The sequence below is a fragment of the Macadamia integrifolia genome, chromosome 7 (genome assembly GCF_013358625.1).
Source record: "Macadamia integrifolia cultivar HAES 741 chromosome 7, SCU_Mint_v3, whole genome shotgun sequence".
Classification (NCBI taxonomy): domain Eukaryota; kingdom Viridiplantae; phylum Streptophyta; class Magnoliopsida; order Proteales; family Proteaceae; genus Macadamia; species Macadamia integrifolia.
Window position 1 is genome coordinate 34350905 of NC_056563.1, and position 70662 is coordinate 34421566.

The following is a 70662-nucleotide window of genomic DNA, read 5'->3' on the forward strand; positions in this document are numbered from 1 at the left end:
GGGGAAGCTTATTGGATAGGACAACACTCACTTGCTCAACAAGTTGGATAGTGTTTGGAATATGGGTCTTCAGCTTACGCTTTTGAGTACATAACTCTTTTAAGAACTTAGCATAAGCTGGAACCTGCTTTATGGCATCTAGAAGAGGAAGGTTGGTCTAGATTTGTTTGAGCAATTCCATCATCTCTTCCATTCTTGAACCCTTCTTGCCAAATGCAGAAAAAGGAGGAGATTCTAAAAAAGAGGGAAAATGGACTTTAGGTATATAAACATTAGGATTACTGCCTTCCCTAACTTGTTCAATCTCATCATCCTTGGAAGCTGGTGGAGCTTCAGGATTGGGGTCTGGACTCATCTCTTTCTCAGAATCCTCTGCAAGGGAATTTTGTTCAGGTATTCCCAATACTCGGCCATTCCTTAGGGCCATGACTGTCTGGGCTTGTTTATAGAAAACTCGATTGCTAGGATGACTCTTAGGATTTCCTACCACTGGACTTGGTAGTTGACCTTCCTCTCTCCTACTGATGGGATCAGCTAACTGACCCAACTGAGTTTCTAACTTAGTGAGGGATTGAGTATGGGAGTGTAAGAGCTATGTGTTTTGGTCCAACCCATTCAAGGCACACATCACCTTTTCTCTAATGATGAATTCATAGGCGGTGGAGGAGGTGGTTGTTGGACATCTCTATAGGCAGTCTATTGATTGGAAAAATTCTGCCTATATGGTGGAGTTTGGAAACTATTGGCTTACTTTCATCCAAAATTGGGGTGATCCTCCAACTAAGGTTATAGGTCTGGGAATATGGTTCATTACCTGGTTTAGAGAAACTCTGAGCAGCCTGTGCATGTTCTTGAACATATTTAGGGAATTGCACAGCTAGAGAGCAATCACCCACAAAATGTGTAGGATTGGCACAAAGAGTGCACGCATCCTGATAATTGGGAGCTAGGGTAGATTGCCTAAAATTCTGCCCCACGAACAATAAGTAGTTAAGTTTTTCAGAAAGCATATCCACTCTGGTGTTTATAGCCACAGATTGGCCTACCTCATAGAGGCCACGTCTCTTTCAGGATCCAATGGTGGGGGCTTCAGTCCTAGAGGCTAACACATGATGTAGGGGATTTTCACTGAGAGTTTTAAATAGTTTCCATGCCTCATCCTCCTCCACATGAAGCATCAACCATTTATCTATGTCTATCTATCAATCCATCAATGAAATATTGGACCAACTGTCACTTAGGCACAGTATGATAGGGACACTTTCTAATTAGATCCTTAAGTCTATCCCATGTCTCATAGAATTGCTCACCATCAACTTGTGAAAAACTAGTGATGGCTCGCCTGATTTGGTTTGTCCTACCTATGGGAAAGTACTTCTTTAGGAACTCCTGTTGCATTCGGGCCCAGATCTCAATCACTATAGAAGAATCCAAAGAATTAAGCCATTGTTTGGCTTTCTCATTAAGGGAAAATGGGAACAAGGTCAACCTAAGGGCATCTTCAGAAAAATTTTGGATTTTGATGGTGGATTATATCTCCAAAAATTCATCCAGTTGCTGGTAGGGTTCCTCATTATTAAGTTCATAGAAAGATGGGAGCATCTGAATGACACTAGACTTGATCTCATATTTGGCAGCCTGAACTGTAGGAACCTTAATACAAGAGGTAAATGTATAAGTCAACGGGGTAAAGTGTTAACTCAATGGACGTCTTGCAGGTCCATTTTCCTCTGCCATTTTATTTTTTCGAATTAAACGTAAAGTTCTCTTAATTTCAAGGCTAAATTGGTCAAGTTGGGATGACAAGAACGATGACCATGCATCAACTACCAACAACCATGAAAGTAAAATAAACTAACCAGAGAGAGAAGAGCTCATAACCAGACTGTGCAAAAGGGCTCAATGTAAATTAAACAAATTGGGTTGTGATATCTGACTTTCACCCAGGAGACCCAGGTTCAATGCCGGCAATGGGACCATGTTGAAGATAGTGCACTCTTCTTTGCTCTACAAACTGGGCTACCTACAAAACAAACTAAAAAACAACTTAGGCTGCTCTAAACTTAAACTAAAGAAGAAGATAAAAAAAATATGAAATTAAACTAAAATAAAACAAAACAACTAAATCAATCTTAGCAAACCGTGCTTTGATTCCCAGACAATGGTGCAAAAATTTGATCACCGTCGTGAACAAATCAAACTAAACCCTAACTAGGACTATGAGATAGTGATAAGAAAGGGGTCAAACCCATAAAGAACTAGAAGGCTAAATCTACTAAAATTGAGGTGAATATTGTTTTGAAATTCAATTTTGTGAAATTCAAAATTTAAATTAAAAATAAATAAACCAATTAACAAGAACAAGAATTAATGAAAAGAAGCTATCCTTAGATCTCGAATCCATTTTAATTACCAATTTCTGGTTCATACTTCGGTTCACTGAAACTATAAGTTCCAATGCAACCACAAAAACACAATCTCTAGATACCTAAGCATAACCTATCCTGTCAAGCACTATCATCTATCTCTTTCGCTTAGCACGCTTAGTTTGATTGGTTAAAGGCTATCATAGTGTTATCCTGTAGACACCCAATTTTGTCACCCTCCTCTGGCTATGATGAAATATGGATCTTGGACATGACTTCTGGCTTTCGACCAATAGAGATGTTGATGGAAACATTCCCCTACCCAAAACCCTGGAAATCCCCATATGGGGTCCAATTTTGGATTTTTATATACGAAGGAATCCGGTCAAGATGACCATATAAATGGATAGTGCTCGAAAATACAATTTTGACGGTATATGGTATGCCAAAATTGGACCATCAGATTGCCCACAATCTTCCCTTGAAAATCACATTATTTTTCGCGTGCATGTCGTGCACACCAACCAACCAGCTAGCCAGCCCAGCCAGCCAGCCCAACCAGCCTAGCCTGACCTACACGTCCCCACTTTCACACAGGCTGTGTGCCCCTATCGCATAGCTTGTGCTCTCCCACCGCACAGCCTGCGCTCCCCCGCCGCATGGTTGTGCACACGTTGCCTATACCATGTGCATGTTGCCTGCACACACTGTGCACATTGCCCGCACACCCAGAATGCATGCGCCTACTACCCATGCCCACATCACCTCGGCCATAACCCGCTCGTCATCCATCATGCACCTATGACATCACCCGTACTACCTGCCTAAACTAACCAAACCTCTGGTACTTCGACCTAGTCCTATGTGCCTCCATCAGCGGTTGGGATGGGTGTTTCTCTCTCCTCCCATTTTTCTGAAAATCGCTTTTTTAGTTAAAATTTCTCTCCTCCCATTTTTCCAAAAACTACCTTTTTTTGGCTAAAATTTCTCTCCTCCCATTTTTTCAAAAACCCCCTTTTACCCACTGAACAAAAGATTTTTTAGCCAAAAACATAAAAAATAGTATGTTCTTGAGCCACCTCCCTTGAGTGTTCTAGAGTGTTCTTGAGGTTCTTTGGGTCTACGAAGAGATCTTTGTTAAGATCTAAAACTCTGTTTGGATCTTCAAAATGTTCTTCGGAACTTTGGAGTTCTTCAATCCATTTTTAGGTCAACCCATTTCTTTTCATAAATAGCCATTCCTAGCCGAACCCCTATCCGAGTGTCCCTGGAATCTTTTCAGAAATAGCCATTCCCAGTGGAAGCTCTGTCGAAGTGCCACCTTAGCCTAACCCTCCCTTAGCCTATCCCCAACGGAAGCTCTGTTGAAGTGCCATCTCATCCTAAATCTGAAAATAGCCATTCCCAGTGGAAGCTCTGCTGAAGTGCCACCTCAACCTAGACCTCCCATATCCTATCCCCAGCAGAAGCTCTACTGGAGTGCCACCTCATCCTAAATCCAAAAATAGCCTTCCCTAGCCAAAACTCTATCTGAATGCAAATCCAAAAATAGACTTCCCTAGTCGAAGCTCTATCCGAAGCCCAATCTGAAAGTAATTGTTCCTAGTCAAAACCCTGTCCACATACCATCACAATCAGCATCTCTCAAGAAAGGAAGTTGGAGGTCAAGACCATCTTCCCCTGAGCTAGGAGAATTCAAAAGATAGTCCGAACCGGTACTATTCAGGGGCCCACCCCTCTTGACCCGAAACAAGGGTTAAGTTCAGGTATAATTCTCAACCAACATGTCATAATGTAGACTTTATACATACTTTGTTTTAGTGTATATATTAGTTTGAATTCAATTAATGTATACATGTGTGATAACTTAGCCATACATGTGGAATAGTAATAATTATGGAAAATATTCGTTCTCAAGCATCTAGCAAGAAGACCGGTTGAACTGAGCAGATTGAGTGCCTAACACCTTCACAATTCTATAACCTGACACTTACCCTAAATCTCTGGACCGGACCAAATTTTGGGCCCTTTGCTCAGGAATCGGACCCACCCCTGAGTCCTAGACCCATAACCCTAGGTGGCGACTCCAACCCCATTTATATGATCCCAATCCCCAAATTAGACCATCATTCATCCCAAATGATGAATTTTACACTCTTACAAAATAGGCCTCCATGTATCTCCAAGTGACGATACGGAGGTACAAGGGCCCGCAAGCAAAGCACACACGACACGAACCCCTCCCCTCACATGAAAGAGAGAGAGAGAGGAGAGAGGATAGAGGACGTGGGGATAGCCCATTTCTCTGGTCACTACCTTCATAGTGGTGAATCCACTGGGGATAAATGTCAAGCTTCCGATATTAGATGCTACCTTTAAATACAAGAACATTTTTCGCCACATTTGTTTGAAAACATGTTTGGCTAACCCTATGTTTGTAATTGTATTCACTAACTTCATCATGCATCATGCTCAAAGTGAAATCATTTAGCGAGGGACTCCCTGTCATGCCCGCACCCTCAGGGAGGTCAGTGCATGTCATGGAGAGTACTCTGAGAGCAAATGATATCCCCTTCCTGTACAAGAATGAAGGGTATCGTCAAAAGACGAGGATGTTGTATTTGTGCTAGCACCCTCGAGGAGGTCCGTGCACTTTATAATATTCTGAGATCAAATGCATCATCAAATGGCGAGGATGTCCATATTTGTACAAGCACCCATGACACCAATCACTTTTACACACAATCACTCATGGTTCCACCACCCCATGGCCAATTGCTTAACCTAGTGTGTAGTCATGAGTAATGGGCAAGGAAGTCACCCCCTTGATCTCGTACCTATGGGTGTATCAAAAGGATCACGTACCTTGCGTATATAGATCCTGTCAAGGAAGCCTTGTCGGTCCTATTACATCAGCCACATGCTCGCATCATGTAGAAAATAGATGAAGAAGCTAAGAGCGCCATAAGCTAACTGTAGGACTTGTTTGCGGTCTTGAAAAGGAATGTTCCTACATTATATTCCCGGCGTAAAGAATCACTTTCCTAAGTGGGTTTCGGATAAAAGGTGTCCCTCCTCCTTAAGAAGAATGTCTAGATGCGTGACTCAGGGGCAATCCCGTCGCAGTCACGTCAAGTCCCGAGAGAAATCAGGAGGAAGGACACCCAGTGGGAAAAGAGCAAGGAAAGCATGACTTTATTACATGGAATGTCTAATGGGAATATTCTTAACAAGCCATTTGTATGAACTTCCCGCTTATGACATTGAGTGGACCAAAGGCATCAAACCCTATCCACCCCCTATCATTAAGCATACTAACTTTGGATGAATCAATGGTTATTAATTTAGTGAATGTATAAATAAGGGGTTGGGAATTTGAGAATCCTAAAATAAATCACTTTTGGTTCAGGCACAATTCCACACCTCAAGTATTCTCTGCAGTCCCTTTGGATGCGTTTGGGTAATCAATTAACTCGCCTAATTCCAAAATCACCTCCGTCATCTCTTCGAGATTGTCTACTATCAGTTTATTACAACCCCGTAAGCATGGATCCACCCAACATGGAAACACCCGAATAGGCATGCGTCCGTCCCATAGAGGCCTTGCAGACAGAAATGGCTTAAGTCAAGAGAGGGATAGCTCAAATATTACATACACTTCAGAACCTACCCATATGAATGGTCAATGAGGGGCCTATTCTAGGGTCCCTCCTCATAGGGTAGTGATCGAAGATGAAGAAGAGGAATTTACAGCACACATTAGCTTTGAGCCTCTAGAGATGGAGAAAGAAAGGAAACTTAGAGAGCAGTTAGAGAAGTTTGAGAACATGATTCGAGCAGGAAAAGGCTCAGAAAGCCAAGCAGTGGATTCTAAGGAAATGAATTTCTTCTCTGGGGTAAGAATTCCAAAAAAAAATTCAAGTGGCAAATTGATAGGTTTGATGGGTTAAGAGACCCCAAGGCTCATTTCAAAGTCTTTCTCAGCATCGCCAAGTCGTGGCAACTTGTAGATAACCAGATGGGGCAGGCCTTCATGTTCAATAGCTCACACAGTTGGAGTCATCACAAACTCAGAACTGGGCAATGGTAGTGAAAGCCTTCACCAAGCAGTACTCCTACAATACTGAGGTGGATGTGAAACGTCGGGAGCATGAGACGTTGAGGCAGTAGCCTAAAGAAGGATTCACCGCCTTCTTGATGAGATTCAGAGATAAGGCCGCCAAGATGGCAGATAGGCCTTCAGAAGCAGAGCAGGTAGAGATGTTGATAGAAAACCTATCATAACCCTATTATGATGTTCTTTACTATTAGCATTTGTAAACTTTTGATGCCTTAATAGCCACCGGAATATGTGTGGAGAACAAAATTTTGAGAGAGGCCCAGTATAAAGGATCCTCCTAAGATGCAAGCAAGAACACCCGAGTCGGATGGGGAAAGGGTTTGAAAACTAATGTGGTGAGTGCAGTTCAATAGTCAGTCTCACCAGCCACTTCTTCACGGCCCTTCATAATACAAGCAGATGCACCTTCCCAAAAGGCCCCTCACCCAAGAAGGTAGTTTTCTGATTTGGGAATGCCCGTAATGGCCCCATATGAGAAGTTAAAGAAACAAGGATTGCTAGGGACAGTGGCTCCAAAAGTGATCAACAATCCTCCTCCAGCTTGGTATAGGGATCATGAGTATTGTGCCTACCACACTTAGAAAGGGCACAACACTGAAAGATGTTTGGGTTTACAGCATGCAATTTAGGACTTGGTAAACAATGGGACCATTGAGGTTAAGGTCAAACAGCCTCCCAATGCCAATACCAATCTACTCCCTAATCATGTGAACAATCTGGATGAAGAAACTACAGAGAGTGACCCCACTCAACTCATTGTACCTAGAGCTCAGAAGAATTATATAAATGCCAGTGCTTACAAAAGAGTCATGAGTCAAAGGGCTGGAGTCATAAGAACCCCCAGAAGAAGAGAATCATCAGAAGAAGAATCAGAAGATCATATGCCCACCGTTCATCCTTCCTCATCCATAGAAGGGTCCACCGCACCACATTACCAACCCCCACACTATTTTCCACCCCCACCATACTATCAATCTCCACCATATTATCATCCTCTGCCATATCATCAACCTCTCCCCCACCATCAAAGTGGAGGAACCTCTTCATCCTATCACCCCCAGTCTTCATACCCTACCTCTTACATTACATCATCTTCATACCATCCCACTTTATATCCCTTATCACCCTCATACCAATCCCATTCTCAAGGTTCAGTGTATAACCCAAAAGAAGGATGGACGGATGAGTACAAGTGGAAGGATATGCTTGCACTACCAGATTCCCCAAAGATGACTTCATCAACAAGGTCAATAAATGCTTTAGGGGAAGACCAGGAGAGTGATCCCACTTCTCTAATTCAGCCTGCTGTAGCTTCAGAAGACAATCCAGAAGTAATTGAAGAGATTATAGTTGATCTTCTCAGAGTAATAACCACATTGGCCATAGGGAGCAGATCAAGGAATACACTTCCTTAATCCACATAGGAAGTGACACAAAGGATGATGATGATGACGATGAGGACAAAAATAAAGATGAGAAGGATGGAGATGACTCTGATTCTCAAGAGGATGATGGGTATCCAGACTGGGATGACTACCAAGGGCCTTAGTACAATGATTATGATGATGAGTCAGAATATTACTCACCAGAACATCCGATATATTTCTCAGTCTATGCTATTGGTGGTGATGATCTAATAGCTGACCCAATAGGTGGCATTTACCCTTCCCTCTGTATGGGAGGAGATGATTCTACGTTAGATTCAGAAAGTGATGAAGGATCTAGAGAGCTGATGCAAGTTTATTTGGATGAACTAGATTCTCTAGTCAAGCCAAAACAAAAGTTGTGTGAAGTATACTCCACTGCATTAAAGATGCAGAAAAGGATAGAAGGAATTGAAAAAATGTTGGGGGAAGTAACCGTCAGTGATCTTTGTTATCGGGAGCAATTGGATAATCTAGAGGAAATAGGACCAGATGACACAATCGTAGAGGCAGTAGACGTTGCATTCCAACATCTTTCCAATGCAGTCAATAAGCTATGAGCCAGGGCTGTGGATATTTGTGGAGGTCCTCGACTTCCCACCCCAAGCAAGGAAGGAGAATTAGAAGAAGAAAATGATTCTATGGTGGGGACAATCACCCTAACCAATAGTGATGATGAAGATAGTTATCCCACGGACATTATTGTGAAAAAAAAAGCAACGTGATGGAAACTAGAAATGAAAAAGACTACAAGGGCAAGGCTCTAGCAGTAGAACAGAAAAGGGCTAATGAGGTCGGAACTAGCAACGTGAAGAAAGAGCCAGAGAACCCAGTCTTGGTTCAACTCAGGAAGTCCCAGGCAAATATCTCCATTTAGGGATTATTGATGGCATCCCCTTTGCACCATGTCGCAGTCTTGAGATCTCTCGCTAATGTACAAGTTCCAATTGAGATAAATCTGACACACCTCGCATATATAGTAGGGGCAACATATGGGGTCCAATCCCTGATGTTCTCGAATTCTAAGCTTCCTAAGGAAACCCAACACTCTCCACATTACGGTTGAAGCCTTGACAAAGTGGTTCCCCAGGTTCTTGTTGACAACGGGTCCGCTTTAAATGTGCTATCATTGAGATCAGCAAAGAGTATCGACATCAACTTGGAAGAAATGAGGCCAACCACCCAAACCATAAAGGCATACGATAATACCAGGAGGAAGATCCTTGGCATTATTACCCTTGCTGTAAAGATTGGTCCGATGAAGTTTGATGTTGATTTCCAAGTCATTGATATACCGGCAACTTTTAACATGTTCTTGGGAAGGCCTTGGTTGCATCCTGCGAAGGCGGTGTCCTCTAGTCTCCATCAAAAAATGAAGTTCATTCATGAGGGGAAGGTGGTCTTAGTGGCCAGAGATCCTGAAGTGGTTAACACTTTGGCCAACATTGAAAATGGAGAAGAACAAGACCATAAGGTGCAACTGAGTGGTTTTGAATTAGACATCACTTGCCAGCCATTGCCAAAGAGGCTCCAAAGGAGAAAATCCCAGCTAACTATGAAGCCATCTGGAGTCCGCCAGTGAATCACATGATGAAGAATATGCAGTACTTTCCTAGCACAGGGCTAGGGAAATATCATCAAGGAGTTCCAAAGTAGCCTAGTTTGGCAGTGACCAAAGGGAAGAATGGTCTTGGGTACACTCCTCCAACCACCAAAGGATAGAAAATGCTGAAGATGACTAGGAAGATTTCCGTCACTTACTACCCTACTCTCAATGGGTACTTCGTGAAAGAAGGAGAGGACTTCCCTTTTGCGAAAATGTGGAGCAATGGTTTGATGAAACCGCCACCAAGATGCAACCAGGACTTGAAGTATTCTTCTAAGATGAGTTCAATTGGGTGACTCATGAAGTGGAACAATAGCAAATGTTGGTTAAGAAAAGTGATCAAGACAGCCGCTTTACTGGGATAGCGGAAGTTGTAATGATTGAAGATGGGTTCACCTCTAGTAACCCCACAATACTAATCCAATCTAAAGAATTGCTCCTGAAAAGGGAGTGGGAAAAGAAGACAAGACTCACCTGGAGTCTACCACTTTCCCTTGATGTGAAAGACTTCATTTGCTCCCTCCTACAAGAGCCAAGGGCCCGAGAGTTGCATGAGCTCAAGCCCCATCCTTTTGGAGGAAGAAACACATTTGCAAAATATAGAAGAGCATAGAGGATGATGGTTTGTATGTACTGTGCCTGAACCAATTGCAATGGGAAGGCTATGAAGGTGGTCAAAGATGTGATCGAGGTACCGGGATGGCATCCCTCAATAGGCTCGAAAAGATGGACTTAATAGAAAAAGGATTGAGCATTCTCCACCGATCTTCACCCCTCAGAAAGTTCGGCTTCTGAGAGCATGAGATTGATCATCTGGCATTTGTGAAGAAGAGGGCACCTACTCAGGGGAACTATTGCGTCATTGAAGAAGTTGCAGCAACTTTCTCAGAAAGAGAAGAAGGCCCTTTGCCACATCTCCTCATCCATCAAGCCATTGAACCACTTCTGAACTAAACAAGCATTGGAGAAAACTTTGAGTTTACTCATGCTTTTGAGTCAACCAGCCTAAATACCCCTGGCAAAAGCATCAAGCCAATTATCGATTATGTAGTGAAATCTATTGTTTATGATTTCGTGTCAGCCTCCCCTCTTGAGAAGAGTCCAGAGCCCTTGTATATCGAGTCTGTTACTCCTTTTATGAATGAAATTTTTGATTCTGAGTATGACTTGCCTCCTTTTTCCGATGATGATCTTAATAACTATCAAGAATTAATAAAACAATACAAACCAAAGAAAGCCCAACCCATTCGTGAGAATACTCAGGTTATTAATCTAGGAACTAACCAATGCCTTCGAGAGGTGAAAATTGGCACTACCCTTGATGACAAAGAATCAAAACGAATGATTAATCTTCTGAAGGAATTCACCGAGGTCTTTGCTTGGTATTATAAGGATATGCTTGGTATCAACCCCAACATCGTGCAGCATCGATTGCCGACTTACCCTGGGGCAAAGCGAATAAAACAGAAACTCTGAAGAATGCGGCTAGAATGGAGTGAAATGATCAAAGAAGAAGTTGTGAAGCAATGGAATGCGAGGTTCCTGCAAGTGGTGAAGTACCCCTAATGGTTGGCCAATATTGTACCAATATCGAAGAAAGACGGAAAGGTACGAATCTGTGTGGACTTTCGAGATCTTAACAAAGTAAGCCCCAAAGATGATTTTCCATTACATCATGTTGATGTATGGTGGATAATATGGCAAGGCATGCTTTTTTATCATTCATGGATGGATTTTTGGGATACAACCAAATAAGCATGCACCCAGAGGACCATGAGAAGACAGCCTTCACCACTCTATGGGGAACCTATTGTTACAAGGTGATGCCTTTTGGACTGAAGAATGCCGGGGCAACATATCAAAGAGCAGCCATGGCCATATTGCATGGCATGATGAATAAAGATGTGAAAGTCTATGTGGACGACATGATAGTAAAGTCAAAAGATTGGCAGTGGCATATTCCCGCACTAAGGTGATTCTTCGAAAGAATCAAGAAGTATCAGCTGAAGTTGATCCCTCAAAAGTGTGTTCGGGGCAACAGCGGGAAAGTTGTTAGGCTTCTTGGTGAGTGAAAGAGGCATTAAAGTAGACCCTATCAAAATCAAGGCAATTCAGGAAATGCCCATGCCTCGGACTGAGAAGCAAATATGAGGATTTCTAAGTCACATCCAATATATTAGCAGATTCATAGCTCAGTTGACTACAATTTGTGAACCAATTTTTAAGCTGCTAAAGAAGGATCAACCCACGAAATGGAATGAGCAATGCCAATAACCTTTGACAAGATCAAGGAGTACCTTATGAACCCACTAGTATTGACACCACCAGTGGAAGGAGAACCACTTCTATTGTATCTGTTCGTGGAAGAATATTCCATGGGCTCTTTGCTAGCATAGGAGGAAACAGAAAAGGGGGTAGAGCATGCCAGATACTATCTCAGTAATAAGTTTCTGAAATATGAGACTCGGTATACATCTTTGGAAAGTACTTATGCTGCGTTGATTTGGGCAATTAAAAGGTTGCAACACTACATGGTTTCCTATCTGATGCACTTGATCTCAAAGATGGACCCCATCAAATATCTCTTCGAGAAATCGGCCTTAATAGGAAGGATGGCCTATTGGTTACTTTTTCTATCAAAGTTTGACATCACCTATGTTACTCAGAAATCTATTAAGGGGAAGGCCATAGATGATCATTTGGCTGCTCGCCCCACAGAAGATTGAAGATCCTTGGATGATGCCTTTCCCGATGAAGGAATCACAACGGTAGAGGAAGAAGATACAGTTAATGAATGGTAGTTATTCTTTGATGAAGCGGCCAATCAAAAGGGATGTGGCACGAGAATATTGCTAGTCACTCATGATGGCCTTTATTTTCCTTCATCATTTCTCCTTGACTTCTCCTATACCAACAACATTGCTGAGTATGAAGCCTGTACTTTGGGGCTCAAAACTACTTTAACCATTGGGGTGAAAAGGATCAAGGTTTATGGTGATTCATCCATTGTCATCTGTCAGACACAGGGAAAGTGAAAATCTAGAGATGAAAAGTTGAAGCCATATCAAGAACATCTGGAAGAGGTGATTGAACACTTTGAAAAGATTTCATTCAAATACTTCCATAGGGATAACAACAGATTTGCTGATGCCCTTGCAACCTTGGGTTCTATGGTAGAGTGCAATCCTATGGCTAGAGTCCAACCATTTTTGGTAGAACAAAGAAGTAGGCCCATTTATCAGAATTCTGTAAACTCTCTCACTGTGGACGGTCGGTCTTGGTTCTCTCATATAGTGGAAGAAGTTTCTGAGGAGATATGTCACCCAATTTATTCTCCAAGAAGATTTGTTATACAAGAGATCCTATGACGGAATACAGTTGTTGTGTGTAGATGAGGAACAAGCTACAACTATCATGGAAGAAATTCATCAAGGTCTATGTGGACTCCACATGAATGTCAAGATGTTATCTAAGAAGATCCTCAGGCTAGGATATTACTGGAGCACAATGGAAGCAGATTACGTGGACTTTGTCAGAAAATGCCACAAGTGTCAGATATTTGCTAATATCATACATATCCCACCAACAGAGTTGCATTCGCTCAGTTCACCTTGGCCATTCTCCACTTGGGGTATTGATATCATTGGAAAGGTCAACCCTAAGTCATCCAATGGCCACAAGTTCATCTTGGTAGCCATTGATTATTTCACCAAGTGGGTAGAAACTAAGTCCTATGCAGTCCTCACATTTTCTAAGGTAGCGAAATTCGTCCAAGAAAATATCATTACGCGATATGGAGTACCTCAAGAATTGATATCAAATCAAGAATCCCACTTCTAGGGCAAGACCGATAAAACCTACACAAAGTTCGGTATCAGAAGGCACTGCTCTACCACTTACAAGACACATACCAATGGGGTAGTAGAAGCAGCTAACAAGAATATCAAAGTCATTCTACAAAAAATGACGGAAACACACATGGATTGGGCTAATAAATTATCCCTTGCCTTATGGGCATACCACACTTCTGTACAATCCTCGACAGGGGCAACATCTTTCTCTTTGGTGTATGGAGTTGAGGCGGTTCTACACGTAGAAATCCTAGTACCGTCCTTAAGAGTACTCCTTGATAGTCAGCTACCTAAAGGAGAGTGGGTAAAGGCCAGACATGATGAGCTCAATTTTCTCAATGAAAGGCGCATGAAAGCTATGGATAATCTGAAGAAATATCAACTGAGAATGGCCCAGGCCTTCAACAAGAATGTGAAGCCTCGTCACACAGAAGAAGGAAAACTTGTTCTTCAAGAACAAAGAGCCCTAATTCATGACCCAAGAGGAAAATTCAAGCCCAACTAGAGTAGCCCATTCACTGTCAAAGAAATCCTACCAAGCAAAGCTGTGAAACTCATAGACCACAACGGCAAAGAAATACCCGGACTGGTTAACATAAATCAACTCAAGAAATATTATGTCTGAAAGGGCAAATAGCCTGAACTACATTAAGCCTGATTCCTTTCAAGGGATACATAGACAACTTGACATGGGCAAGTGCAGTCTCAATAATCTAAAGGCAATAAATTGGTTCCTTGATTAATAATCAAAGTATCTTAAAAGATCATCATAGTTTGTGTCCCCTAAGAATTGCCATTTAGCATAAAAGGCCATTAGGTATCTGTCATCCACCCATTGGTCCATCACTTCTTATCTAGGATTCTATCCCCCAAGAATTGTTATTTGGCATGTAAGGCAATTAGGTATCTGTCATTCACCTATGGTCCATCCATTCTTATCCAGGATTCTATCCCCTAAAAGAAAGTTACCACCCGGCACCAGTTCATCAAGGCTAGTTTGTTCTCCACCTTTGGTCAATCAAAGTCAAAAAAAAAAAAGAAGAGCTTGATGCAACAGCAGTAAATGCTTGTTTGAATCATTAGCTAATGAGTAATGCTTTGATAAATCATCATATCTTGTTGTTTGTATTGGTTTTAGGAAAATTCATGGGCTCATTGGATAAGACGTTGAGGAAATGGACCTTAGAAATAAATATGAGGGCACTAAGATTGCTAGAATCCATGAATGTGTCATTTCTTGACCGGGTTAAATGTGTGAAGCTACATCACCAATTACTCCGATAGGTGCCTTAACATTGGGATGCCAACCTACATGCATTTCGGTTTGGATTAGTTGAGATTTGCCCAACTCTTGAAGAATTTCGGGTTTGTATGCTATCTCCACCCAAAGGTAGTTTGTTCCAACCCTCTTTAAAGGAAGATTGCTTAGAGGAAATTTAGGATTTCTTTATATGGAAAGAAGAAAAAGTAAAGCAGTTTGTCAGGAATGGGAAGATTGAAATTCTGAAGGTGGCTCAGATCTTTATCCAATGTCTACCAATGGGAGGAATCCATCAGTAGAGATCCCTGGATGCTTATTTACTTTGCATGATAGTTCGTTATGTTCTTCGCACTCCCGGGCATAGTGCATCATCTGTTCTGATTGAGGTAGTAAAATAGTTGAAGAAGGGAGGTGACATCATCCCTACGGTTCTTGTAAAAACGTTCAAGGGATTTGATGACAAGAGCTATGGCCATAGATTTGGACTAGATCTTATCAGGGGAGTCCTACAATTTTTTAGATTTGGCTCCTCAAGAAGATGAAGCCCACCAAGCCATTAAGGGGAAGCCCACTCGAGTTTTTTGCTACTGGGATAAGAGAGAAGTTCTAGAATTCAACCTTATCACCGATTGGGAAAAGTACCTGCAAGAAAGGACTGTGTAGGATATCGCATGGAGATGCCCAGAAAAGCCACAAGAAGATTTTCTAATGAAGACCCCTGGCCACAACTATGTCAAATTGATGGGATTGACTCACACGTCCTTTTATTTGCCTATGTACATCAGCCGACAATACGGGCTCAAGGAGAAGGACCCAAAAGAGTTAGAGAACTTTCACCCACCTCAAGAATTGTCCCCCCACCTTGTTATTCACCTCTCCCATCTGTGGTAGGAAAGTTATCCCCCTTTTAATGTAATTCACTTGATAATGGAATGAGGAAATATTTGAATTTTCTTGTTATCCTGATTATTCCAATTATGACTTGAGTTATGGAATTGATTGTGCCTAAGTATTGCAAGCAAAGAAAAAACAAAAAAAGAAGAAAGATTTTATTTGTGCCAAAAGTAAGTTTTTATAAGATGTTAAAATGAAATGATGAACAAACAAGGGGAGGGAAAAAGAAAAAGAAAATGTCCATATGTTTGTGTTTGTAGGAAATACAGGAAGAAATCCCTATGGGTCAGAAGCCATCATCTAAATTGTATTTTGAACCATCCTCATGAAGCACTGGGGAATCCACAGATGCTAGCCTAACCTTCTCCAGCCTGTGGGTCAGGTCCTGAATCAATGCATCCTACTGTGCAATTTCTTACTCGTAGAAACTGACTTGGCTCTCCAAGGCAACGATCCTTCAATCCTAAGGAATACAGGAAAGGATCAAGAAGAAGAATAATAAAATAAGAAGGGCAAAAGAAAGAGGAAAGTGGGAAATACCTTGGCAACTATTACCTCGCACAGACCATAGTGCATCCTCCTAATCTCAATATAGACCTCTGGGGACACCTGAGAAAGAGCATATCAGCCAAAGGAATTCAAGAGTTAATTAGAAAATGATCAAATACTCACATAATCATAAGGAATAGGCAGCCCAAGGGAAGCGTCTACATCTATGTTTGGCTCCAGAAGATGAGGGAAACTGGGGTTGGCCGTGTTGGGATAGGTCCAGGCAGGGAAGCAAGGAAAGGGGACGTTAGCAACCCTGAGAGACCTACCGACACTAGTAGAGTGCCCTGCTTGTGAAGGATTGGTAGCACTGGCATGCGACCGAATGGCAGAAGGATCTACACGTCTTAATCTCCCCTGAAAGAACATCAGTTAAGACCAAAACAAGGAAGAATCTGTAGGAAATACTCAAGAAAGGGTAAAATACCACTGGACCATTAGGATTGAGAGGGGTGCACACTGTCTCCTCCTCTAGGAAGGCTTCGTAGTCCCTATCCAGATCAAGAAAGGAGTCCTCCCAAACTCCATTGGCCAAGTGCCACATCTCGTCCGTTGGGATGATCTCTGGACAGTGCATGGTGGGTGGAGGAAGACCGGGAGAAGGGTGTGGATCGACATTTGACCACTGGGGTACTACTCTCTCTCTTAAGTACTAGGCATGGCCCCACATGCCCTGAAAAATGACTCGATTCTCAGACAGTTTATGAGCCAAGGCGACTCTCTCTCAGAATCCAAAAATACGAAGTCATGGAATGGTCTCCAAGTAACCTCCCAAACCAAGAAAGGTTAAGTACAGCATCAGGCAAATAGAATTTCAATGTCAGACATGGCGTACCTCAATGAGATCTTTCAAAAGAGAACGAGCAGTGGTCCCTGGAGGATAGCATCGGGCCCGAACCACCTAGTTATCTCCCCACTTGGTGGCCAGGGGGAAGAAGAATGTCTCAGGATCCCTCAGTTTAGGGGCTATGGTCTCCAGGTGCTCAAAACACTAGGGTTGTTTCAAGAAATCAAAGTAAGAAAGTGCAGACCAAATGACTGAAAGAAAATAGATATGAGAAGGAAAGTTACCTAGATAATGTAGCCTACCCCCTTAAAGCCCCTATCTCCATAGGACAACAGGTCCAGGGACCACAGGAGATAAGCATAGGCGGTCCCGCCCCAATCCCAGGAATCTACTGTGCAAAGATCTTTGAGGAAGTACACCAGGCAAATATCTACTCCCCATCGGAGGTCACTGAAGAGGCACTGACCCATAGTGAATAGCAAGAACGAACATGCCACCTGAGACATGTTGCCTGGATTCTCCCCCAGGACGAATTTCCACCATCGAGCACTAATCTCCCCTAGGCAAATGCATGTCTGGCCAACTTTAATGGTGATACCGGTTAGATCTACAAACTCTCTGGCAGTCAAAAATCCTGCGGGTAGGGTCATGGATCTATCCCCAAATGGAATGCCTATCAAAGCATAGAAGCACATAGGTGTAAGGGTGATCTCGCCAATAAGAAGGTGGAAAGTGTGAGTACTCGGCCATCACCACTCCATCAGGGCCCCCACCAATGCTGGATTAAAATTTTGGGTCTCTACAAAGACCAGTCGGCACAGATAGGTATCATCAATCATCTCCTTCATCCTGTGAGGGAGTATCGTATGCCAGAACTGAACCATGTTCGAATGGCCATAGGAGGCTAAGGTAGGCGGTTAGTTCCCCTCATGCTAATAGAAATAAATAAATAAATAAATAATAAAGAAAGAAAAAACAGAAAAAAGCAAAAACAATATGATAAATAAAAAAAAAAGAACAACAAAACAGAAATAAAAGATAATTAAAATAATGAATGAAATGTAAAGACTTCCCAGGAACCCATATGGAGTTGTGGATATGATTCCGACTGTTGTCAAGAGTCTGCCTGAAATACTAGTCGGCCAGGCCCTTATCCCTATGAGAAGGACTGTTGTAACTCTCGAGCTGGACCTCTCCCACAGTCTTCCTCTTTCTCCTTTCAGCCATATTTTCAAAAATTACAAAAGCCCCAGAAATTTTTCAAAATTGCAAAGAGCCCCATAAACTTTCATAAATTATAAGAAGCCCTATAAAGTTTTTTAATTTGCATAAAAGCTCACAAGAATATCAAATTCTTCAAATAAGTCCTCCTTCAAGAACAAGATGAAGATCTTCAAGAACTTTAAGAAATAGGTCAAAAACTCCAAAAATAGGAATGAAAATTCCAAGAAAAACCAGAGAGTTCCAGGAACTCACTTCACTCAGAAAAACTAAAATGAAGAATGAACAGGGGAGAGGGCCCATTTTATAATAAAAAAATTATTATTTTAGGATTCCAATTCAGAAGTCCAAATTCAATTCAAAGAAGAACCAAAGAATTAAAAGATTCCAAATCAAGCATCAAAATTCAAACCAAATCAATGAACAAAATTCCAAATCAAAAGCAAGAATTAAAAGATTCCAAATTAAGCATCAAAATTTAAAATTCAAATAAAAAATCTAAATCAATTGTTATTGTCTTTTACAAGGTGGAAAGAGCAGCAAGTTTCTTTCATGTAATTGACAAGGCTAGATAGCCCAGCCCAGTTCAAAAGAACTCCCCTGAAAAACCTGATAGCCCAGCCCAGGAAGACCATATGGTCCAGATTGTTTCGAAAGAACAAGCCTGGAGATCAAAATTCCCTAAACTAGCACATGTGAAGCCCAGCTAAGGAAAATCAAATAATCAAGTGTTTTACCTGTTACAGGATTGGAAAAGCAACGAATTCCTCTCTTATAACCTTCGGTCCCAGATAGTCCAGATTTGGTCAAAGGACCCAGCCTAGAGACCAAAATTCCTGAATTAGCACATGTGAAGCCCAACTAAGGAAAATCAAAGATCAAAGTACTAACTTTTTTTGCAGGATTGGAAGAACAGTGAATTCCTTTCCACAATTGGCAGCCCCAGGTAAGTCCTCCACTTCAAAGTAGTTAGGAGATATTATCTGTTGCATTTTTTGACTCTGTCATAACTGAGCAAGATGATAGCAGTACATGCTCCGGGTGACAAAATGTGGTCATTCTTTTCTTTTCCCTTCAGCTGTTGGCACAGCCTTGACCAAAGAGGGGCATTCTGTAAACACCTAATTTTGTCACCCTCCTTTGGCTATGATGAAATATGGATCTTGGACGCCACTTCTGGCTTCCGACCAACAGAGATGCTGATGGAAACATTCCCTACCCAAAACCCTGGAAATCCCCACGCGGAGAGAGGAGGGGGTCCAATTTTAGCTTTTTATATATGGAGGAATCCGATCAAGATGATCTTACAAATGGATAGTGCTCAGAAATAAAATTCTGACGATATAAGGTACGCCAAAATCGAATAGTCGGATTGCCTGCAATCTTCCCTAAAAAATCACATTTTTTTCGCCCGCATGTCGCGCACACCAACTAGCCAGCCAGCCAGCCAAGCTAGCCAACCAGCCCAACTAGCCTAGCCTTAGGGGTGTCAACGGTCCGGGTCGGTGCGGTTTCGGTCCAGTTCCACCGGTTTCGGTGTGAGTTTGGAAGTGACCGAAACCGACCCAATAAGGATTTATCGGTTTCGGTCCGGTGTCAGTTTCAGTGCGGTTTGGGTTCGGGTTGGTACCGGTTTGGATTTATTAGGTTCATTTCGGTTTGGATCGATTTTTTAAACCGGTATGGAGCCATTAGGAAACAACCAAATGATGAATTGTTGAACTTCGATTTCTTAAATCGATTTGTAACCGGGTTGGTTTTGATTTTTGGTCTAGTTTGAATTCGATTTTCCATACAAATGTATACAAAACTATTCAAATTTTAATTTTTTTAATGAATTTTGGAGTGTTTCGGTTTCTTACCGGTTTGGTTTCGGTTTCGGTCCGGGTTTTGAGCCGGTTTCGGTTTGGTTTCGGGTTCATCCGGTTTTTGGTGCGGTTCGGTTTGGTTTTGGGGTTACAATACTTGAAACCGAACCGAACCAATAAGGCTTCGGTTCGGTTTGGTCCGGGTTGTTATCGGTTCAGTCCGGCCGGTTTTACCGGTTCGGTTTAGGAATTGACACCCCTACCTAGCCTAGCCTAGCCTGCACGCCCCTACCGTATGATGCGTGCCCCCGTTACACAGCCTGCGCACCCCCACTGCCTACTGCGTGCCCCCATTGTACAACCTGCGTGCCCCCGCCGTATAGCTTGCGTGCCACCGACACATAGCCTAGGTGCCCCTGCCACATAGCTTGGCACCCTGGCTGCACATTGTGTGCCCCCGCTGCACGCTGTGTGCCCTTGTCGCACAATATGCATGCCCCCATTATATGTTGTGCATGCCCCTGCTGCATAGCTATGCACACCTTGCCTGCACAGTATGCATGTTGTCCACACACCCATGCCAGCCTGACCCACACACATTGTTCCCAATGCCCGCACACCCATGCATGCATGCGTTCGTTGCCCATGCCCACACCACCTCTGCCATTACCCACGCGTCATCCATCGTGCACCCGTGATGTCACCCACACTACTACCTAAACTGACCATACCTTGGCCACTTCAGCCTGGTCCCGTGCGCCGCCGTCAGCAGCTGGGATTGGTGTTCCTTTCTCCTCCCGTTTTTTAAAAAATCACTTTTTTAGCTAAAATTTCTCTCTCCTCCCATTTTTTTGAAAATCCCATTTTACCCATTGAACAAAAGCCCTCCCCACCCATTTTTACCTTCAAATCCCCCCTACCCATTGGACAAAAACCCTATCCGCTTACTTTAGGCAAGAGCCCCCCTTTCATCCCCAGATAAAGGGATTCCCCCTCTCCTATTTGGCCGGAAAAAACTATAAATACCCCCTCCCTTAGAAAAAATGGACCAACACACCAGAATCCCCCTTCACTCTTTCATAGGTGAAATTTTCCTCCCCTGCCCCTCTTGATTTCTTCTGATCTTCAGAGCGATCTTCATCAAGATCCGAAAACTCATTCGGATCTTCGAAGTGTTCTTCGGGATCTCAAAGATCTTCAATCCAAATTCTTAGTTAGATCCAGTTTTTAGCCAAAAACACCAAAAATAGTATGTTCTTAAGCCACCTCCCTTGAGTGTTCTTAAGTGTTCTTGAGTGTTCTTGAGCGTTCTTGAGCGTTCTTGAGCATTCCTGAGATAGAAACCCCCCCCCATTTTTTGAGGTCCTTTGGGTCTACAAAGAGATCTTTATTAAGATTTCAAACTTTGTTTGGATCTTCAAAGTGTTCTTCGGGACTTTGGAGTTCTTCAATCCATTTTTAGATCATCCAGTTTCTTTTTAGAAATAGCCATTCCTAGCCGAACCCCTATCCGAGTGTCCCTGGAATCTTTCTAGAAATAGCCATTCCTAGCGGAAGCTCTACCGAAGTGCCACCTCAGCCTAGCCCTCCCTTAGCCCATCCCCAGTGGAAGCTCTACTGGAGTTCCACCTCATCCTAAATCCAGAAATAGCCATTCCCAATGGAAGCTCTGTCGAAGTGCCACCTCATCCCAAGCCCGAAAATAACATTCCCTAGCCAAAGGTCTATCCGAATCCAATTCCAGAAAAAGCCTTCCCTAGCCAAAGCTCTATCCGAATCCCAATCCGACAGTAACCATTCCTAATCGGAATCTTGTCCGCATACCATCACAATCAGCATCTCTCAAGAAACGAAGTTGGAGGTTAAGACCATCTTCCCCTGAGGCAGGAGAATTTGAAAGATAGTCCAAGCCAGTACTAATGAGGGGCCCACCCCTCTTGACCCGAAACAGGGGTTAAGTTCAGGTATAATTTCTCAACCAACTTGTCATAATGTAGACTTTATACATACTTTGTTTAAGTGTATATAGTAGTTTGAATTCAATTAATGTGGAATAGTAATAATTGTGAAAAATGTTCGTTCTCAAGCATTTAGCAAGAAGACCTGTTGAACTGGGTAGATTGGGTGCCTAACACCTTCCCAATTCTGTAACCTGACACTTACCCTAAATCTCTGGGCCAGACCAAATTTTGGGCCCTTTTCTTAGGAATCGGGCCTAGCCCAGGGTCCTAGGCCCATAACCCTAGGTGGCGACTCCAAAACCCATTTGTATGATCCCAATCTCCGAATTGGACCATCATCAAACACCCGTCTCAAATGACGAATTTTACGCTCTTACGAAATAGGCCATTTCTCCGGCCTCTACCCTCCCCTCACATAAAAGAGAGAGAGAGAGAGGAGAGTGGACGGCAGGGGATAGCCCATTTCTCCGGCCGCTACCCTCACATTACCAAAAATCACATGAAATACCATTGCTTGAATAGAATAATTGAATCACAGAAACAAATATCCTAAACTAATTTAACTGTTAAAAATCATCCACAATGGGAGGGGTCTATAACATCAAATAATCAAGTATGAATTTAAACCAAAAATTAAATAACAATAACTTAAAACTTCATCTAGACCTAAAGATAGAAAGGAACTTAGCCGCTCATGATGCTAATGGATGAATGGCAGCAATGATGATGATGGGGATGAACCCTTGGTGTCATGGCAATCCTCTCTATGCAATGTTGTCCCTGCAAATCCATCCACAAGAAGGTGCAATCCCTAAAGAAAAGAGAACTATGAGAACCAAGAATGAAAATCCAGCTAGCTATGATGTATGTGAAAGTGTGATCTGGCAGCCTTAATTCCTAAAGAATGAATGTGAAAAGTCTCCCTAAAGAGAAGGATCGAGAGGGATATATGAGGAGAGAGAGAGAAAGTGTGTGGGTGATGGGAGTTAGAATTGGAGTAGGAAAGAAAAGAGAAGAAATAGGGAAAAGAGAGAGAGAGAGAGAGAGAGAGAGAATGTGTGTAAGATGTAGGAGACCATGGGATGGGGGAGAGAAAATAAGAAAATAAAAAGAGAAAGAAATTCGGTGAGAGATGGGAGAGATCGAATGCAATTAGGAGAGAAAAAAAGGAAGAGAGAGAAGAGTGCGTGGAATGGTAGAGATTGTGTGGGATTAGGAAAGAGAGAGAAGGGTTCGGTGGAAAATCTAGGAAGAAAGAGCCGTGAGTAATGGAGGGCATGAGAAGGAAGGAAAAGAAGGAGAGAGAGATATGGAATGGAGAGATAAAATAAGAATTGTAGGAGGGAGAGATTCGGTGGGAGGGAGGGATTAGGAAAAAGAGGGAGATAAAGGTAGAGGTCGACTAAGAATAGGAGAAATTTTAGGAGATGATTAGGAGTTAGGACAAGGAGAGAGAAAATGTTGAGATAAAGTAGGAGAAGGAGAGAAGGAGGAGAGAAAGTAGGAGACGGAAGAAGAGCTAGACATGGAAGAGGGAGAGAAAGAGAAAATCGTTTCTCTCTCTCTTTAATTTCCCTTTTTACTATTTTTTTTATTCTTTTTTTCTCTTAGAATTTCCAATTCTTCCCTTGATCCTCTACCCTTGCTTCTAGACTGCAACATCTCCGTCCATTTAATATCAAACCAATATGTGGTCAAATTACTAATGAAAATCAAATTAAAATTAACAATTGGATATTAATTTCATGAATAATTATGACCCGATCAATGAGCTTTAGTTACAAGTTCAGAACCGATCATTACCAAGGAAGCCCTGCTATTTTTCAACCTCAGTTGCTCGAAATGTTGCAAATAGTCAAGCCTCTGAATGGAAGTCAGGTGAAGGTTTCTCATTATCAGGATAAAAGAAGTCCCAGAGGTGAAGCTTATCACAGATTGGGAAAAATATCTGCAAAGGAAGACTACTCAAGATATAAGGTGGAATTGCTCATGGTGGCCTGAGAATAGTTTCTTGTTGAAGGCCCCCGGGTGAAATTACGTTAGGTTGATGGGGTTAACTCATACATCTTTTTATCTACCATCTTACATTATGCGACAGTATGGATTGGAGCCAGAAGATCCCGAGGAGTTGGTGAACTTCTACCAACCCCAAGAGTTTTCCTCCAAATTGTGACCCATTTATCCTATCTTTAGTCCCAAGGCTAGAAATATAAATCCTTACTTTGATGTAAATTCATTTTATTAATGATACAACATTTAGACTTTGGCATCACTTCAGTTATTCTAAATTAATCTTGAGTAGTGGAATCAACTGTGCCTAAGAGAATTCAAAGTCTAAAAAACCCAAAATATTTTTTACGGAACTTTCAAATTTAAATTTTGATTCCAATATAAGAATCTCACAGTACAATAAAAATTAAAAAAAAAAATCCTGTGTGCTAATCCCATCTCTATCAAGAATCCGTGTTTTAAGACAATGTGTAGGAAAAAGGAAAGACAGAAGGCCCTAAGATTGAGCATCATCATCTGAAGAGCCAAGGTCATCCACCCCAATCATCACGTCATCGGCTGCCTCCACGCCATATTGCACCTATAGGTTGTCCAAGTTCCTTTGAAGTTTGGCAACTTCCACTTCCTGAGAAACATAATATGAGGTAAGTACATAAAGTGTCAAAATCAGCGGCTTGTCAAACTTCCGGTCCGTGTCCTCTGCTTGAGAAGATGGACCCTCATCCACTAGGGCCAAGTCAGCCACAGCTTTGGATGAAGAGGTGCCCCTCAGGCCCTGCGCAATAAAAGCTGCGAACAATTCGTCGGAATTGCAGGGGGGAGAGGGGGAGAGGGGGAAGATGGAATGACAAGACAGGATCAAGGGGAATGTGGAATACCAGGGAGCATGTCCGCCCTGGGAGTGTGTCCGCCCAGTCTCACAGTATACAATGACCCTTATGCATGCAGTGGATCTCGACATAAGCCTCAGGAGACAATAAACCATGTCAGTTAAAAGGACATAAGAAAGTCAAACCAACAGTAGGAGAAGGGTAACGATACACAATCATAATAGATGGGAAGGCCGAGGGATGTATCATGCTCCACAGTTCGCGGAAGTACCCTTGGAATGGTAGGGTTAACCCCATCAGGATAAAACCAGCCCAGGAACTGTTTGAGATTTTAAATGTAACCGCAAGCGTATGGATCAGTGTAGCTATAGGTCGAACTCAGGGAGAGCAGCCACTTTATTTTTTTTCTTTTAATAATGCGAAAGTGAACCTATTAATGGTTGTGATCTAATTCTCACTACCATCCTAAACATATGTATATAAAATAACGTCCTAACCATTCGTCATCTAAGAATTTAGAGACGCAAGCCATGCAATTAAAATTAAATAAATAAATAACTAAAAATAAACAATCCACGCAATTAAAAAAAAAAACAATAAAGGAAAAAAATGCTGAAATAAAAATAAAGTAAAAGAAAGGGGATAAAGTTAGAGAGAGACTCACAAGTAGGTTTCTCTACTTAGCCCGAGGGATGCATCATAATATGAGTTTCTCTAGAGAGTCACTCTTATAAGGGTTACTTTACTTGGCTTTAGAAAAAGGGAGACAATTAAAATAAAAGCAATAAATTGATGGCTCTATGGCTAGGAGGGGCAAAGCCAACACATACACTAGAGATGAACCTTAGGGGAAAGGATAGTAATAATGTAACGACTGAAATTAAAATCCTAAATTAATAAAGAAAGGGTAGTCAGAAGAGCGAATGAGAGGGGGGAGAGAAGATTACTGACAGAGTCTACTTACTAGAATCAATACTTGAACTTAAAAGCTTGGGTGATTTGAGATACTACTAGTACTAAAAACCAGATCTGGAATAAACCAAATCTAAAATTTCTAGTACTAGAGAAAACAAATCTTGAAAAAAAAAATACTCCACGGCTCGTGATCTTGTCACCTAGATCTAAGCCTAGAACTATAACTTTAAAAATTACAACTCAATTGCATAAATCATAAACATAAAAGGCTGAACAAGAATAAAAGAGTGCTTGCATTAATTGACATAAAAAACTATTGCAAAAGTGATTAAAGCAAAAATAAAGAAGAACTAAAACTAAAGAGAGTGAGAGAGGGAGAGAGAGAAGAAAACTAAGCATAAACTAGAAAATAAACTAAGGGGAATAATAATAAATAGGAGGGGGGAGGAAGGAGCTTTTATAGGGCTTTTGTCTTGCCTCCTTCCTTCTACGAGTCTTCTTTAAGAAAAAAAAGAAAATTAAATTAAATTAAATCTTGGTAAAAATCCTCATTCTCTGAGATATTGTGTGAGGAAAGAGAGAATCTGTTTCCAAAATTAACAAATTCTATTCCTTCCTTGCAATATTAACCAATATCTTGCAATCTTGATTAAATCAGAAAGGAATCTCCGCATAGCATCTTCAAGATCTTATGAGGTGGTAAGGAGAAAGAATAATCTTCAGGATTTTGTAGGAGAAAGGATGTGGTACCAATGAGTGGGTCCCACCTTTGGACTGGTTCTTGATTCAATTTAAGCATTTTCTCTTGTAGACTTGGAAACTGAAAAAAAATAAAAAAACAAAAAAAATAAAAGTAGTACTATCCAAAGTGGGGCAAAATGTACACTTATATCCGTAATATTTCACACATTATTGTGCTCATCAAATTCCCCCATACTTGATTTTTGCTCGTCCTCAAGCAAGATAAATAAATAAACGAAAGAAAAAAGCCTAACTCACTTTCGTAGGAATCACGATTGCATTTAGCACATGCAACAAGCCTTTAACCCCCTAAGTTACCCTAGTGGACGAGTTGTGTCTCGTGGGTGTCTGCAGTGAATATACACCCAAAATTCAAATCAACTTGAAAAATTACCATTTAAAGTTTTCAATAACTACAAAACACACACCCTTTTTCAATTAGAGCACATCAACCGAGGAACCCCCACACTTGAACTTTAATACTCCATCTAGATTTAAGAATAATCACACATCTCAAATAGGAACGACCCTTGTATCTTCTAAAGCACGACCAATCCTAAGGCAAACCACATTGTAAGGTACAGACCATGAACTAAGGTTTTGGAGCGTTAGCCAATCATAAACTACAAGGCATAATGGTATCTTTTCTTTTTTTTTTAGTAGAGAACTCATTCTACTTCACTACATTTGGCCTGAATAACATGGTGGAGAAAACACCAGAAACCCAAGTTACTAAGTAGTTTTGCTTTATGCATATGCCAACAAAGACAGTGATGCTAAGTTCTTTTCGGAAGTGTTCCTTCCTAAGAGGTTCAATCAAAACATCCCGCTTCATGAGGCGCTGTATTCTGTCTAGCTCCTAGAAATTCTATACTTACTTTCTACTTTTTGACCAATTTTCACTTTATTTACATATCCATATCATATATTTTTATACCATGCTAAGAATATGGTCTCAACTCCTAACCTAAGAACAAGGACACCAACTAACAAATGGTCCTACACCTTAAGACAAGTATCTCTAAATCATTTAAGTGAGGTCCCACTTCAAGACATATTCATTACCATCCTCCCAATAGGGATTATAGTACCAAGATGGGTCCTAGATCTTAATTTCTTTTTCTCTTTTTTTTTAGGGTGTGTATAAAGCACCAGAAAACTCTTAAAAGTTACCTCAAGTTCTAAACAGTCAAACCCTCCCCCATACTTAAATTGTGCAATGTCCTTAATGTAGAAAAAGAAAAAAAAATGATAAGACAATAGAACAAGAAGGACAAAGGAGAGGAAATTATCAAATGGGATTAAATATCATCATAAAGAGGCTCATGGAGAATCATGACCTCTGCATCATGCATTGAAGGTAACTCAAGGAATGGCTTCAAACGGTGCCCATTAACTTTAAAAAATTTTCAAGTGGATGGATTCATAACCTCTACGGCACCATGGGGGAATACTGTTTGCACAAGGTAAGGACCTTCCCACCAAGAACGAAGTTTTTCTTGAAAGATATGCAATCTAGAATTGTACAACAAAACTTTATCACCAGGCATAAAAGATTTCTTAACAAGGTGCCTATCATAAAAAGCTTTAGTCTTTTCCTTGAAAATTTTTGCACTATCATAGGTATCATTTCGCAATTCCTCCAACTCAGATAGTTGGAGATCTCTATGAGCTCCTGCGGTAGACAAATCAAAATTAAATTTCTTAATCGCCTAAAAGGCACAATGTTCTAACTCAACAAGAAGGTGGCAGGCTTTCCCGTATACCAAATGGTATGATGATTGACCAAGTATGGTCTTGTAAGCAGTCCTATACGCCCACAAAGCATCCAACAGATGGTTAGACCAATCCTTTCGATTTGAGTTAACTGTCTTCTCTAGAATTTGCTTGATCTGTTTGTTGGACACTTCTACCTGCCCACTGGTTTGGGGGTGGTATGGGGTAGCCAACTTGTGGGAAATCCCATACTTCTTCACTAAGGCCTCAAAAGGCTTATTACAAAAGTACTTTCCCCCTATCACTAATGATAGCTCTAGGGGTACCAAATCGGGAAAAAATGTTTTTCCTTAAGAATTGAATGACCACCTTATGGTCATTGGTCTTACAAGCACGAGCCTCAATCCATTTGGACACATAGTCCACAGCCAACAAAATATATTCATATCCACATGACTTAGGGAAAGGGCCCATAAAATCTATTCCCCAAACATCAAAAACCTCAACCACGAGGATTGGGTTAAGAGGCATCATGTTCCTTCTATTGATTTTTCCTAAAGACTGACAAGAAGGACAAGCCTTACAATAAGCAAAGGCGTCTTTGAAGAGACTGGGCCAATAAAATCCACATTACAATACCTTGACTGCAGTCTTAGTAGGCCCAAAATGGCTGTCATAAGCCTGATCATGGCAAAAGGAAAGAATAGAATGGTGCTCATGATCAAGGATACATCTCCGGATAATTTGGTCAGGCCATGATTTAAAAAGGTAAGGATCATCCCAAAAGGAATACTTAACCTATAAGTGAAAACAGTACTTCTCTTGGAAAGACCAATGATCCAGAGTCTTGTTTGTAACTAAAAAATTTACAATATCTGCAAACCAAGGTTCACTAGATGCTGCAAATAGTTGCTCGTCGAAAAAATACTCGTTAACTGGAGTATTCACAGTCAAAGAATTAGGTAACCGGGACAAATGGTTTGCAACCAAATTTTCACTGCCTTTCTTATCCTTAATTTCTAAGTCAAATTCCTGCATAAGCAAAACCCATCTGATAAGACGTGCTTTGGCATCCTTTTTCTGAATAAGATATCTGATAGCTGCATAGTCAGTGTAAATAATTACATGAGAACCTATCAGATATGCAAGAAATGTTTCTAATGCAAATACAACAGTTAAAAATTATTTTTCAGTTGTGGTGTAGTTCAGATATGCATCATTGAGAGTTCTACTGGCATAATAGATAACATGAGGAAGTTTATCAACTCTCTGCCCTAAGACTGCCCCTATAGCTAAATCAGATGCATCACATATTAATTCAAAGGGCTCAGTCCATAAGGGAGCTTGAATAATGGGTTGTAGTCAACACCTTCTTTAATTGATCAAAGCACATGAGACATTCACTAGAAAATTCAAAGGGTTGCTCTTTAGCCAAAAGATTGGTGAGAGGTCTAACCATATAACTGAAGTTCTTGATGAACCGACGATAGAACCCTGCATGACCTAAGAAGGAACGAACGTTCTTTACTGACTTGGGAGGTGATAAATTAGAAATTAAGTCCACCTTAGCTCTATCGACCTTAATCCCTTCTGTGGAAATGACATGACCCAACAGTATACCCTGTGTGACCATGAAATGACATTTCTCCCAATTGAGGACTAAATTAGTCGCTTTACATCGTTTGAGTACTAAAGAAAGATGATGCAAACAATTAGAAAATGAGAAGTCATGAATAGAAAAATCATCCATAAATACTTCTAAAAAATGTTCCACCATATCAGAGAAAATGCTCATCATGCCTCTTTGGAACGTGGCAGAGGCATTATAAAGCCCAAAAGGCATACGTCGATAAGCAAAGGTTCCATAGGTGCATGTAAAGGTGGTCTTGTGTTGGTCATCTAAGGCAATGGAAATCTAGTTATAGCCGGAATAACCATCAAGGAAACAATAATACTCATGTTCGGCTAACCGCTCTAACATTTGATCAATGAAAGGAAAAGGAAAGTGGTCTTTCCAAGTTACCGCATTTAAATTTCTGTAGTCAATGCACACATGCCATCCTATTTGGACACGGATAGGGATCAACTCATTTTCAGTATTTTAGACTATTGTGACCCTTGACTTCTTTGGCACCACATGCACTGGACTTACCCACTCGCTATTAGAAATAGGGTAGATGATACCATGATCCAAGCACTTTAGGATCTCTTTCTTGATAGCTTCTTGCATCATAGGATTGGCCCTTCTTTATGGTTCCCTAGAAGGTTTTGAATCCTCCATGAGGTGAATATGATGTTAAACGATTGAGGGACAAATTCCTATAATATCTGCCATGGTCCAACCTAAGGCTTCCTTATTTTCTTTTAAAACTTTGATTAACTCTTCCTCTTTACTTGAAGTTAAATCTACTGGTAGAGTTCGATCTTCTCCTAAGAAGGCATACCTTAAGTTAGAGGGCAACTCTTTCAAATCAAGCTTAGAGGGATCAACAATTGAGGGTTTAGAAAGAGAATTTAATAGAGGATCAATGGGCTCCATGGGTGTATGAAGGCTCCAAACATCAGAGAAGAAATTTTTAGTATCATCTTCTAATTCTTCCATACACTCTTGAAATTCTGAATCAAAGTCAATGTCAAAAGTTTTAACAATGTCATCAGAAAAATTCTCAAGCATATTGACCTCTTCATCAATATCATCAGAAGAAATTATGGGTTGCTTGCCCAACCTTACATGTTGAACTCCATAGTGTGGTTGCCAAAAAATATATTTAGTAGACCATTCCGGTAATTGATTAATGCATTGCTGGTAGCAAGAAATGGTCTTCCAAGAATGATAGGGATCTATCCCTAGTGGTGAAGGGTTTGGTGTCCAAAACAATAAAATCGACTGGAAAAATAAATTCTCCTACCTTAAGTAGGACATCTTCGACCATCCCTTTCAGAATCTTGACAGAACGGTCGGCCAACTGGAGAGTGGTACCTGTAGCTTTCAAATCTCCTAATCCAAGTTGTTGATAAACATGATAAGGTAGAAGGTTCACATTTGCACCAAAGTCAAGTAAGGCATAATCAATACGAGTGTTGCCAATGACACAAGAGATAGTGGGACACCCGGGATCCTTATACTTGGCTGTTATAGGTTATGTGATCATTGAACTGATATTAGCTACTAAACGCCTTTTGGGGTACACTTGTGGTACACTTATGAGTGCATAAGTCTTTGAGGACTTTGGCATAGGCTGGGATTTGAGTTATGACATCCAAAAGAGGAATGTTTACCTCTACCTTCTTGAAGACTTCTAAATTTTTTTCCATTGAAGCTGTCTTCTTATTATTCATTAAACGGTTAGGATAGGGGATAGGAGGAACATAAATACTATCAGAAGTTCTCTTATTAATAGAATCATTTTTTATAACTTCTACCAAATCATCCTTAATCTCTTCAGGTCCATCTAGCGAACCTGAAATGGGAGGCACAGTAGTAGCCTCGATAGTTGGAGGGTCAACAGAAAGGTTAGATGGTGAAGAATGAGTGGTACCATTCCGTAGATACTCTCGGCCATTCCGTAGGGCATATACCGCATTACACTGGTTGGAGGGCCCTTGGTGTTGTTGACTCTGTACAACATTGAGCTGAGGAGCAGGTAGCCCTTGTGGAGTCAGCACCTGATGTCTAGGATTCGGCTCTGGCTGACTAGGCAATTTTCCTTTCTCCTTCTCATGCATGATTGTGACAAGTTTGGTGAGTTGCCTCTCCACATTATTGTGGCTTGTCGTGAGAAGGGTCATGCTTTTCTCTAGCTCACTAATTCTTACCGCCTCTCTAGTGGATGTTAACCCCGAGGGTTGTTGATAAGGTGATTGGAGAGGGGGCCTATCAAAATTTGACTAAAGACCTAGATTAGGCTGAGGGAAAGAATTAGGTAGTGGTGCAAAATTGGGCCTCTGGGGACTAGGCTGCCCTTGGTTGTGAAATTTGGATGGACCTCCTTGATTCCCTTGGCTCCATGAAAAATTAGGGTGATTTCTCCACCCTGGATTGTAAGTGTTGCTAAACGGGTTGTTCAAGTAAAGAGCATTAACAATTTTATTGCCTCCAGAACTGTTGGGGCATTCTTCCATTACATGTCCAGGGGAGTGACACCAATTGCACATAGAGACCTGATTTTGGACTTGGTGGACTGGGGCATGTGCTTTAGGGACAAGGGTTTCTATTCTCTTAATGAGGCTATCTAAATGGCCTCCTTGGCTACTATCCCATCGACATAGTACCCTTTACCTCCTATAGTTCTCTCACTTTCCTGAATAGACTCCCATTCTCTTGTCTTTTCAGCTAAGTCAACCAAAAAGTTCCAAGCTTCGTTTTTGTTTGTTTAAGTTGTGAACCCTGTAGGACACATAGACTGTAACATCTGCTTGGTATGGTAGTCTATCCCTTCATAAATTATTTGACAAAGATATCATTTGTCAATCCCATAATGGGGACACTCTTGGAGAAGGTCTTGGAACCTTTCCATGAGTAGAAAATGACACTTGAGGTTTTTTTCCGAACTGCATGATCTCGCTCTTAAGTTTGTTTGTTTTATGTAAGGAAAAAAAATTTCTTAAGAACGCTACCGTAAACTGATCCCATGTGGTATGGAATTAGTTGGTAGCTCATATAACCATCTTTTTGCTCCATCCTTGAGTGAAAAGGTAATGCATATAAGTTTAGCAGCATCATCACTGAGCTGTTGTATCTTAATGAGGACACAAACCTCCTCAAATTCTCTCAAGAACAAATAAGCATCTTCGGAGGATAGCCCATGGAAGTGGGGTAACATAGTGATGAATTGAGTTTTAAGCTCATAATTGTTCCCTGTGGCAGCTAGTAATCTAATGCAAGAAGGTTGGGCTGCCCTGGCTGGGTAGAATCTATCCTTTAAAGTAGGCTTAGGTTGTTCTGCCATTCTTAAAATAGGTACTCTTACTAAACGATTGGTAGAATCACGGGTCCACACACTTATGCAACAGAAAACTATCCACAACTAGAGTAAGACAAACACAAAAGAATGGAAAGAAAAACTCACTTTTTTTTTTCTTATTTGATTTTTTTTTTTTTTTTTTTAGCATTTTAGGAGCTTACCGGCAGGGATCCGGGGTTGCTCAGGTTAATTCCTGAGGTACTACTACAGGGCGAAACTTGTCTTTATCATACTGTGAGGCATGGCGGCCTCCACTGATACAACTATTATTGCAAGTTAATCTTCTCAGGAATTCAATAAAAGAAAAGAAAAAACAAAATAAAGCAAATAAAGCACTCCGATTTACCAAAAGAAAGTGAAAAATAACATGGAACTATCTCCCCGGCAACAGCGTCAAAAACTTGTTTGAAATTTTAAATGTAACCGCAAGCGTATGGATCAATGTAGCTACGGGTCGAACTTAGGGAGAGCAGCCACTTTCTTTTTTTTCTTTTAATAATGCGAAAGTGAACCTATTAATGGTTGTGATCTAATTCTAACTATCATCCTAAACATATGTATATAAAATAACGTCCTAACCATTCGTCATCTAAGAATTTAAAGACGCAAGTCATGCAATTAAAATTAAATAAATAAATAATTGAAAATAAACAACCCACGCAATTAAAAAAAAAAACAATAAAGGAAAAAAATGCTGAAATAAAAATAATGTAAAAGAAAGGGGATAAAGCTAGAGAAAGACTCACAAGTAGGTTTCTCTACTTAGCCCGAGGATGCATCATAATATGAGCTTCCCTACTTGACCAGAGAGTTACTCTTACAACTTACAAGGGTTACTCTACTTAGCTTTAGGAAAAGAGAGACAATTAAAATAAAAACAATAAATTGATGGTTCTATGGCTAGGAGGGGCAAAGCCAACACATACACTAGCCATGAACCTTGGGGGAAAGGGATAACAATAATGTAATGACTAAAATTAAAATCCTAAATTAAAAAAGAAAGGGTAGTCAAAAGAGGGAATGAGAGGGGGGAGAGAAGATTACTGAAGGAGCCTACTTACTTCAATCAATGCTTGAACTTGAAAGCTTGGGTGATTTGAGATATTACCAGTACTAAAAACCAGATCTGGAATAAACCAGATCTGAAATTTCTAGTACTAGAGAAAACAAATCTTGAAAAAAAAATTGAACTTGAAAAAAAAAATGCTCCACAGCTCGTGATCTTGTCACCTAGATCTAAGCCTAGAACTATAACTTTAAAAATTACAACTCAATTGCATAAATCATAAACATAAAAGGTTGAATAAGAATAAAAGAGTGCTTGCATTAATTGACATAAAAAACTATTACAAAGGTGATTAAAGAAAAAATAAAGAAAAACAAAAGCTAAAGAAAATGCGAGAGGGAGAGAGAAGAAAACTAAGCATAAACTAAGGGGAATAATAATAAATAGGAGGGGGGAGGAAGGGGCTTTTATAGGGCTTTTGTCTTGCCTCCTTCCTTTTACAAGTCTTTTTTAAGAAAAGAAAGAAAATTAAATTAAATTAAATCTTGGTAAAAATCCTCATTCTCTGAGATATTATGTGAGGAAAGAGAGAATCTGTTTCCAAAATTAACAAATTCTATTCCTTCCTTGCAATATTAACCAATATCTTGCAATCTTGATTAAATCAGAAAGGAATCTCTGCATAGCATCTTCAAGATCTTGTGAGGTGGCAAGGAGAGAGAATAATCTTCAACATTTTGTAGGAGAGAGGATGTGGTACCAATGAATGGGTCCCACCTTTGGACTGGTTCTTGATTCAATTTAAGTACTTTCTCTTATAGACTTGGAAACTGAAAAAAAAAACAAGAAAAATAAAAGTAGTACTATCCAAAGTGGGGCAAAATGTACACTTATATCCCTAAGATTTCACACATTACTGTGCTCATCAGGAACCTAGAAATGATATGGTGGTCATGTGGTGCGAAGACCTACCCAGTGCAAAAGATGACTCGGCCCCAGAAGCCCTAGTCACATCCAGCTGTAGTTAAAAAGGCAAAGAGCCATGTGGCATGTCGGGTACTGCAATAAGCTAACATCAGAAGATGAACCCAAAGAGCGCTAAGAAAGATGATGAAAAAGAAATACATACCGCAGGACCCTGGGGAGTTAGGGGAATGCAGACCATCTTAGCCTCCATGAAGGCGTCATAATCTCCCTACATGTCCAGGAAGCTATCATCCCAGGTTACTTCTGCCAACAGCTCAACTTCAGCCTCTGGAATATCCTCGGGTTGGTGCATGGTAGGAGGAGGCAGGCAAGGGACGATGCGCCACTCAGCACCTGGCCATTGGGCAGTGAATCACTCTCCCAAGTACCAAGCTCGGCCCTCAGGACCTCAAAACAACACCCTCAGCTGAGTCAAGGCTATGGCTCAATATTGCCGTACAGCATCGGGAAAGTTGGTCCTCAAAACGGGCCTCCAGTCAACCTACAAAAACAGAAGAATAAATGCTATGCAAAGAAGGTAATGGAACTGAAAGAGTGAACAAGGCTTACCACAGTGACACTGATCAAAAGAGAGCTGGCAGTGGACCCCGCAGGAATGACAGATCGCTCCCTCGCTATATGATTATCCCCCCATCTCAATAGTCACTGGGAAGGAAAGCTCCTCAGGGCGGCTGAGATCTGGGCACATGAACCTCAGATGCTCATAGATCCAAGGCTGTTTCAAACATCAAAAGATTAGACCTAAAGTCAAAATCAGTTAGGAAAGAGAAAAGCATAGGAACATGAGCATACCTAGATAATGTAAGAAGCACCACTGAGGCTACGATCCCCATATGCCAGATGGTCCAGTGTCCGCAGCAAATATGCAGCACCAACCAATCATAATCCTCGATCTCCATGTTGGCGAACAGAAACGCCATGTAGATGCCAATCACGCCCCAAAAGTTGCTGAAGAGGCACTACCCCATAGCAAAAAGAAGGAAGGCGCAGAATAGGCGAGTCATCTGGGCAGGATCCAAAGGTCCCCGGGAGGCAATCCGCCAGGCATCATAAATGTCTGCTAAAGGGATCATCTTACGTTGAGGGTCCGAACACCGGTAAGATCGTAGAACCCATCTGTATCTAGAGGGCTGGGTATGGTAACGAGTCTCTCTCCAAACGAGACTCCGATCAGGGTGTAAAAATAGAAGGGAGTGATGGTGATCTCACCTACGGGAAGGTGAAAGGAGTGTGTACTCGGCCACCACCTCTCTATGTTCGCCTTCATCAACTTCGTATCCATCTTCTTCTTCTCCAGATCCACCAACCGGCGTAAACAACAGTTCTAGATAGGGTGCTTCATCCCTTTAGGAGCATCCGTTGCACTTCCTTCTTGAAATCGTAGTATAGAAACGTCCTTATTAAACCGGATAAGGGACTTTGGTAACAAGGAGTCTGGGCTACTACACACATAGGCTACTCTGAAGACTGTTCAGTTCCTGCCTCTCACTCGAGAGTCAGTCACTCCACTCTCTAAAGTGGATGTTACAGGTCCTATTTCTAATAACAGCTGCAACAAGAAGTCAAGTAAGAAATAGTTGAAGAGGATCCCCGATTAATCATTAAAAATAAATAAAGTCGGTCTCGAGATTAAAGGACTGCTTTGCTCCGACGGTACCTTTCACTGTCACGAAGTTCTTCTACTCTAATCTTCGCAAAGGTCGGCTACCTTTTAAGTAGTATGTAGGGGGGTTAGTATTGAGTCAACAATTGTTGCCCCTCGAGAATGACCAGGTCGAGGTAAGAAGCTTCTCAACGCCTCGAAAAGTAGTGGCTCCACCATGTAGCACGCCGATCAAGGTGAGACCTTTGGGGTATCGACGCTCAATCGAAAGAGAGAGCAACTAATATACATTTGTACGAATCCACTGTATTATTAAACTTTAAGAATAATATTTGGACTGTATTCAGCAGTACTGACACTATATATTACTGTATCACACTTAAAAACATGTGCTTACCATCAACGGCCAACATACAATGATATCAATCTGACGCCTGAAAAAAAGTGGCGAAATTGATCCTTTGTCCACCATGGGTGAAGGAGAACTCCGTCCAAATGAAATTGTGTGGAACGTCACAAGACTTATAAGCACTTAATTTGCATATCTTATTAGTCATGGGTTTCAAAGATCTTGAGAATCAATTCACTCGCACTTCATCTTGCAAATCTGCTTTTTGAGGCTCGAGTTGTTGTTCCCTTCATTGTAAGAGACTCTGCGAGTGATAAGTGTCTTCGGTTGGAGTTGTACTATCTTCTAACTTTCTCAAGCATATATATACACCAACAAATCTGATTTAAGTGATGTTACTGAAACACAATGCAGTTGATCAAGTGCTTCTGACTCGAAGCTGGCTTCTTTTATACAAGTAGAAAAATGAAAAGGACAATAAATGGGGCAACTGTTATTCCAATTCTTGTAATTTTCAAAACACATAACCAAGAAGAGTATACTCAATTGTCATTTCCTGGAGCTGCAGGACCATAGTAGTACATGTGAAATGTTGTTCTCTTCATATTCGCTCTCAAGTTAACTGGCTGAACCATAATTTTGCTAGAGCGGAAGCAGCAACAGTTTTGAAGGAGCTAAAATGATCTTCACAGGGGCTTTACACACACCTCCAAACTACCCCACTACTAAACTGCATACATCCTTTTATACTCGTTCAGCAGCTCAGACTCAGAAACCATAGACACAGAGAATGAATGTGATCTGCTGCCTGACGCTCTCCTTATATTCCTCATATTTGACTCCTCAATCCTGTGCATGACAACACAGTAGCACATGGAACCAACAGTAGTCAGCATTATCGTGCCACCAACCACTGTGGTGTACACAGCGAGCCACTGTGCATGCCGACCCACCACGACATACGTGAGAGAAATGAAGGCTGCTGATATGAAGAGGCAAGCCAGCCACATGATCTTGTTAATGACAAACATGAGCTGCTGCTTTGCTTTCTGCTCAATTACAACTATAGAAGTCTGCACCACAACAACAGCCAAGGAGATGAACAGGGCCATGGCATCGCAAACAAAGAATATAAGGAATGCTGCCTTATTTGCAATATTTGCTTGCCCAAGAGAGATGCCACTTGCATTTGCCTGAACATACTGTCCAGGAACAATGAAGATGGCAGCAAAAGCAACCGTTGCAATTAGAATGGCAACAACAGTGGCAGAGTTTATTGCATTATTAAGGCCACTTGAGTGAAGCCTCTTCAGATTTTTTTGTATCTTCTGAACCTGAGCCTTAGTTTGACGGGTCTGTTGGAGTTGGGACTGCACATCATGCTTTATGTCACTAACAGTCTGCTTCAGTTGTTTTGCTGGATTTGAAGGATTTACCATGTCCTTAGATCTTGTAGCCCCTGCTTCCTTTAGAACTGAGGCAATCTCCAGAGTCTCCACACTGTCACATTTCTCTGCAATATCTAGTGGGGTTTGTCCATCCTTGTTGATTCCACTGACATTGATACCCTCAACTGATAATAAACAGCATATTATCTGCAACATAAGCAGATTTTAGTCTAGAATGTAATCACAGAGGAGTTGCAATGTAGTACTAGATTTGAAAGCTCAACCTAGACCCAAACAACAAGAACTTTTAAACCAAAGAACAACCAAACTAATCCCAAAATATATATCAGAAATCAGAATACAAATAACAGTCCAGAAAATCTATCGATCTCAAGAAATATCATCACAGGGAAGAAACAATTCAGCAGTAGCCTTTAGGACTAAACCAGGAACTGAATAAGACTCCCAATAGGTTCAAGTCAACAGAAAAACATGAACAGCAGACCAGAAATCAATTTCAATACCAACAGAAATATTGATTTCAATATCAGAAACTACAGGTCACTAGAAGACAAAATCCCAGAGATTTTTAGTAACTCAGCAACCTGAGATCAGATGGGCTCCAAATCTGGATCGAGTTACTCTCTAATAGAGGGTAACCTCCTGTTAAAATATCAGCCTGAGAGGATCAAGGATTAGACCAGAACAGCAGGTCGAAAATTCTTACCCACAATAGTTATCGGCTGGACAGAATTATGGTTAAAAATCAAATATCTGTAGCAGTAGTACTTCTTGGATATAGACTTGAAAATATAAAAGAACTTGAAGAGAATAATAAAGCTTGAAGAAGACCTCCTGGACTTCATGCCGCAAGGAGTCGTTTGGATCAAACACCAAACCTAACCACTTTGATCAGACACAAAGTATTCTCAGCAGAGACATTGCAACAGCAACAATTTTTTATTCATCAAATCGTGGCTCTACTAATGAGAGCTCTCCTTTATTTATAATAATGATGGGGGGTTTACAAAATAGAAGCTAAGTTTAGTTTCCAAAACTGAAATAGGAAACTAAATAAAAACAACTCCTCTAGTTTCTAATTCTGAAAATAGAAACTAGGAAAATACAATTACTGAAATTAGAAACTAACTTTTGACTGAATTTAGAAACTAACTAATGACTGAAATTAGAAACTAATTACGCGTGAAGTCCAGGAGGTCTTCTTCAAGCTTTATTATTCTCTTCAAGTTCTTCTCTATTTTCAAGTCTATATCCAAGGAGTACTACTGCTATAGGTATTTGATTTTTAACCATAGTTCTGTCCAGGCGATAACTATTCTGGGTAGGAATTTTCGACCTGTTGTTCTGGTCTAATCCTTGATCCTCTCGGGCTGATATTTTAAGAGGAGGTTACCCTCTATTAGAGAGTAACTCAATCCAGATTTGGAGCCCATCTTATCTCAAGTTGCTGAGTTACAAAAAATCTCTAGGATGTTGTCTTCTAGTGACTTGTAGTTTTTGATATTGAAATCGATATTTCTATTGGTATTGAAATTGATTTCTGGACTGCTGTTCATGTTTTTCATATTCTATAGCATCTCTATAATAGAAGCTAGGGTGGGGGTGTTGTTCTCAGCCATGCTTTTATACCACTTAATGTAGGACTAGATTTGAAAGCTCAAACTAGACCCAAACAACAGAAACTTTTAAACCAAAGAACAATCAAACCAATCCCAAAATATATATCAGAAATCAAAATACAAATAACATTCCAGAAAAACTATCGATCTCAAGGAACAACATCACGGAGAAGAAACAATTCAGCAGTAGCCTTTAGGACTAAACCAGGAACTGAATAAGACTCCCAACAAGTTCAAGCCAACAGAAAAAACATGAACAGTAGTCCAGAAATCAATTTCAATACCAACAGAAATATCAATTTCAATATCAGAAACTATAGGTCACTAGAAGACAAAATCCCAGAGATTTTTAGTAACTCAGCAACCTGAGATCAGATGGGCTCCAAATCTGGATCGAGTTACTCTCTAATCGAGGGTAACCTCCCGTTAAAATATCAGCCCGAGACGATCAAGGATTAGACCAGAACAGCAGGTCAAAAATTCCTACCGAGGATAGTTATCGCCTGGACAAAACTATGGTTAAAAATCAAATACTTGTAGCAGTAGTACTCCTTGGATATAGACTTGAAAATAGAGAAGAAATTGAAGAGAATAATAAAGCTTGAAGAAGACCTCCTGGACTTCACGCCCCAAGGAGTCGCTTGGATCAAACACCAAACCCAGCCACTTTGATCAGACACAAAGTATTCTCAGCAGAGACATTGCAACAACAACAATTTTTTATTCATCAAATCGTGGCTCTACGAATGAGAGCTCTCCTTTATTTATAATAATGGTGGGGGGTTTACAAAATATAAGCTAAGTTTAGTTTCCAAAACTGAAATAGGAAACTAAATAAAAATAACTCCTTTAGTTTCTAATTCTGAAAATAGAAATTAGGAAAATACAATTACTGAAATTAGAAACTAACTTTTGACTGAATTTAGAAAGTAACTAATGACTGAAATTAGAAACTAATTAACCCCATCAAAGCCCAACTAAAAAGGAAACTAATGAAAAAAATAAACTAACTAGTAATCCCGCACTCAATCTTAGAGATCCTCTTTTAGACCTATAAAAGTGGCCCAATACACTCCAAACCACATGGACTGAAGGCCCAACACATATACAACCCAACCTTAGGCTTATTCCTAATAAAACAAGCCTATTTTGGTTATTAATCTGAATCAAGTTGCAAAATCTAAGAAAGGTCAGACAGTATTTTAACTAACAACTCCATTGAGAAGTCCTCCACTTCAGTGGAGACAATCATTAATACAGAAAACTACTTAGTCAATAATTCAATTCCAGAATTCAAGTCCCTCAGGTTCTGCTTTAAGAATTTGCTCCCCTTCAATGGCCACACCATTTCTCGCTTAAGTTCATTGGTCCATACCATGACTTAAGATGTATAACAATAGAGAAATCTTTCCATTGAATGATCTCAAGGATCAAAATTTTCATTACTGATAACCACTGGGAGTCTTCGAACTTTCACAGGGTAATGCTTATAGACTTGTTTTCACTATGTCCAAAATAATGGATAGTTCGGGAGATTTAGCATTTTAAGAAAAATGAAAATTTTCAACATTCATGCATGGAACTGACCAAAAGTAAGGCTATCTGATGCAGAGGTGAAGGTCTTAGGTCAGAACCAGGCCCAAAACAGTGGCCACAGTTCTGGTTCCGGTTCTTAGTCAAACCATCCTTTAGGCCAGCTATATGGGACCATATGTGATTATCACATGCTTTAGTTGTGGGCCCATACGGACAGTTGGCATTGGAGAATAGAAGCTGCCAAAGGCAGTTAATATCTTTGAGAATTTATATCTTTAGTTTCTATTTTCATTGGTTGCTATTTCTTGTAATGCTATTGATGCAATAGCATTACTTAATTACTATTTCTTTGAAGTTTCTATTTCTTTTGTTTGTTACTTTTTACAATTATCTTGGCAGCCAAGTTTCTCCCCACGCTATTGGGAGTAGCTATTTTGTACTTGTGTTGAGGTTTATTATAAATAAAGTGGATGGGCCAACATAGCCCACGGTTTTGATTGAGAAAATTACTTGCTCTTTATGAGTTGCAAACTATGGTCATTCAGACACATCCTTGGTGGTGAAGCCATGCAGGGAGGGTGGTGATGTCCAACAGCAGGCCAAAGGTGGTGATACATATTGGTCATTATCTTCTCCTTATCTCCATTCTCTTTCGAGTTCTCTTCTCTGTTTGTCCCTGTTCCAGCAAGCATTCCAGCACTCCAACTCCAACTCCAACTCCAATCCCAATCGTGGGCGTCCCTAGGCGACTTCTAACCTTCTATGACCTTACTACTTAACATTTGTCACTGCTTAAGGCTTGTCATATTCTGTCAGCTAATTCTCCAGCAATGTTCTAAGTCTGCTATATACTATTGGAGAGCCTCCTAGTTCAAGTTTCAGCCGATAAATTCTAAGAATCTAACCATCAGTTAGGGCTGATATTGAGCTATGTTACTCTCCTATATTCCATCTCCATTCGATACAAATCTGGTGTTCATTTGATGGTTGGATAGTGAGTTACATCTGTTTTTATCCTTATTAATTTCAGTCCTTGTCATTTTAATTTCATCATCCAGCCATTAGATCCCTTTGATATTTTTACCACTTAAACACCTTCTTAGGCCCTTTAGGATATCCTAATTTCACCATCTTCAGATTTTCCGATTGACAGTTCTATTCAATCAAAGTTTCTGCTGTGTTTTGATTTACTACAATCCTGTTTTCTGAAGGTTTGCTAGTGTTGATTTGTTTCAGCCTACCATACCTCATCAATTGGTATCAAAGCTATGGCCAAAAGTGATCCCAGTTCCTGGTTTCCTCGGGATTTCCCAAGTTTCGACCGAAATTTTAGTCTGGCCAAAACCTGAGATTTAGAACCATGCTCAAGACAGCATGGACATCATATTCATTTCCTATTTATCATTCACTTTTTTTTTTCTTTTTTTTTTTTTTTTTTTTTGGGTGGGGGGGGTGTGTTGGGGGGGTGTACTTCTTGGGTTCTAAGTGTGTAACCATCACATTTTGTAACATCCCTTACGATGATCACTGAAATGTTATGCATTTTCTCAATATTTCCAGAATTTAAATATTATGGTGAAATTTCCAAAATCCAAATGGTTTAATAGTAACAATGTCAAAGTATTAAACTATGTTAATAGGAATTCATGTTTAGGAGTTTGCCCTCCTTTTTACCACTTGTTCGATGAGTTCACCACCCAATCTAACTTTCTAAACCACTATCTGCATCATTCTCTTTATAAGCCTGTGGCTGATTTATAGTGGTGCGTCAGGTCAAATTGATAGCTAACACTTATTATAATTATCCATAGCCCGTCAATCTTTTTGCATGGATCCTCGTGTTCATCCTTGCTTGGAATCTCCATGTAGCCGACCCCATTAAGTTGGGATAAGGTTTTGGATGCTGCTGTTGTTGTCTGCATCATTCTCTGTGTGGGAGAGAATTCCACCAGAAACTACAATGTGCACTCTTTTTGTATGCATGAAATAGTAACCTCACGATAAACCCACTTTTCCCGTTACCTTAACAATACAAAAGTGGTCAAGAAGGCAACAAGAAATCCTAGTCCTGCTTTCGGATAAAAAGTTTCACTTCTACTACATCTGTAATGACCTAGGCAGCAACCAATGTGGCGGCCTACCTAAAAGTAGAACATGAGCTTCCATGTTAAGCAAGCACATAACAGTATCTTTATGATCCCCCAAGAACCAAAATTGACATTAAACCAGAATTCCCTAGAACCAAACCATTTCCCATTCAACCTTCATTCATCTTGAACCATATTTTGATGAACCAGCACAATAACTAAACCAAAATCAGATTTGACTCAAGACTAAACCCAATTGAACCATCAATTGTGGAACCAACGAACCAGTGATCAAACCATCAATTTCAACAAGTAATGTGTTGCTGAACACATTGATAACAATTATGAGGTTAGCATTGGGGAGGCAGAGATTAGGGTTTAGGCAATCACGAGAGAGAGAGAGAGAGAGGAGAAGGTGACAGCGGCTAGGTGAGAGAAGGAGAGAAGGAGAGGCAGCGACAGCGGCAGCAGCAGTGAAGGTGAAGGTGGCTAGGGCAATGAGGAGCTTAGAGTTTTTAAAAAACCTGCTCTGATGCCATGTTGATTTGGGAAATTATGACTTGCGTCCAACTTGACACAAGACCTCTTTATTTTAGTGAAATAAAACCCTAAAGGGCTTAAGGGTCCGTTTGGATAACGACCATACAACAACAACAACAACAACACATCTTAGCCTTCTCCCAACTAAATGGGGTTGGCTAAATTGATCCACATAATTAAAAAAAATAAAAAAATAGTTTCGGACATCCCACTCACGAACAGTCGGCAACCCGGATCTTAGCCCTCCAGGCAACTTTGTTAGATACCTTACTCGGGTGAAGACTTAACTTTTGCATGTCTCTTCTTACTACCTCCTCAATGGTCATTTTTTACTTGACCCTAGTCCTTTTCGCTCCATCCATCTGCATCTGGTCACTCCTCCGTACTGGTGCATCCAAAGGCCTCCTTTGAACATGTCCAGACCATCATAATCGACATTCTCTGAGCTTATCATGAATTGGAGCAATTCCCAAATCGGTTCTAACTTTGTCATTTCTTACTCTATCTCTCAGGGTTTTGCCATACATCCATCTCAACATCCTCATCTTAGCCACACTCAGCTTATCTATGTTACGCTTCTTGATTGACCAACATTCTGCACCATATATCATAGCCAGTCATAACCATATATCATAGCCGGTCTTATGACTGTCCTGTAGAATTTTTCCTTAAGCTTTAGAGGGATACGTCGATCACATAACACTTCAGACGCCCCTCTCCATTTCATCCATCATACTTTAATTCTATGTAACATCATCATCAATCTCATCTTCTTTGTTTAAGGTAGAGCCTAAGTATCTAAAACAATCGCTTTGTGGGATCTCTCTCCCTTCAATTTTCACTCTCGCTATCACTCCCCAAATGACTAAAGTTGCATCTCATATATTCCATCTTCATTCTACTTATCTTAAGACCTCGCGATTTCAAAGTAGATCTCCATAATTCTAACTTATCATTAATCTCTGCCCCTGTTTTACAGACTAGAACAATATCATCTGCAAAAAGCATACACCACAGGATCTCTCCTTGAATATTCCTGGTTAAATCATCCATGATAAGTATAAACAAGTAGGGGCTCAATGCAGATCCCTGATGTAACCCGCAAGTAATAGGGAATTCAATACCTTGGCCTCCCACAGATCTCACACTAGTCACCACATCACCATACATGTCTTTAATTATATCTACGTATTTACTTGACACCCCTTTCTTCTCTAAAACCTGCCATATTAAATCTCTAGGGACCCTATCGTAGGCCTTTTCTAGGTCAATGAATACCATATGGAGATCCCTCTTGAGATTCTGTATTTTTCCATAAGCCTCCTAAGTAGGTAGATCGCTTCTGTAGTGGATCTCCCAGGCATGAAACCGAATTGGTTCCCAGAGATATCGGTTACCCTTCTTATGCGAACTTCTATTACCTTCTCCCATAGTTTCATAGTATGGCTCGTGAGTTTAATGCCTCTATAGTTGTTGCAACTCTGTATATCGCTTTTATTCTTGTAGATTGGGACAATAACACTTTTCTTCCACTCATTAAACATCTTTTTCGTGTTCATGATCTTGTTAAACAACCTGGTTAACCAAACAACCCCACATGTGCCAAAACTCTTCCACACTTTGATTGGGACCTCATCCGGGCCTGGTGTCTTCCCTATTTTCATTTTTCCTAGGGCTTCTTTAACCTCATGTACTCCTATCTTACGTACATACCTATGATTCCTATTGTCGAGTGGGATATTCGAACCAATCCTATTAGGGTCGTCTCCATTAAGTAGGTTACAAAAATACTCATCCCATCTCCTCTTTATGTCTTCATCTTTCACAAGCACTCTACCTTCCTCATTCTTAATACATCGAACACAATCGAGATCCTTGCTCTTCCTTCCCCGAATTTTAGCTATCTTATAGATAGCATGTTCCCCTTCCTTGCTATGTAAGTTATTATAGAAATCCTTGTATTTTCTCGCTCTAGCTTTCCCCACAATCTTTCTTGCTTCGTTTCTAGCGGCCTTATATCTCTCTTTATCTTCAACTTCTCCAGTCCTTTGCCAAATCTTAAAATTATCTTTCTTAGTCTCATAGTTGTCAAGGCGTCGCCTTGGCGTCCAGGCGGCTTGTCTGGGGCCTAGGTGACAGCCGCCTTGTTGCACTGCATGCCGCCTTGTGCTTTGGCACTTATTTATGCCAAATATCATTTAAGTAAATGCTTTGTATATTTATTATTTCATTTACTTAAGATATTATTCATAAATAAGCAAATACCCCCTATTTGAATCCAATAAAAATAGTTTAAAAATCAAATTCCAAAAGGATAAAAAGTCAACCCCCCAGTCCAAGAAGAAAAACTGGATTTTGATTATAGGGGCGATTTTTTACTTTTAAATGCTGGAGTTTTTCTCAATTATGAAAATTTTATAAATTCTATCATGTTAAAACATTGCTAAAAACCCAAAGTCCGGTGAAATAATTTTTTGTTTTGATATCCATAAAATTATTTTCATTCAGGTGATTTTAACAGCATTCGCGCACTTAAAAATAAGTTGACCAGAGCATAACTTTGTCATTACAACTTAGATTTAAGTAATCTTAGACTTGTTGGAAAGCTGGTTTTATATTATAACTGATACAAAAAGTCTCATGTAAAAATAATATCATTTGACCAGTCAAACTTGTTATAGAACCAGAGCATTTCTCTAAATTTTGATTTTTTATAACTTAATATGACTTAATGTTAATTTTTTATAATTTAATATGGCTAAATGTTGATTTTTAATGACTTGATGTTGCTTAATGTTGATTTTTTATGATACAAGGTATATATAGCTTACTAAATAATGTTAGAAAATAGAAAAAATAAAAAATAACAATTGGTCGCCTTGTTCGCCTCAAGGCGTGCGCCTTCTCGCCTAAGCGCTTAGACAACCCTCCACCGCCTTGGTTCGCCTTGTCGCCGTGACAACTATGCTTAGTCTTGATGGCTGCCTGGACCTCCACATCCCACCACCAAGTCTCTCTAGGGGCCAACTTAGTACCCCTAGACACCCCTAGAACCTCCTTAGCAACTTTTTTAACATGTCATTTCATGCCACAATGTGTTGGCATCCCCTTCACAATCCCACTTCCCATGCTTCACTACATTATTTGTAAAAGACCTTACTGACTCACCCTTCAATTTACACCACCTAATCTTAGAGCACACGTGGTTCCTTGGTTTCTTCTTCGATAAACAAAAGCACATGTCCAAGATCAACAATCTATGTTGAGAGGTTAAATTCTCCCCAAGGATGACCTTACAATCTTTGCACATCTATCGGTTGACCTTCTAGTGAGGAAGAAGTTTATTTGACTGGAATGCTGTCCACTTTTGTATGTAATTAAGTGTTCTCTTTTTCCAAAAAGGGTGTTAACAATGGATAGATCATAGGTAGTTGCGAAGTCCAAAACTGAGGTTCCCTCCTCATTTTTCTGCCCAACTCCATAGCCTCCGTGTACTTCAAGATAACCTCTCCTATCCTTACCAATGTGTCTATTCAGATCTCCTCCCATAATAATGTTTTCATCTAGTCTAAAGCCATGCATCAATTCATCCGTGTTCCCAAAATTGTAGCTTGTAGCTCTCATCCAAACCCACTTGGGGAGCATAGACGCTAATAATGTTGACCACCTCTTTATCTAACACCCGCTTTAGGGATAGGATCTTATCTCCCACTCTTTTAACATCCACCACATCGTTCTTCAAGTCTTTATCCAGCACTATACCAACTCCACCTCTACCACTTTGGTCTCCCGAATACCAAGGTTTAAAGTTGTCCAACATCTTAGCTTTCATCCCTTTTCCATCTAGTTTCTTGGATACATGCAATGTTTGGATAATGACCATAAGAACCTATTATTACAACAGGGTTTAGTTAATAACATCATAAAATACTAAATGCCAAGATTCCTTCAGGTTTATTGGCTGCAACACTGCACCATTGATAGAATGGCAGAAAAATATTCCCTCCACAGATTACAACAGATCAATTTCAAAGGGTTGGGAAATGAGAAATAACAAATTCAACAATCATCCTATACATGGTAATAGATTCCTAATATGATAAGTTCCTAAGCATGATTTCTTTAACCACAGGCTCACAAAGGAAATCAGAAAAGACCTCAAACCAGCATTTTCCCATCCTTAATTAACATGCCATTACAAAATTTCCTTCAATCTCAAAAAAGAAAAAGTACAAAAATTAATTATCCAAATTCCTAATCGTACCCTACTTCTGCAAAAACAAGAGAACAGATAAGACACTAAACCAAACCTGAAAAGTACCCTACTGCATCCTGAAATAATTACAATATTTTGTTTAGTTTTGGGATGAGTTGGCAAACCAAATCTGATTTTCTGTATAACAATCAGCATCCTATGGCTCTCCAACAAATGGTTGACCAGTTAAATATCCATATGGATTTATGAACCAGGGGATCATGCATAGAGTATAGGGTCCAGCTAGAGAAACTTTCAAATCAGAGCCACAATAAAAGTAAAATATAAAAAGGACCAAAAATTCCTTTCCAGTAAAATAAGTTTGTCCCACCTGTATGCGGCCCTTCCTTGTTGCAATATGCAATGCCGTGTTCCCTTTGTTATCTTCCAACATAATGACTGAAGGATCAGGTTTAAGCAATTCAAGCACAATGTCTATCTTGGTTCCCTTCACTGCCATGTGCAATGCAGTTTGGGCCTTCTTATCAGTCCTAAAACAAGTACTTGGATCCTTGCTTATTAGGGATTTCACAACTTCCAAATGTCCCATCCTCGCAGCAGAGTGGAGAGCTGTTTTACCATTGTTTCGGGCTATCTTAGCAAGATTTGAGTCAGTCTCCAAAAGGAGATTGACAACATCAATATGGCCTTGAGTAGCAGCTGTGTGTAAAGCTGTAGTGTTGGATGAATCAGTGGTCATGGCCAACGGGGGGAAAGCATTCAAAAGCTCCTTCAACACCTCTACAAAACCGTTAAACAATAAGACAAAAAAAGATTCACTTTAAAATTTCTGATAAAACATGGAAACAGTAGCCAATGGAGCAGAATAGTACAATCTTACAAATGGCATAGAAGTAGAGTGCAGAACACTGACTGGACAAGCTAACTAAATTTCATCAATTACTTAATGAGAAGACAAGTAACTCCGCCAGCATATTATGCTGCCGGTCCCAAGCCAGATAAACGAGAAGGGCTGGTGCAACAAGTTGAGAACCGACACCGCAAAAACTTTAGCCAATTCTAGAAGTATAAATTTCTAACCTAATGCTAGGGCATTCCCTGGAACCGAAGCATTGCACTAAGACCCCAGTGCTGTGGAAAGTGAGCGAGGGTTAGCTAGCGAAGATGGTAATGTATTAATAAGTGATGAGGAGATTAAAGAGAGATGGAAAAACTACTTCTACAACTTCTTACATGAAAAGAAAACAAGTACTATAGTGTTTTAAATTTTAAAAAGTTGAAATAACCATCAAGAAACCACAAATCTTAGATATATACAGAAAATTAGGACATCTGAAGTAAAGGAAGTTTTAGAGAAGGTAAAAAAAATGAATCAGTCGATCTAAATGGTATACTAGTAGAGGTGTGAAAGAGCTTAGAATTTTATGGAATAACTTGGCTAATTAAGTTGTTCAGTAAGATTATGAGCACAAAAAAATATCCATATGAATGAAGGAGAAGCATTATGGTTCCAATTTATAAAAATAAAACAATATTCAAACTTGTAATAACAATAGAGGAATAAAACTTATGAGCCATTGATGAGCACATTTATTTGTGAAATCTTAGGTAGTAAAGCATGCATTTTACATATTTAGAATGGAACTACCTTGGGTTTTACTCTCTTTTTACAGGTTTTGTATTTTCAAGGCCTTAAGGACTATCGGGCATCGTATCTCCAATTTTACACGTAAAGAGGTCCCGTTTCTTTTCATGACTGCGAAGAGGACGAAACTCTGAGCAAGATGGACGTGTTGCATTAAAAGTACACATTCGTTTAGACACCCGTACGCGTGATTATTTTTTTTGGGCTAGAAAAAAGAATAATGGACCACAACTGAACCGAGATGTAGAACCAGCCCGTATGCAGTTGTTCCAGGGATATAAAGAATATTCCAAGAAGCCAACAAAGTAGGAGGGACCCACATCGGGCGCCACTTTCTCTCTCCTTGGGCGTGGAACACAAGATCTCCTATTTTTTGGAGATTTGGTTGAAGATTCTCTATTTTCTACCTACTAAAAGGGCATAGATGAAAATTCTAAATAAATTAGAAGATTGTCCAAATATTTGGAAATTGTCCAAGAGAGAAGGCTGCCCATGTTTGAAGAAAAAAAAGAAAAAAAAAGAGAAAAAAAAAGAGAAAAAAAAAGGGAATAAAAGTTTCCTATTTTATCTCCCCTATTTTCTCTCGATTTTTGTCCTAATTCTTATTTTCCACCTCATCACACAAAATCATCCAAGGGGATCCAACCTTGGACGTCCTCCTCTCTCCCCTATTCCTTATAAAAGGGAGCCGACCAAACCCTGAAAGGGGTGTACCTCTCTTCCTCTCTTCTTCTAAGTTTTTAGTTATGCTCTTTGTTTTTTTTCTTTTCTCTTTAGTTCTTTGTCTTAGTTTTTTATGCAAGCACTTTTGTAATCTTTTTTTATTGATGAAGTCTTTGTTTCTGCTATTCAAGTTTTTATTGTTCATGCAATTCAAGTTATTCAAAGGTGTAAAAATTTTAATTTCTAGTTCTAAGCTTAGTTCTAAGTGACAAGAACAAGCTGTGGAGCATCTCTTTCAAGTTCAGTTTTTCTCTTCTAGATTTGTTTTCTCCAGGCCTAGCAATTTCAGATTTGGTTCATTCCAGATCTGGTTTTTAGGGCCTGCAGTATATCAAATCAATCAAGTTTTCAGTTCAAGGATTGAAGTTCAGATAAGTAGGCTTCTACATAAGTCTTATCACCCCCCTCTCATTCCCTCTTCTTACTACCCATTCATTCTTAATTTAGGCTTTATTTTCAGTTTTTATTTTTATGCTTTCCCTTTCCCCCAAGGTCCTTAGCTAGATGCATGTATTGGTTTTGCCCCTCTCTAGCCATGAAACCATCCTTTTACTTTCGTTATTTCTATTGCATCTCTTCCCCCAAAGCTAAGTAGAGCAGCCCTTGTAAGAGTAACTCTCTGATCAACTAGGGAAGCCTATATTATTTATGGCTCATCCCTTGAGCTAAGTAGAGGAACCTACTTGTGTGCCTCTCTCTGGCTTTGTCCCCTTTATTTGCATTTTTATATTTACTTTTCAGCACTTTTACTTTAATTTATTTTCTTTTTAATTGCGTGGATTGAGTATTTAAATTCCTAGATGACGAATTGTTAGGGTTAGATATGAATGGTAAGGTTGTTCAATTTTTATTGTAATTTCAATTCCAATTTCCTTAGATGTGTTGGTTAGGATGTTCCTTTTACACGCATGTGTTTTAGGGCAATAGTTAGAAGTAGATCACAATCGTTAATCTGTGCACTTTCGCATTACTAAAAGAAGCTAAAAATAAAGTGCCTACTCTCCTTGTGTTCGACCCATTAGCTACACTGATCCGTACGCTTGCGGTTACTTTTAAATCTCAAACAAGTTTTTGGCGACGTTGCTAGGAAGACAGTTCCATGTTATTTTTGCTTTCTTTTGGGTAAATTGAAGTGTTTTATTTTCTTTTTCTTTTATCATTTATTGAATTCCTGAGAAGAACTTGCAATAATAATTGTAACGGTAGAGGTTGCCAAGCCTCATAATATGGTAAAGATAGGTTTCGCCCTGTAGCAGTACCTCACCTCAGGAATTGAGCAACCCCGGATCCCTGCCGGTAAGCTAGCAAAAAGCCAAAAAAATTCAAAAAAAAAAAAAAAATTCCATTCTTTTGTTCTAGTCTAGTTGTGGATAGTGTCATGTTGCATGAGTGTTGGGTGGGTACGTAATACTGTGAATCGCTTAGAAAGAAGAAATCCAACAAGTAGGGATCCTATATGTATACTCTCATCAATACCTTTTATTATAGGAGATCTAGACCAACAGCAAAACCCTCCACCTAAATTTTTGAAAAATAGGTTCTACCCTGCTAGAGCAGCCCAACCTTCCTGCATAGTTCTACCACAAGCCCAAGGCAATAATTTTGAGCTCAAATCTCAATACATCACTATGTTCCCCCACTTCCATGGGCTGACCTCTGAGGATGCATACCTATTTCTAAGGAAATTTGAAGAGATATGTGTTATAATTAAGCTTAGGTTCATCAATTTTGCATTGAAAGACCAAGCTATGAAGTGGTTGTATGGGTTACCCACAAATTCCATAACCACATGGGAAAAATTCACAGTTGTTTTCCTCAAAAAAAATTTCCCCAACTCACAAGACCAATAAGCTTAGAAGTGATATCCTTCAGTTTAGGCAAAAGCCTAATGAGTCATTTTCCAAACTAATGGAGAGATTCAAGGATCTACTCCAAGAATGCCCTCACCATGGCCTAGACTTATGGCATTTATGTCAAATAATTTATGAAGGTATTGATTAGCCAACTAAACAAATGATAAAGTCTATGTGCTCTGGGAGATTCACATCCTTTACAGATGAAGGAAAGGCATGAGAATTCTTACTTGACTTAGCTGACAAAACCCGTGAGTGGAAATCAACCCAAGAAAGTGAAAGAACCATAGGAGAGAAAGGATATTTTGTGGATGGGATAGTAGCCAAGGAATCCCACTTAGATAGTCTAATCAAAAGGATTGAGGTTATTGTTCCTAGAGAGCCACAATCAGTCAATATGGTTAAGATGTGCAATTGGTGCCAGTCCCCCGGACATGTTATAGAAGAATGCCCCAACATCTCTGGGGGCACTTCCAATGACAATGTTAATGCCCTATATCAGAATAATCTATATAGTAATACTTACAATCCATGGTGGAAAAATCACCCAAATTTCTCCTGGAACAAAAGCAACCAAGTAGGGCTTCCAATTTCCATAATCAAGGTCAACATAGACTCGAAAGGCCTCCCTTTGCACAACAGCCTTTTGCCCAAAATATTTTTTCTAGGCCAAATGTAGGACCTCAGGCTAGTTTCCTTAGGCCCCCTCTCCTATCATCTTATCAGTAACCCCTTGGGTTTACCAGCATTGGAGAGGCAAGTAGATTGAGTGACTTGGAAAAAAATATGACCTCTTCATGACAAGCCATCAAAATCTTACTAGAGAACTCACCCAAGTTGTCTCAATTTTACATGAGGGAGAAGGGAACTTTGCCCAGTCAACCAGAGCCTAACCCTAGGCATCATCAGTCTGCTAGATCACAAGCACCAACTAATGCACCACTGAATGTCGTACAGGGTCAGACCCAACAAGGGACCTCCAACCAACGTAATGCTGTTTATGCCCTTAGGAGCGGCCGAGAGTACCAACAGAGTGTTCCTAAATCTTCCCCATCTATTACTCCTGTTAACTCTCATTCTGTTGAGGACACAAATGTGCCTCTTGTTCCAGGTTCATCTAATGAACCTAAAGCAACTAAAAATGATTTGGTTGAGGAAACCAAACATGATTCTTCTGAAAAAGAGCAATCCCTAACAGCCTTTATGTTCCCACTGTCCGCTTTCCTAATCGCTTGAACAAAAAGAAGACTACTTCCATGGATAAAATTTTAAAAGTCTTCAAAAAGGTAGAAGTGAACATCCTTCTTTTGGATGCCATATCCCAGATCCCCGCCTATGCAAAGGTCCTGAAAAATTTGTGTACTCACAAACGAATCACTAGTGTGCCCAAAAAGGCGTCTTGGTAGGCAACATTAGTTCCATAATTACTCAGCCTATAGCTGTCAAGTATAAGAATCCAGGGAGCCCTCTTATAGCTTGTGTCATAGGCAACACCTACATTGAGCATACCTTACTTGACCTTGGCACAAGTGTGAATCGTTTCCCTTACCATGTGTATAAGTAACCAGGATTAGGGGAACTGAAAGCCACTAGAACTACTCTTCAGTTAGCAGATAGATCTGTTAAGATTCCTAAAGGGATGGTTGAGGATGTCTTACTTAAGGTAGGGGAATTTTCATTCCCTGTTGATTTTATTGTTTTAGACACCCAACCAATTGCCAACATTTGGGACCAGATCCCAATCATTCTTGGTAGACCGTTCCTTGCCATCAGTAATGCCATAATCAATTGCAGGAACGGTACCATGAAACTTTCTTTTGGCAACACTTCTGTAGATTTTAATATCTATAGGTCAGGTAAGCAACCAAATACCCATGAGGAGGAAGTTCATACGCTCCAAGAAATTCTAAATTCCATTAAGACTTATTTTGATATTGATTTTCATTCTGAATTTCAAGAGTGAATGGAACAATTGGGTGAATTTGATGAGGGAATTATGTCTGAGCTTTGGAGTCTCCAACCACCTATAGAGCCCATTGGACCCTTATCTACCTTAATGCCTAACCCTTCCATTGTTAAACCCCCTAAGCTTGAGTTGAAGGAATTGCCCTCCAATTTTAAGTATGCTTTCTTAGGTAAGGATCACACTCTTCCAGTCATCATTGCTTCTGATTTAACTTCAAGTCATTAGGAGTTGATCGAGCTTCTAAAGGAAAATAAGGAAGCCATAGGATGGGCCATGGATGACAACAAAGGAATTAGCCCTTCTATTGTGCAACATCATATACATCTTATAGAGGATTCCAAACCATCCACAGAACCCCAAAGAAGAGCTAACCCAGTAATGAAGAAAGCCATTCAAAAAGAAATTCTAAAGTGGATGGATAATGGGACCATTTCTTACATTTTTAACAGGGGCAAGCATTTTTGCAATAGATCATTTGAGGCCCTCATGAAGAAATATGAGATGACCCATAAGCTGAAGTCATTCATTGAGTTGTCATCTTCTGCTCTGGAAGAGGCGATGGATCTCAATGAACCTCTTTACACAAATGATAACTTTTACCCAGGTATGACCTCCTTGCATTGTCTTTCCTTTTACTTCTTTCCATACATTGAGGACATTGCATGACTTAAGTGTGGGGAAGGGAAACCAATGTTTCTTTTTGTTTTTGCTTTTTTCCTTTTTTTGTTTTTTCCCTTTTTGTGTTTCTTTTCTTTTTGTTTTTAAGCTTGCTAAGGATATAAGTCCTACTTTGGCTTTTGGCTAATGATCATACCATTCGGTTGCTTAATATGTGAAAATAAGAGTTTTGATTAAGGTACCCATCTTGAACACATAAAAACCCTGTTGAGAAAAAAAAGAAACAAGCCTGTGTCTTGAGGGGTGGGACTCTCTTTTGAAAAATAAGAGACCATTGTTTTACGGTGTTGGACCATATGTAAGTCTATGGGTTCCTTGTACTGTTGATTTGGAGTTGAGAAACTTCTTAATTTGGCATGTGTTGACAAATACATAATTTTAAATGAAGTGTGAAAAGTGATATAAAAGTTGATTTTCTTGGAACTAGACAGGGCATTACGCCTCAGGAAACATGGTGTCTTGATCGAAACTCTTAGGGAAGAAATTTTTGAATGAACTCTAGCATCACTGTCTATGTAGGCATATGCAAAAAAACGAAGCTACATAGTAACTTGGGCATCTGGTGTTTGCTCCACCATGTCATTCAGGCTAATAGTAGTCGAGTAGGATAGAGTTTATTACAGGAAATAAAAAAAACCACAGCAGGAAAGTATGTGTAAATGTCATCAATGCCTTAGTAACATGTTTGGTCAAAAACACTCCAACGCCTTAGTCCTTGGTTCCCTATTACTTCACAAGTGGTCTTGCCTTAAGATAAGGATGATTTTGAAGAAACAAGGTGAGTTCCAAATTAAGAAATATGCTTGTGCTTGAAATCGATATGGGGTAATAAAAATTCAAGTGTGGGGGTTCCTAAATCAAGTGTAAGAGGAATTATCTTTGCTCCTAATCGGTATGGCCCTTACCTTTAACCAAGGTAGGGATTTGTTTTTTCTGAATTTTGGGTGTATATTCACTGCAAACACCCAGGAGACACAACTCGTCCTCTAGGGGTGACCTAGTGGTTTAAAGGCTGGTTGCACATGCTAAGTGCAACCGTGATTTCTACGAAAGTGAGTTAGGTTTTTTGTGTTTACTTTTTATTCTTTTTGTTTTGCTCAAGGACTAGCAAAGTCTAAGTGTGGGGGAATTCTGATGAGCACATTTATGTGTGAAATCTTAGGTAGTAAAGCATGCATTTTACATATTTAGAATGGAGCTACCTTGAGTTTTACTCTCTTTTTGCAGGTTTTGTATTTTCAAGGCCTTAAGGACTATCGGGCACCGTATCTCCAATTTTACACGTAAAGAGGTCTCGTTTCTTTTCATGGTTGCGAAGAAGACAAAATTTGAGCAAGATGTACGTGTTGCATTAAAAGTACACAGTCATTTAGACACCCATACATGCGATCATTCTTTTCAGGCCGGAAAAAGAAAAATGCACCAAAACTGAACCGAGATACAAAACCAGCCCGTATACAGTTGTTCCAATGGTATAAAGAATATTCCAAAATGCCAACAAAGTAGGAAGGACTCACATTGGGTGCCACTTTCTCTCTCCTTGGGCATGGAACACAAGATCTATTTTTTTAGAGATTTGGTTAAAGATTCTCTATTTTCCACCTAATTAAAGACAAGGAAGGGGCATAGACGAAAATTCTAAATAAATTAGAAGATTGTCCAAATCTTGGAAAATCGTCCAAGAGAGGAGGCTGCCCACATTTAAAGAAAAGAAAGAAAAAAAACAAGAACAAAAAAGAGAACAAAAGTTTCCTATTTTCTCTTCCTTTTTCTCCTAATTCTTATTTTCCACCTCATCACACAAAATCGTCCAAGGGATCTACCCTTGGACGTCCTCCTTTCTCCCCTATTCCTTATACGACCAAACCCTAAAAGGGGTGTACCTCTCTTCCTCTCTTCCTCTCTTCTTCCAGGTTTTTAGTTATGCTTTTTTTTTTTTTTTTCTTTAGTTCTTTGTCTTAGTTTCTTATGCAAGCATTTATATAATTTTTTTAATTAATGCAAGTCTTTGTTTATGCTATTCAAGTTTTTATTGTTCATGCAATTCAAGTTATTCAAAGGTGTAATAATTTTAATTTCTAGTTCTAGGCTTAGTTCTAGGTGATAAGAACAAGCTGTAGAGCATCTCTTTCAAGTTCAGTTTTTCTCTTTTAGATTTGTTTTCTCCAAGCCTAGCAATTTCAGATTTGGTTCATTCCAGATCTGGTTTTTCGGGCTGGTAGTATCTCAAATCAATCTAGTTTTCAGTTCAAGGATTGATGTTCAGGTAAGTAGGCTTCTACATAAGTCTTCTCACCCCCCTCTCATTCCCTCTTCTTACTACCCATTCATTCTTAATTTAGGCTTTTATTTTAAGTTTTTATTTTTATGCTTTCCCTTTCCCCCAAGGTCATTGGCTAGATGCATGTGTTGGCTTTGCCCCTCTCTAGCCATGGAACCATCCTTTTACTTTAGTTATTTATATTGCATCCCTTCCCCCAAAGCTAAGTAGAACAGCCCTTGTAAGAGTAACTCTCTGGTCAAGTAGGGAAGCTCATATTATTTATGGTGCATCCCTCAGGCTAAGTAGAGGAACCTACTTGTGTGCCTCTCTTTGGCTTTGTCCCCTTTATTTGCATTTTTATTTACTTTTCAGCACTTTTACTTTTAGGTATTTACATTTTAATTGCGTGGTTTGAGTATTTAAATTCCTAGATGACGAATGGTTAAGGTTAGATGTGAATGGTTAGGTCGTTCAATTTTTATTGCAATTTCAATTCCAATTTCCTTAGATATGTTGGATAGGATGTCCGTTTTAGATGCATGTGTTTTAGGGCGGTAGTTAGAAGCAGATCACAATCGTTAATCTGTGCACTTTCGTATTACTAAAAAAAACTAAAAATAAAATAGCCGCTCTCCTTGTGTTCGACCCGTTAGCTACACTGATCCGTATGCTTGCAGTTCCTTTTAAATCTCAAACATCCATGCTATGAAATTATAAGAGAGTAATTGAAACCCGTCTGAGACAATAAACTAATATATCATATAACCAATTTGGCAAGGAGGATCAACTATAGAAGCTATTTATTTGCCTAGCACACTAATAGAAAGAATGAAAGAATGTAAAAAAGGATCTCCAGAAGGCATTTATTAACTTAGAAAAAACATATGATAAGACTCCGCCATATGATAAGTCCCTAAAGAGTTAATCTGGTCAGTGTTAGATAAGAAAAGTGTTTCAAGTAAATATGTGTACATAGTTACAGATATGTACAATGTAGTGACTAGTGTAACAACGGTGGGGGGAGAGGCTAGCGATTTCCCAATTACAATTGGTTACATCAAGGATCAGCTCTAAGCCCTTATTGGTTCACTAATCATAGATCAACTGACTAGAGACATTCAAGATCAGATCCCTTGGTGCATGCTTTTTGTTGATGATTTCGTTTTAATAGATGAAATAAGAGCAGGTATATATACAAAATTGGAATAAAAACAAAGTATATGGTGTGTAGCTTTAGTAACAATAGGATTGAAAGCGGGGTGGCGAAAATTGATGATAGAGGATACCACAAAATGAAAATTTTAGGTACTTTAGTTATAAGTAAGGAATTTGAAATAGATGACGATGTTACACAAAGAACTAAAGTAAGGTGGGCATTGAATAAAGGAGGGTGTCTGGAGTGTTGTGTACTTGTGTTATCAACGTATTCCAGTTAGAATGCAAGGATTGTGATTAACCAAGGGAGAAACAGAGAAGATGAAGAAGAAAAGGATAGGGTTGAAGAAGAAGAGGAAGAAGGAGATGAATAATGGTAGAATGTGTGTGTAGAGAATAATGCCTCTAACACATATATATTACTTAACTAATAGATTACAAGTAATTACATACACCTCCCTAGGGAGGTAAAAAGGGGAAAATAAAAATTACAATATAACATAACTAGTGATATAACTAGTTCCCAAACTACCCTTCAAGCATAATCTCTAACACTCCCCCTCAAGTTGGAGAACAAATGTCATACATTCTCAGCTTGGACAGCAGAGTACTAAACTAATGATGAGAAGCCCATTTCTAAAAATATCCAGTCATCTAATCTCCAGTCCTCACAAAAGGCGCATATATGTAACCAGAGAACTTCTCTTTAATGAAATGTTTGTCCACATCTATGTGTTTTGTTCTATCATGTTGCACAAGGTTGTGGGCTATACTTATGGCAGCCTTCTTGTCACAATAAAATCTCATGAGTGCCTCAGTATTAAATCCCAACTCTTAGACCAGCCTTCTCAACCAAAGGAGTTCACACACTCTATGAGCCATAGCTCTAAACTCTGCCTCTGCATTAGATAAAGCCAACACGTTTTTTTCTCCTCGATGTGACTAGGTTGCCCACCTACAAGTGTACAATAGATTGATGTAGATCTTCTGTCAGAAACTAAACCAGCCCAATCTGCATCAGTGAAACCTTCTATCCTCATGTGGTTATACTTGGCATAAAGTAGTCATTTCCCTAGAGAAGACTTCAAGTACCAGAGAATGCGGTAGAGCATCCAAGTATCCACTCTTAGGAGCATGCATAAACTGACTCACCACACCCACTGCATAAGTAATATCTAGACGAGTCAAAGACAAATAAATAAGCTTCCCAACTAGCCTTTGATATTTCCCTGCATCGGAGGGAAGGGCCATAATCTTCCCCAAGTTTATGATTCATCTCAATAGGAGAACTTACAAGTTTGCAGCCCAACATTCCTGTTTCTATCAATAGGTCTAAAACAAACTTTCTTTGGCATATATTTATGCCCTTCTTAGATTTAAACACTTCAATCCCCAAAAAGTACTTTAGGGGTACCAGATCTTTGATTTCAAACTATTGGGCTAAGTAGGTCTTCAGCTTGGCTATCTCAGCTCTTCATCTCCAGTCACCACAATGTTATCAACATAGACAATCAGGGCTATGATGGTGCCATTACCTCACTTAGTGAAAAAGGTGTGATCAGCCAACTCATATGTTAAATAAATATTAAAGGTTCATATTCATACCAATGTAAGATATTCATCAAGAAAACAAATCAATAAAGTGAATAAACTAAGTTCATCTTCATCAATCATCAATCATCATAACATATTAACATATAATATAAATACATAATTAAGAAACAAAATTATAAATATAAAGAAAAGAAGACATAAAAAATACAAGTATTTATTATACTTACCTCTATGATGCCAAAATAAGTGCCTAAGCCCTAAGGTCATCCACTATATTTCTACTCCTGTCAAAGAAGAATGAAGCTCACCGCTGCCGGAGCAAAATGGTGGCCTGGATCAATGGTTCTTCCTTGTTCCTTGATTCCTTCTCAAAGCCCTTTCTTAAAACCCTTGACAAAATCCAAACCCTGTTTGTGAATCGTGTTTTTGTTTTGTTTGTTTTGGTTATTTTTGGTGGAGTAAAGCTGATCTCATACATCTCAAGTGTTAACAAAACCATACACCTACTACTAAAAAATCTATATTTGGAATCTTCATCAAGTAATTTTAAAATGCGTTTAAAAAAAAAAACCCCATAAGGCACCACTTCACGTAAGGCGGAGCACTGCCTTACCATCTCTAGACCCCATCAGCGCCAAGGCGTTGGTAAGGCGAGGCATTAGCAGCGGCTTAAAAACTATGGCATAGTTTTTAAGGCGGTAAGGCGACGGAGGCGTTTGAGGGTCTTTCGAAACGTCTTAGCGATAAGACGGGCATAAAGCGTCACCTTATTGACTAAAGCGTTCCTGTGTAATATTTTTATAAAACCAATCTATTTGGTTCAAATCCTAATTGAATCCTATTACTCATATGTTAAATAAATATTAAAGGTTCATATTCATACCAATGTAAGATATTCATCAAGAAAACAAATCAATAAAGTGAATAAACTAAGTTCATTTTCATCAATCATCAATCATCAATCATCATAACATATTAACATATAATATAAATACATAATTATGAAACAAAATTATAAATATAAAGAAAAGAAGACAAAAAATACAAATATTTATTATACGATGTATGGAGCAAAATGTTTGGCAGTTAAGAAATGTCATATAGAGAAGATATGTGTGGCAGAGATAAGTATGTTAAAATGGATGTATAGCAAAACTAGGAAGGATAAAGTAAGAAATGAGCATATTAGAGCTGGGCTAGTTCCCTGTCCCCGATATGTAACTATAAGATTTTTTTTTGTTTACCGCATTCATTTATGAAAGCACCTGCCTCTCTCTAGTGGGCCTTTACCTTTAAAATAAAGGAGAGGTAATCGTAACAGGAGAAGCAGAGAAGCACCCCTATACGAAATAACTTGTTGGCTATCAAAGCAAAGGGACATGAAGTCACATTTGGGAATGATATTTTCCACATGACACGAAGGCAGCACCGATATGCATCGATTGCCACCAAAGAGCCAACTACCTAATAGCGCCCCATGGCCTCTGTTGAAAAGTCAATGTTGTCTCTATTGCCTTTCTTTCGGCTTATGGTTATATACCCACCTAACTTGCTAGCTTATAGCTTTGAATTAGCTTCAATCACAATGAAATTAGTTGGAGTTGCCCCAATCAATGACAAAAGCTCCGAGAAAGCTGTTTGAGGTTAATGTAAGACTAAGATAGATAGAGACTAACCAAGACTTCAACTGCAAGATCTTTTAATCAAAGAACAACCAATAACAGCGACACAAATTAAATCAGATTAAATTTCAGATCTGGAAACCTAGTCTGCCGAGTTCAGAAATCAAGGATTCTGAGACCAGGATAGGACTAGCTAAAGAGGGTAGCTAGGGTACAGAAAATTAAATCCAAAAAGTCACTCAACACACATAACCAGACTTCAAATAATCAGAGGTAAGCAGACCAATCAACCGATCTCTGTTTCAGGTCTGAAAACAGAATCGTTAGCACTACAGGACAGAAGATGGTGATTTTGAATATCATGCAGACCACTTATCAGAATAGTCTCCAGTGTGGATCGAGTTCTGTCCCAGGTGAAGGGAATCTCTGGTAAAAATTTCAGACCAAACAGACAGGGGAATAGGCCTGGACAGAATCTGCGAATCATTCACAGAACTTTCTCTATTGCTGGACAGAACTGATAAAAAATTTGATTTATATACCTGTAACAGTAGACCAGCAATATAACTCCTTGAATACCTTAGAAAAGATAAAAAGAATACTTGAAGAAGAATAATAACACTTGTAGCAAATCCTCCCGGGCTTCCCACCAAAAGGAGTCGAATGGATCAAACACCACTCTCTTCCACTGTAATCAAACACACAGCAGTCCCAGCAGAGACATAGCAGCAAACTTCTTTTTTTCATTCATAAATCGTGGGGCTTAATGGGAGCCCTCTCCTTTATTTATAATAATGATAGGGTGATTACAAGAGATAGAAACTACCATTAGTTTCCAAAAACTGAAATAGCAAACTAAATAAACACAAGACTTTAGTTACTAAAATTAAAAATAGAAACCAGGAAAATACAAATATTGAAATTAGAAACTAACTTTTGGCTGAATTTAGAAACTAACGAATGACTGAAATTATAAACTAATTAACCCCATCAAAGCCCAACTAAAAATGAAACCAATGAAAAATAGAAACTAACTAGTAATCCCGTACTCAATCTTAGAGCCCCTCTTTTAAACCCATAAAGTGACCCAATACACTCCAACCACATGGATTGAAGGCCTAACACATATACGACCCAACCCTAGGCTTATTCCTAATAAAACAAGCCTATTTAGATTATTAATCTGCATTAAAGGTGGTATAGTAATGTTCAATGGAAGCTTGTGACACCCCAGTAAGGAGTGACATGGCTAGAATTGAAGGAGCTACAAGAGCTAGGTGCAGGCCTAAAATAACCATAGAAGAAGTAGTGAGGAGGAACGATATGCGGAGTTTGGGTCTAGTTTCAAGTATGGCCTCTGATAGAGCCTATTGGAGAGCAAAGATCCATATAGTCGACCCCATTTAGCTGAGATTCTCCTTACTTGTTGAGTTGTGCCTCTTTCCCCTTACTTTCATCTTTCACCTTTCACCTTTCACCTTTCACTTTACACCTTGCTTACTTGCATTCTGCATCTTTCATTTGTCATGTTCCATTGTTCACTTCTCATCTCTTAACCCCCCTTCCTCTGTTTAGAATTCAGTTCTCCATATTATGTTGTTTGGATCCATGTAACCGACCTCATTAAGTTAGGTTAAGGTTTATATATATATATATATATATAATAGAATGCACCTTCTTTTAATTACGCCTTGTCTTATTCCCAAAAAAATATAAAAGAGGGTTTTCAAAAAGTTGAAAATCATTAATGCATTATTTAAGTGAAATGACAGGATTTACCCTCATTGGGAAAAATAAAATGTATAAAAGGGGAAAAAAGCAAGGTAACAACTTCTTAGTTCACCACTTCGGTTACAATAAGATTTTCCATATATATATATATATATATATATAGAGAGAGAGAGAGAGAGAGAATATGTTTAAAAGAAACTCAACTCCTTGAGCACAGAAGATTATCTTAAAATTCGATCCAAAACATCAGCTTCAGTATGCAACTATACATGCAACTACAAAATTAAAGTGACAATGGCAAATGTTAAAGGAACAGACTTACCTCTTGACTACGGTTCACGACACCAACATAACCAAGTCGAAGTGGAATCACTTTTCCGAGCAAAAAATTACGAGCATCAGTGCCTCTGTCCATAATATCCAACTGAGGCCACAAAGAGGAGGATATTATTGCAACATCTCATCAGAGAATCACAAAAGATTGCAAAAGTTGCCAAAAAATTATATTTATTTATTATTATTATTTTCGTGGAGATGGGAGGGGGATCAACCACCTTTGTAATTACACCAATAGTCCGATAACCTGCAAAATGAAACACCAATAAAAAGCCTTAGAGTTGAACAAAAAACACTTCCTCTTGCCATTACAATGTCCCTTTCTCAACCAAATTGTATGAAATTCAAACTCACTAAAGCATCGAAGCAGATTTACCATCAGGATCAGCAGTGCCTGCAATCTGAAGTGCATCTGAATTTGCCAAATCTGCATTTGCTGGTGTAACTGCTAAAATTAAACAACTTGGATGTTTGATGTAAGACAATATTATTGTTCTAATCCGTGCCTCAATATCAGATGGTTGGTCACCAACCGGAACTTTTGTTATTCCTGGCAAATCCACCAGTGTGATATCAAGAACATTGGGAGAGTAGATTTTTAGACGTATCTGTTTGTCTGAAACACCCTTATTTCCTCCTGCTTCGCGGTCAGTTTCTGTCTGCAAATGATTCCAATTTTTTCTGATAAAGATAAGACTATAAAGTAGAAACTAGAAAGGGACCTGATACACTGAGGTAACAAAAAGAGATATTCAGAGATCACGTAATAATAAATATACAACAGAACTAAGGAAACCCCCACTGGAAATAGATAATAAGGAATAGAGATTGTCCTTTTTAATTATCATTGGTTTTTTATTTACATCAGACTTAGCATGGCACTGCCATCTAGATCATCTTTGCCCCTCTAGAGCAAATAGATAACTACCTGCTAGGTTAAAACAAATATAGTGGTGTTAGAGGTTGCAGAAGGCCAGCACGGTAAGGCAAAGAATAGAGAATCCATGATTCAATAGGGGTCAACAGCATAAAACGGCAACATTGAAAGCGCACTGAAAAGGAATACCTACGTACCACCAACATACCAAGAAATTGACAGAAAGGGTGTTATCCACGTCAAAAATTGTCATAAGCAACCAAAACGATATTTCTCCTACCTTTAGCAGGTGATGCAAATGTAATTGGCATTCCGAAGTGGTGTTCCCATCATCCAAGCAAGAATTAGAGGTAACACAACCTTAATGGTACCTTAGGAACATTATATCACAGATAATTCCCCCACTCAATCAAGGTCCAATTTATCTTCTTTATTTCTCCTTCTGGCATGCCAAGTTTGATCTTCATAATTGTGCAAAGTAGAGCAGTAATGGTCAAAATGACCATCTTTCTGAATAGAACTCTGATAGAAACAACATGCATTTCTTATAACCAAAGTAAAAAAACAATATTGCTCAATTCACCACGAAGAAGCGAACTAGGGATGGAAGGATTATGTGCAAATTGGGATATTGAGAAGTAATATTAGACTAGGAATTTATAAGGATCCCTGGTGTGGACAAGTCACTCCTAAGGGGACAAACAAAACCTCTAAGGGTTGGATGAGGAGGTAGCACATAAGAAAACAGTATCCCACTTTCAGAAATTGAGGGAGAACATCACTTGAGTGCAAAAATTTAGTGGTAAGCTGGATCGTTAGAGGCTGAAAATATTACAAGTTGACTTTTTTTTTCAACTTTGTTCTTTATTTTTCCCCTGGCTAAGAACTCCTTGCTATACATATTTGAATTAGAAAGTCTCCTAGAGTTAAGATGAAGATAGAAAGTGGATATATAACCCAAATATATTTTTCTCTTAATAATATAAAATAAAATATATGTAAAAGAAAGTAGGGAAAATTATTGGAAGCCTCTTCTTTGGTCCAATTTTAGTCCCATCTGAGGTGGCCCTCTTCCAATGTACAGAAATACTACAGAATTGCCTAAAAGTGGATAACCTTATTCAAGGAGACAGCCAACAGTAAAGTTTGATTGCTAAACCTCAAAAACAATTAAAATGCATCCATGAGGTTTTGAGCCCAACCCAATTCCAGCCCTACTACGTGCACCATGCAAGGAAGAAAGGGCCAAAAATTTTTGCCACATTCTACATCTCCATATGGAAGAACTTTTGTAATTCTGTTCACTGGCAATATCCAATGTTTTGTTCCTAAGAATGATATAGAGACATGTATTTCAAGAGGCATAGATCATAAAACAATGTTCCTTCTGTTCTACGTCATAAAATAAAAATAAAAAAAATAAAAAAAAAAGAGAGAGGAATATTTAGACCTTTGACAAAAAAACACTTGCCAAATGTTTGTTTCCTTAGCCTACAGTATCTTTCCCAGAATGACAAATCTCTGTGCAGTTATTAATTTTAAAGGGGGGAAATAATTTGATGCATGGATCATCCTGCTAGAGCTCAGTGCATCTAGAAGGAGAAGAATAAGTGGACATTTAACAGGAAAAAATGCATCCACCAAAAGGGTGGTGGGGAAAATCAAATTGGTGTCTTCCTTGGGTATAGAATCCTTAAAGAGTCCTAGAGAGACTTAATGGTCATAGCTGCACAGATGGCTTATACCATAGTGCAAACAATAAGCGCTTTTTCTGGTTGTGCCAAAAAGCAATTGGCAATATATTTTTTTTATATATTAAGCTGAAGGTTGGTAGATTTGTATGTGGGGGTGCCCTCATTTCTTTTGTTTCACGACTATTTAAACAAAACTATACTTACGGGGGGGAAATGCACAATGGTGACAAATAAAGATTATGACTCTGCCAGTATCGGTTTAGTTCTCTATAGGTCTGCCTGTGATGGAAGATTTTTTCGATGATAGTTAAAATTCAAACAGAAAATTAAGAAATATCTCAAAAAATGATGGTTGAGACTCATTGTAGTTAAAGCATCACCACGTTTATTAACTTATTTTCACCACCCCAGTGCCTTAAGTGTTGTAGCAGTGTCAGGTTTATGTTACTCCAATACAAATCTGTGAATACTAAAGATGATAATTTCTTAAAAAAAAAAAAAAAAGAACCGTATGCAAAACTTTGAAATAATTTCATTGGCAACAACCCTTTTGGTGATACATGCATATGTCTTGAACAACAAATCAATTGCAGAAATACCTTATTATTGCTGGATAAATAATTCATAACAGCCTAAACAAAGGTTTGAACTTGGCCAAGCTTCCATATAGTAACCATTCAGCCACCATGAACCCAAAGATTCTATCATACAGGAATCCACCTTTATCCACAAAAGGGTTTTGTTTTTGCTCTGTGACTACCAGGCTACCAGCTCAACTATGGGAGGTTTTGAAATAAACAACCACAGGAGAACATTTTGGTGCCCTCTCTGAAAATGATGGCACAACAGCCAATCCCGTATATGAAGGTCATCTGCTTTAGAAATACGACTCAATTTACCAAAATATAATACGAAGCTCTCTTTGAGAGAATGTTTGCAAGCATAATTGGCATTTCGTGATTATTTATCCGTGCACTGCAATGCCATTATCAAAAGTTTGGAGATCTCTAACTCTAGGGGATGGGGAAACTCAATCACTGAAGAAGATATTGCCCAAGCCATCCAATATGAAGTTGAGAGATCGAGGTCCCCAGCATATCTTCATCTTAAAAGAAAGGTCAGTCATATCTCTAACTGCTAATAGAAGTAACACTTTTCAGAGGCAGAAGCGACCAACTAGGTTCTTGGCTAATTAGTTAAGCTAAGCCTGCTGTTGACAGACCTCCCCTACTCTTGTTATTTACAAAACTTCTGTTTGCCCTTGCTTCGGCCTTGGGCCAGTCCCTTCTGTAGTTATTTTGCGATATCATCTATTGTTCCATTGTTTTTTCCTTCAAATTAAACTCCCCACCAGGAGGGGAGGGGGGATTTCCCGATCATGAATCATTCAAAGTTAAATAATTTGAATTTTTAAGGATCGGGATACCTGCACAGGCTATACTTCTGGTTCTGGGGGCTGTGTACCTCCAAACAGATAACGGGAAAAAATATATAAAGAAAGATAGATCACAGCCCAAGTTCCGGTCAATAGTGTAATACAGTGTACCTACCATAGCACAGTAACAGTAATAATTACCTGAATTTCCCTACGTATCTCGGCGAAGTCATAAAACTTCTTCTTAGGCAAATGCAAGAACTCGCCGTACTCATCCTCAGTGCCATCGGGCTTCCGTTTCGTCTGCACTAACTGCAAGACCAAAGGTCTTCGAGTACAGATATCTGAACCCCTCGGAAGAAAATCCCTTCCAACCAAAGCTTCAAGGACACTAGATTTACCGCTGCTTTGGCTTCCAACAACGGCCACCTGCGGCAACTCGATTATAGACGTGCTGCCGAGCTGAGCGAATATATCTTGGAGTTTATTGACGATCGGAATTACAGAATGACCAAGAGAAGCAGCAGCCGACGAACTTTGTGGAGCAGAGACTGGTTCCTCAGCCATGATCGAATATTAATAAGAAAAAAACTCAAATGAGTTAGGAAGTCTGTCGATACCCTAGATAGGTGTTAGTATGATGAGCAGTGACGTGCTTGAAGCGGAAATTTTCAGAGGAGGAGAACCAGCCAGAAGCCCAGAGCTTGATTCCTTGCCGCCCAAGCAAATGAAGCTGCGTATGGTGGTGGAAGACGCCTAGACGGAGGAGAAGGGCCTGGAATTTTTTCTTGGAACGGAGATGACCTCGAAATCGAATTTGATCGAGAGGGATCCGGCTCGGATTTAGGTTCGGAAGGGTTTGAACTTGATTAAAGCCGTGGGGCCGTGGGGCCGTGGGGGCCTGGTGGTCATGGGTTCGTTCACGCTTAACCTGTGCTTATCACAAGCTTAGTATAAAATACCTTAACTGCCCTCTTTTCTAATAAAGCTCTGTTCGAGTAATTGGAATCGGCCTGATCTTTTGCCAGAATCGGCCAAACCCTAGAAAAGTAAATTGGAGGTGAGAATCGGGACTAGACTCGGTTGCTTCCAATTCGTCTGCTCTTGATTCCTTGAACCTTGGTCAGAATAGTCAACTCCATTTTAAAATTTTATGTTCCTTGCATTTGCTTCCCATTATGTAAACTGTATAATTAGATGTTGGGGGAGGGGTCGATATGTTATTCTTATAAATTGGCATCTCTCATGTCAAGAAAGCTGTTTTTAAATGGTGAGATTGGTTTTCCTACACCAATAGAATGAACTTAAAGATCACAATGTTTACAGAAAGAAATATCACCTTCAAACTATAGTTCCTGGCAAAAGCCTTCATTGAGCCATGTACCGATTCAAACTTTGGTTGGTAACGGATTGGATACATCAACCTCCATGCAAGCGAAGAAAAGCTATGCCTGCTATGAACTTGCCATGCATAAACATAATACACCTGCTCTACTGACTTGTGCTCTACCACTTATAGAGGATAAATAATTCACAAGGGTTAAAACCATAATGAAGTCAATGGAAATATGGAAGAGAACGTCTCAATGATGTGTATATAAGGAGATATATGATCATGAAGGAGAGAGAATGCTCGGAAATTGTGAAAGATATTGTACTACTAGGCTACCAGCAATATGTCAGTACCTTTCCTTTTTATTATTTACATCCATTAAAGCAAAATAGACCTTTACGTTTTTATGTTTTTATTTGTAAATATTTGTAAGGAACTTTAATGAACAAAAATTACAATAAATTAAACAATGAAGTGAATTGAAATGGAATGGATCTTATTAAGGATGTACATAATAAATGGAATATACATAATTGCGATCAATCAACTATTGCAAAGCCCTATACTTATTATTGTTTCGAATTGAATTATATAATAGAATTTCGGTCTATACTAGTACCATAATATCATATCAGGTATGAAGATCATAGTTAGAGAATGATATAAAAGCAAGAATAAAGTTGTCATGAGACTGATCTCAAGCTGCCATCGAAGCATGACTACCTTTGTTTAAGAGAATATTTTTTGTGTGATTCAAATTCAAAATCTTCCGTTGCACGGATTTCATGGGAAACGAAGTCATAGGCGCATAGCTTTAGAGCCATACCAACTTCTCCAAGAGCATTCAGCCATAAAATTGATAATGACTAAATTTGCTTTATTGAAGCCCCTATCGTGACTAGCATCTGTTACATAATAAATCAATTTAAAAATAAGATAACAAGTAGATTTTGTAAGGATGTATTTATATGGTTTTTCCTTATCGGAGTGAAAGTGAATAGATATTTATTAATGATCGATTTGGCTAACTGTAGTTTTTCTTCTTGGGAATTCATAAGCTTATTTAACATGAATTAAACATAAAAACTTTTCATTTGGGCTTTTTACTACGAATTAAAAGAAGGAAGAGTATCTTTGGTACACCCACTTCTTGTTATTCTCCTTGCCTTTCATAACACCCTAATTGGGTGTGATTTCAATCACATTGATTATTGTTAAAAAAAAATAATATCTATCAAGGATATCAATAAGTGGTTATGTCAATAGATCTTATCGGGTGTGATAATGTCAATGATATATTATCTAATTGCTTAGGATTGAAATCATATCTATCAGGGATATCAATAAGTGAATACTCCTTAGCGAACAAATAAACATGTGAAGATGTATGACCCAATATGATGCTAACTATAATGGAATATATATATATATATAATTAATTTTTCATAGAATAATTACAAGAGCATATACTTATACTACCA

General features: G+C 39.4%; 2 protein-coding genes, 1 long non-coding RNA gene and 2 other non-coding genes across 5 annotated transcripts; 1 reads left to right on the forward strand and 4 right to left on the reverse strand.

Annotated features, from left to right (window-relative positions):
* The first annotated feature begins 1243 nt into the window (after window positions 1-1243).
* LOC122085340 lies at window positions 1244-1349 on the forward strand. The gene has a single exon (XR_006142112.1). It is a non-coding gene; the product is annotated as a small nucleolar RNA R71 (small nucleolar RNA).
* Window positions 1350-35372: 34023 nt separating this feature from the next.
* On the reverse strand, window positions 35373-35955 carry LOC122084000. The gene is made up of 3 exons (XR_006141792.1): window positions 35810-35955; window positions 35567-35732; window positions 35373-35498 (listed from the first exon to the last, which is right to left on the reverse strand). It is a non-coding gene; the product is annotated as an uncharacterized LOC122084000 (long non-coding RNA).
* A 1381-nt stretch (window positions 35956-37336) lies between these two features.
* LOC122084313 (ankyrin repeat-containing protein At5g02620-like) lies at window positions 37337-60499 on the reverse strand. The gene is made up of 3 exons (XM_042652459.1): window positions 60441-60499; window positions 48747-49156; window positions 37337-38564 (listed from the first exon to the last, which is right to left on the reverse strand). The coding sequence occupies exons 1-3, from the start codon at window positions 60478-60480 to the stop codon at window positions 37695-37697; spliced, it is 1320 nt and encodes a 439-aa protein (XP_042508393.1). The 5' UTR covers window positions 60481-60499; the 3' UTR covers window positions 37337-37694.
* On the reverse strand, window positions 52593-52699 carry LOC122085303. The gene has a single exon (XR_006142080.1). It is a non-coding gene; the product is annotated as a small nucleolar RNA R71 (small nucleolar RNA).
* Window positions 60500-63787: 3288 nt separating the features above from the next.
* Window positions 63788-68717, reverse strand: LOC122084951 (dynamin-related protein 3B-like). Its single transcript, XM_042653362.1, has 5 exons — window positions 68050-68717; window positions 64279-64561; window positions 64121-64149; window positions 63889-63990; window positions 63788-63829 (listed from the first exon to the last, which is right to left on the reverse strand). Exons 1-5 carry the CDS (start codon window positions 68413-68415, stop codon window positions 63788-63790), a joined length of 822 nt encoding a protein of 273 aa, XP_042509296.1. The 5' UTR covers window positions 68416-68717.
* Between the last annotated feature and the right edge of the window lie 1945 nt (window positions 68718-70662).

Excerpts from the sequence above, each read along its gene's own strand:
- LOC122084313 (XM_042652459.1), bottom strand. The coding sequence starts at position 60,480 with ATGACCTTAGGGCTTAGGCACTTATTTTGGCATCATAGAG. Across the intron at positions 49,157-60,440 it reads CTTATTTTGGCATCATAGAG|AGGTGTTGAAGGAGCTTTTG; the intron begins GTAAGTATAATA and ends ACGGTTTTGTAG. Across the intron at positions 38,565-48,746 it reads CAAGGAAGGGCCGCATACAG|ATAATATGCTGTTTATTATC; the intron begins GTGGGACAAACT and ends CTTATGTTGCAG.
- LOC122084951 (XM_042653362.1), bottom strand. The coding sequence starts at position 68,415 with ATGGCTGAGGAACCAGTCTCTGCTCCACAAAGTTCGTCGGCTGCTGCT. Across the intron at positions 64,150-64,278 it reads AGGCACTGCTGATCCTGATG|GTTATCGGACTATTGGTGTA; the intron begins GTAAATCTGCTT and ends TTCATTTTGCAG. Across the intron at positions 63,991-64,120 it reads CTATTGGTGTAATTACAAAG|TTGGATATTATGGACAGAGG; the intron begins GTGGTTGATCCC and ends TTGTGGCCTCAG.